This window comes from Myiozetetes cayanensis, unplaced genomic scaffold (genome assembly GCF_022539395.1).
Source record: "Myiozetetes cayanensis isolate MyiCay16 unplaced genomic scaffold, myiCay2020 scf2-11, whole genome shotgun sequence".
NCBI classification, from domain to species: Eukaryota; Metazoa; Chordata; class Aves; order Passeriformes; family Tyrannidae; genus Myiozetetes; species Myiozetetes cayanensis.
The window spans coordinates 32564988-32637076 of record NW_026087411.1 but is presented as its reverse complement, the minus strand read 5'-3'; the positions used below and the strand labels follow the sequence as shown (position 1 = coordinate 32637076).

General features: G+C 39.6%; 1 protein-coding gene across 1 annotated transcript; it reads left to right on the top strand.

Moving 5' to 3' along the window:
- Positions 1-42349: 42349 nt before the first annotated feature.
- CDC42EP3 (CDC42 effector protein 3) lies at positions 42350-69306 on the top strand. Its single transcript, XM_050316357.1, is given in 3 exon segments — positions 42350-42486; positions 67177-67567; positions 67569-69306. Coding segments are annotated over 2 exon segments (768 nt in total). The 5' UTR covers positions 42350-42486; positions 67177-67465; the 3' UTR covers positions 68235-69306.
- Positions 69307-72089: the final 2783 nt, after the last annotated feature.

Below are 72089 nucleotides of genomic sequence, written 5' to 3'. Positions count from 1 at the left end.
CCAAAGCATGCTGCAGGTCCTTTGTGGGTGTAAGTCACAGCAGAGTGCCAAAAAATACTTCCTAATTAATAACCTGACTCCAGCATGTGGAGCTTTACAGTGACAAAAGCCAGCTGCAGCATGCAATGCCATGTAACAATCCTTCCAACTGAAGTAACTGAAGGTGCAGGAAGGCTCTAGACAGCATTGTCAGCCTTACTTTTAAGTCACCTAAATAAGCAACTAAAGTAGTTTTCTGTTCATGTGCTTATTAGCTAAGATAATAATGCTATTTAGGTGCCTAATTATAAACTGAAGTGTCTAACCTGAGGTATAAACTGTTGTCCTACGTTCCTTGTCAGTGCTTATAGTCAAGCAGAGAAAGAAGGGTGACTGCAATCCAGAGCAGTGCATTCCTATCACTTGACTGGATATTTGAGAATACAATAAAAAAAATATAATTGTAGAGTAATAAATTCTTGCCTTGAGTGTTTTCATTTTCATAAGCATTCTTGTCGAGTGTTTTTACAGGCATTGATTTCCCTCAGGTAAAAATATATGCACCAGAGTCACATTTACATTTTTGTCTAAGTGTTGCCACCCTCTGTTTTCCAATAAGTTTTTATGCCTTTGTTTAACAATATATAATTTGTAGTAAGTTTTATGCTTCAAAAGAAACACATAAAATTCTGTTTATTATCCCATTCTTTATTTGTCACTGAGTTCAGTTTGTCCCACCATGGCACTGAATAGTCATTTGCTAACAACTCAGAAGATAATCACCAGTTTCATCTCCAAGACTTAAAATAGTCCAGGGTGGTGCTTTTGAGTTTTTGCATACACATGCATACCCTTCTCCTGCCCCCAAACAAGCCACAGTTAACCACAGACAAATCTCCACATATCTAAATACTATTTGTCCTTGCACAACAGCGGGAATATGTCCTGAGTCACCCCAGCATGCTCTTTTTATTTTTTTCTGGAACCATACAATTAGCATCTGTTTTTAGTACTTAGCCTTCAGACAGAAGGGGATACAGAGAAGTCCCTGTTGTTAGTTGTTGCTACGGACTAGTCAGTAGTAGTGTGCAAAATTGCAGCCAGCAGAAAGGACGACAGGTCTCACTCTTCCAAATACATCCCCACATTTTTTACCTATTAGCTTTGCTTTCCCTAGACAGAAATAAAGCCTTTTGGAGATCGAGAGTTAAGAGTCCCAGTAGAGGGGCAAGCAGTGCTCTGTCTAGAAACCATGGATGGCAGGAGAACAGAGAAAGTGTGAGAAGACACAATATTTGTACGTTTTATCCCCTCACAGTTAGATACCATAAACTCAGGGCTTGGGTCTGCCAAAGAAGAAAGGAACCCATCACCTCCACAGAGGGAACACACTTCACAGAAAGATTTGGGTTTATTTCTGAAAGTTTCCTCTCCATTCCTGCTTGTAATGCACCTGAGCATCACTGCAGGCAGGGCGCCACAAGCGCTGTGAGCTAGTAATGTTTTGCTAGAGTTTACATGGCTGCACAAAAGACATGAAGAAAGACGAGGACAAAAGTAGCATCTTAGGAAATGGACACATCTCAACCCTTTTTAAGGTCAATAATTTGATGCTATCATCAGGGAACTCAAAAGATACAGCTCTGACATTGAATCTAATTATCACCTAAAACTCAAGTCTGTCCACGTTAAATATAAATTTCAAAATTCAAATTAAACAACTCTTACTCCCATTTGCTGGTTTCCAGCTAGGTTCTTTGAACACATACATCTCATGTTACTGAGGCATTTGTGCACCTCATTTCTTTACCAAGTCAAGCACATTACGTAAGTGTCTCAGTGTGGGGACACAGTCACAAACATTCTGCAATTCAGTGAGCCCCAGCTCAAAGGGAGGTTCTTCCTGAGAGAGTTGCCTAGAAGTAATGTGTGTGTAAGTGAGGCTGTGAAAGGGAAGAAACAGTAGCAGAATGGGGAGCATGGAGCCAGACACCGTGCTTTGCCGTGGTTCCTTGGTGCTGCAAGCAGCCACAGAGGCATTAGCAACTCAGCCTTGTAGCTGACTGGTCCTGGAGAACCAGCTGGATGTAGGGATTGGTGAAGACCTGGCTGAAATCATTAGGCCAGTTTGCATACAGAAAATGGGACATAATCTTATGTTCTGAAATGCTTGCTAAAGAATGGGAAAGATTAGTCTTAAAAGTACCACATATTTCACTTCACGACATCCAGTGAAATACTTCTCAATTATGCAACCATGTCTGTTTGCTGTGCCAGGTTACATCTGCCAAAGTCACCACACTGCAGGCTCCGAGATTGCTGAAACACCCCTGTGAAGCTGCAAACCACTATAACCTTAACAATGTACTAATGGCAGATTAGTTTACATTTTTTCTACTTTTCCAGTCAGATGTAGGAGGAAGTGTTTGTGTATTTGACTACACATCTTTTTTAAGAGGACAAGCTATTTTGCTGTCAAACTACATTAGCAGTTAGATAAGATGGCATGTCCATGATTCTCTGAGCATTCAACCCTGGAAATTGTGAAACATAAATTCTAATTCTATTACTTTGGGCCATACTAGGTCTGTCTTGAACATATGTGCAAACTCTCATGGAGTAGTCTTCTGCATGTCTTGTGGCAGGGAGGCACATAATCACAGACCCTGAACTTCTAATCCCTATTGCTGTCTGAAAATAGGAGAAATCAAGGTCATTTCCCATTCTTTCAGTATACTCCCTTTATAGGGGTTGTTATGACTTTCACTGAAAAAAAGTTGCGTGATTACACCACCTCAACAAGAAAGATGTTGCCTGTAAATTTTATGACCCACAATTAAATTACAGGTGTAACTTGTTCCAGTTTGCTGATGAATTCCAAATAAGTTGAATCAGAAACTGCACGTTAAAGACTAGTCAGACCCTGCTCAAGAATACACTGAGTGTCCAGGGTTTTACTCTTGCCATGTGGCTTGCTGCTAGGCTTTAGGATTTGACTGTTCTGGGTTTGGTACCAGCCTCAGGGTCTGACACTGCACTCCATCATGGGACCCAGTCACATGGGCATCAATAGAACTCTGCAGTTTATCCAGTGTATTCAATGCAAATGTTTCAATCCAGCCAGTAGTACAGTACTGAATGCAGCTTCACAGGGGTGTTTCAGCAATCTCGGAGCCTGCAATGTGGTGACTTTGGCAGATATAACCTGGCATAGCAGATAGAAATCCATGTCACAAGCAGTGATTGCAATCTCAATGGCAATAACAGCAATCTCATGACTGGAACTCATTTCATTTAAGATTTCAAAGGAATCAGTTCCTATGGTTATAAATAAAATGGAGACTCTATCTACTACAGATATGGCCTAACTTCAAAACTGTTTATATTAAGGTAATTTTATTATCCCATTTATCTGAAGAATCCTTCCCAGAGAAGCTTAGCACAGCAGAACTACAAGCAACTATCTATTATTTGGGTGGTTCAGAAGAGTATTGTTAAGAAAAAGCTAAGTGTTGACCCCGCTAATTAATAGCCATCTTTCTAAAGATCAAAGAATGGAACCTGATCAGGAACAGCTGCTGTTATGTGTAGTTATTTACATTTTCCTGTCTGACACCCTAACATGCTTTTACTGATTTATCTCCCCTTTACAAAGGCTAATTCCATCGTTTTATGGAAGAAAATCAGTGTGTCTGTTCTTGGCAGATGGTTGCATACCTAAGATTGTGCTGCCGCTGATCCGTACATGGAATTTTCCCCAGTGTGAATGGAAATTTCATATATGTATGACCACACTCCAGGAAGGGAAAAATCCTGTAGTCCTCAGGGATCTTTTCCTGCAGAGTGATGGGACACCAGTGATGGGACACCACCGTGTAAAAGGGCTGCAGGACTCAGGCATAAAGACTGGAGAGTGCTGGAGGTTTCCATCTTTCCCTTCCTACAAGGGTCAAGTTGTGGACATCAGTGTTGCATGTCCCTGCTCTCCACACACTTGGTCTCTGCAGAGACATCTGATATTCCAGATGCTTCAAGACAGTAGATGCTATTGGTAACTGAATAGATGACATGCCCAAGCAGGAAGAACCTCTTATCACTGTGTTTATGTCAGTAATCCAAGTTCAGACACCCAACTCCCTTAAGGAAAAGTAAACTGTACCGAAGTCAAAACTCAACAAAGAATCTGTGTTGGTGAAATCTAAGCTCAGTTTCCATTTAGAGAAATTGAAAACAATGACCACAAATTTATTTTTAAAAAATATGGCAGTTGATATGCTCCAGATAGCTCCATGAGAAGGCAGAAAAATGACAGAAATTATGGCAGGGGAGTAGGCGGGAGAGAACAGATGGAGAGAGAGGAAAAATCTCTTACTCTAAGCTAGATTTTTTGTGCATGCATATCCTGTATATAGGCCACCCACCCATGACACATGGATTTTGGAAGGGTGTTATTCTATCCCTTACGCATAGAACTGGCTTTCCCTGTAACTAGGAAAACATTTATTTTAAAAATTGAATCAACCCTGAGTAAAACATGGGTTTCAGTTACAGGAAGAATAGGTTCATGAACTCCAACTAGATTTCTGAACCCTTCCATCTTAAAAAAAAAAATTAAAATCGCATGTCTGCTAAAGTCTTAAGCTCCTAGAATCATACCTTTCCCTGGATTACCATGCAAACTACCCAGTAAGGGGTTTCAAACTGTATAGGAGGCAAAATAGCTACTAACTGTTAACCAATACAAAAGAAAGAAAAAAAAAGAAGGAAAATTATTATTGTGCCTTACCCAGGTAGTAGAGCTATGCCATTCTTCTGCACTGAGGCAGAAATAGTTTTAAGCATGGCATCCAAAAACATGTGGTTTTCTAGAGAACTACTAATGCTAACCTGGGGCAAGTTCAAGTCTTTCAAAGTGGAATTACGAAAACTCTTCTGTTCCTTCTGTTCCTTTGTAATCCCTAAGAGTAGAGATTTGTAGTCCCAGTGCAGTTACCTCTCCCTCCCTCCCCATAAACAAAAGGTTTTGCCAACCAATGCAACCCGTTGGTCACTGCTGAATCTTTGCAGCAGCTGGAGCATGGTGTGAACTCATGGGATGCTTGGGGAGGACTTCTGCCGCTTCAAGAAGCCATTGGTGGTCCTGCCCTGGTTAACAAAAGTCTCCAGATAAGCAAGTGGGCATATATCTTCCTCATGGGTACCTTGGCAGTGCTCTTTTCCATACCATTGTTTGCAGAGTACAGCTGATGTTTTCCCTACTGTGTGGCTATTTCAGTGACATGCTCTTGCTTCTGTATGTCTGCATGACTGTTCTCAGATTGGAGTAGTCACTGATTCATGAGGGAAGAAGGTTTAGTTCATAGATATGTTTTACCTCTGCTGAATGTTTTGCAGCTTTGTGAAGACCAAACTGCTAGAAAACATTGTATGGGTTAAGTTTCAATGGAAAAAAAAAAGTAAAAATAATCATGGTCTCCCACCACTTTTACATTATTGCAGCTTCACAAATTCCAAGCCTTGAGTGACTTGAGCTGTAAATGGAATAAAACCCATTGCTTCCAGTCCATAAAAATTAGAAGATCCAATTTCTATAAATTAAAAGATATGGTTAATAACTCTGATTATCTTGCAATTAATTTTGATTGCACCTGAGAATAAGAAAGAGTAAGAAGTCTTGCCCACCACATCTGGAACTTTCATTTGTTGCAAAGGATTTTTTCAGCTTTCCCCCAAACCTTGTGAAACAATTTTTGACCAGTTCACTTCTTCCACCTCTTATCTGCCCCAAGTCATTCAGTGCACAGATAACTTGACAATACATTGGTTTGACTGGGGCATGAGCAAGCAATTGTTCAACTGGTCATATCCAAGATTGTCTGGCACTTTCAATATTATTTTTGCCTATGAATTCAAACATAGTGCTGTGAATTCAGCAGCTGTGGCTTCCCTGCATAGTGAGATCCATCTCCTGTGTATATAGAGGGACCTCAGGATGTCTGCCACATTCGAGAACAAGGCTGTTCTGTTTGTTGTGGATGTTTATGTGACTAGATATACTCTGCTGAACAGTACTTGAAAAATATCCGTGGCATGTGCTTCATCCCAACCACTCATTCCCTTTCCTTGACCTGCCCTTTGTGGAGAGCATGGAATGTTAAACATTTCTTGTTGGTCTGCCCAGCCTCTGCTTTATTTACACTTACTCTCCCATTCCCTTATGCTGGGGCACCTTTTAGGATATTTTCTTTCCTGCTCAATGTAATGGAGTGCTGATAGGGCCAGATTCTTCAGCAACAAGGAAGTGGACCTTGACCATTAAGGCTGGAGTCTGCACCAACTGAAGCTGCATGTAGAGCCAGAGATGAAAAAAGAGTAAAAAAAATTAGGGATTAAATAATGCTTTGTAACTTGCTGAGCAACACATCCCTTTTTCTGATGCTCTGAGAAGAAGTATTTTTAAAAGATGCTAAAGCATTTCTTCTCAATGTAAACAAGTTTTGGAGTCTTGAAACCCACTAGTTCAGTAGTCACAGAACCACCTCTGCTGAATTTAGCAGAGATTATATAGTAAAGAACACTCCTTATAGCAGAACAGTCAAGAGCCTACCCTTTCAGTCAAACTAGCAAAAAACCCTCCTGTAGATAATCTTGTAAATATGTGAGACAGGTAAAAGGTCAGGTGGAAGCTGTTGGACAGGAAACAGCACGGTGTCCATCACTGAGAAATTCTCGGTAAAATAACAGTTTGACTCTTCCCACAGACTTCAGCTATAGCCCTAGAATTCAGCTACTTTCAAAGCTGAGTGTCACCTTATGTTACCTCTTTGTGAGGTGTTGTAATGCCAGAGCTGCCATATATGTTTTTCATCTCCAGTTTCAAATGCTAGGTATTTGAAAAGCAGCTACCACCTTTTCTACTTCTGAGTTATCCCTTGCATTAAGAGCAAAGGAAAGAGGAAAGCTGTTTTCAGCAATGAGGTTGCAATAAAACAGTAATTTTAAAGGGGTATCCATAGAAAAGTATGGAGAAGTTTACAAAAGTTTTTAAAAGCACTTTTCTCCACTTAAGTCACGTTAGTTGTGAGCTCCAAGTAAGTCCACCATGATGGTCTCTCATATGTAATGTACAAGATGAAAAATATTGGTGCTGCATGGGTTGTAGTCACACCTGAATTGTGTCTGAAAGTTCATACTCTTAAGTCTAAAACATTGTTAATACACTGCTAGTAGTGGATTAGGTTGTTATCCTTATTTAATAAAGAGAGCTTACAGATCAAAGCCATCATGTTGGAAGTAAATAGCCATCTGATACAGAAGTAGGGGTAGAAATGGGCCCTCACTTTGTCTCTGCCATATAGAAATTAAGTACTTGAAGTATTAAGAAGTCTTCAGCCCAGCCCCTTTTGGGTATTAAATGTTCCGTGTGCCACTGACTTTACAGTGGATCAAACATTACTTTCTCAAAATAAGACCTTGGCCCTAATTTTGAAAAGTGTATAGTAAATACAGATGCCTCTGAATATACTCTTGAAAATACTAACCTTCAACCTTCTGGCCACAACACAGAGACTAGTTCAACACTTTTGCAAGTGTGGTGTTCAGCTGCGGAATTCAAAATCCAGTTCAACACCTATGACTTGGAATTGTGTTTACTAGCTTGGTAATAGGGCCACCAAAAAAGCAGCACACATGCCAGAGTCACAGTAGCTTAATGTTCAAGGCTGAAATACTGTTTGTCTGCTTCAAGTGGTCACGAGGTTTAGAGCCAGCTGGCAATGGCCTGCCGAGCTCTGACCTGAGCCTGAACACAGCAAGTCTGTACCTAAAATCTTACCCGAGCCATGGTGTGTTTCTTGGTGATAAAGGGGACTTTGCCTGCAGTGAGAGATGCTAAGCAGATCCATAGATTCCTCATCCTTTCATCTATAAGCAGGATACGAAGGCTCTTGGCACTGGCAGAGGGCTGCACAGTTAATCCATTCATGTGTGCCAGACGAAAGTTTGAAGGTGAGGAAAAAATGTCTGAAAGATCTGGCCAAAAAATATGCACCCTCATATTTTTTTTCGCTGCTGAACAGGCAATCAGAAACATTTCTCATTAATAAAGCTATTAGTCATGATCTCAGCAAATTGATGAAAATATTCTTTGGGGACATCTGAAAATAGCTTTGATTACAAGCATTTATCGGGGGAGATGGTAGGAATTCCGTGCAAAGCCTATGTTCAAAGCACTCAGATTCCTTGTGGTTTCTCATCTTCCTGGAGGTAAGCTCATAAGAGAAAAAAATGTGTACCAACTTTTATGTTGTTGCACAAGCATACTGTAAAATGATCAGAGAGATTTAATCACTAAATGCCAAGAAGTTTATTTAAGGTAAGGCTCTGCCCTGCATGGGGGCACATGAGGCAATGGCGAGGCTGTAGGGCAGCAGCACCCATTACATGAGTAAGGCAGAAGAGCAGCCCCAACACCACTTCCTTTCCTGCAGTAATGTTAACACAGAAGAGGGGGAAATAACCACGGAGGTTATAGAAGCAATCTAGGATGTGGGAATCGGGGGTTTAAGCCCCCACTGTGCCATCAGCTTCTTTGGTGACCTGGGATAAATCATTTAGACATTTTGTTTATTGATCCCAAACTGACCAAATGTACAGTATTTACTGTGTGTTCAAACCTTGAGAGAATTGCTGGTGCCTGGATGAGTGTTCTGTACCCACCAAGGCTAGTGGTGGAAGTCAAGGTAATTCAACCACCACTCAAAAGAGTGTGCAAATGGATTAGGAGTGAGAAAGCAGCACTAATGGGGGGAGTAGGAAAGCAGAGTTGAATGACAACACAGAAAGCAATGCTGAGTGAAAAAAAACCACGAAGTCACTGACTCTCCACCTCAGGCATGAGGAGGTGTTCCTCATGGCAGGGTGACTCCAGTTACTATCCCCAGATGAGGACTGGGGCCTTGAAGCTACTTTGTGCCAGCAGTTTCATACAGCAAGACCTTTCTTTTGAACCCACAGCCAGGAGAGAAAGAGCATCTTACAGATGGATATGGTAATGATACAGGATGGAGATTTAATTGACATTATCTTGTGTTATGACTCTTATACCTCCTGTTGCCTGTGCTGAAAGCATGGAAGAAGAGTGTTTTCAATTGCACAGCTGATGAAAGAAACTAAAATAAGAACTGGAGGGTGTAAGAGAAAAATCCAGACAGACTCAATTCTTCTCACTCCTGTCTAAATCAGGCAACAGATGTAGGCTTGTATGGAAGGGGGAACTCTGCTGTTTATAACGTGGTCTCTCTCTTGTTATTATCTGCAGACTGAAGTTTTTGGAAGACAGTGATTAAGGACCCCAGTGACAAGAATGGGGCAGTTACCTTAGCTGGAAGGAAACACAACTTTTGCAGTTGCTTTGACAATAAGCCTTGGAAAAGGACCCTGAATAATTCAAATATGAATGGCACAAGGATACATATAGTCAACATGAAAGTAACATTATAAATACAGCATTAAACAAGAAAAAAAATAAGAAAAAGAAAGAAAGAAAGAAAGAAAGAAAGAAAGAAAGAAAGAAAGAAAGAAAGAAAGAAAGAAAGAAAGAAAGAACTATAGTTCTGATTTTATGTTTGCTTAATAAACAGTTCTTGAAGTGCAGCTTTTCTCTTCTGTACTAACAGAGTTTGTACTTTAGTTGAAAGGCCACATCCAAAAGAGTCATTGTGAAATCTGAGATACACAACTTTGTTTACAGAATGATACAATTCCGATAAGCCACTTCCATGTCACCACACGCCTGCCCTTTGGGTTAATAGTTTTTAAGCACTGGCCTTAATAACTACCTTAAAGTAATGGATTTGATCAGAACTATGTAGTAGTATTATTCTTTTTATTTCAATAGCAACAAACTGTATGAATACAGCAATTTCTAGTTCAACCCTTAACCCAAAGAGCCCATAAATTGTTCTCCACACCTTTTATGGCTAAGTTTATCTGCTGATGTTGGCTTCTGAGATATTTCCTTCCACTTTGTTTACTTGTACTGCTGCACTTGCATAAGCAGCCTGTCATTCTCCATTATATAAATTCTAGCTTCACAGCAAAAATAGCAATACCTGTTCTATGTCTTTGCAGATCTGGCACTTCCCTAGAACATTTGCAAAGACATTATTCCAAATATGAATGTACAAAGGAGAAGGTAAGGAGAGAACACATAAATCTAGTCCTTCCTTTAGGACTGATAGTAGAATTGGCCTCAAGAAAAAACTTATCTGAGTTACAGCTATCCACACCAGGCAAGTATCAAACTGATCTACTTTGTTTTGTTTAGAAATTTCTATTAATTTGCAGTTAAAACAAAGCAGACCTTATGTTTCATTTTAAAAGAAAAAGATTCACAAGCTGTTCAAAACTAAGAACAATATTAAAACTGCTGTAATTACACGGTCAAACCATTGTGGACTGTATAACAGAAGCATTCTTGTCGATGTCATTTTGAAGTGAACTAGAACAAGGAATGTAAAATTCTGATCACTTTGAAACCTTTGAAATTCAAAGACCAATGACAGCTCCACAGCTGTTTCACATGAGTGCGTTTCACTTTGTGATTAGCCATTTCACAATTTCTTGTATATGTTTCTGAATAATCAGATACCAGACGGATGTGAGTAGCCTAGTGTGGTAATTCCTTAGCAGTTCTATACACAAAATGTCAAAGTCATACCTGTCTTCCTGTGCTTACTGAAATTAAAATACTAAAGGAAACAAAAATACTTTTTCAAATAAAGATTTAGGAAGGAAATAAGAAGTGATTAGATTTCTAGTTTTAGAGTTTCTCTAATCTTGTACATCAGTCAGATTGGTAGGCACACACTCCAGAGACGTGTGTTCTAAAACTGTGGAAATAGATTGTACGTCATTCATAGAAAAGTCAAGGGATTTAATCTGATTCAAGGGGCACAGTTCAATGTGCTTTTTTTCAGAGTTGTTATCTTCTTAATTGCTCTCAACAGTTTAAAACCACATCAGTAAGACAGATAAAATGTTCCCTTTTTGCCTCTCAGACCTTCATTTTTCCCATTTGTAAAGTATATAACATTGTAATTTTTTAAAATATATAAAATTATGATAGGAGTCTATTGAAAGATAGACTTTTTGTTCAGGGAAGGACGACCCATCAAAAGGTGAAACAAGAGCTGTTTCTGAAGAAGGGAGCTTGTTATTGAATGTATTTGAACCTAATTTCCAACATTAACAGCCTTTTCCCTGCATAAACAGAACCAGGAGTTAATCAAAGAATTTCCAAGTTAAATTCTCAGTTTTCCACATCAATAAAAGAAATTCTTCCAAACCCACAATCTCCATATTTTCACTTTGCGTTGAAAGAGTGAAACTGGTAGCCAAACCTCAATGTGCTACATATTCAACAGAATAGCATCCGTTACATGGGTAATAAATTGCCTCTGGAGGAAGAATTTTCCAGCTCAAATGAGCTTCCAAAAGCAAAGTGCAGGTGTTCCAAAACACTCCTTGGTTTAGATGTGGCGAGAGAATTTTACAGATGATAAATCTTAACTATTACTTCAGAACAACTACCTAGTTTTTACTTCTGAATTACCCGTTGGCATTACACCTCCTCATCTCTGTGTACTCAGTCTAAAATGCTCCTTTCATTTACCAACACCACCGGCCACCCAGCAACGACAGAGCTGCGTGCTCTGGGACAGAGAGAGATGCTGGGACAGCGTATGGGAGTGTGCAGCTGCCAGCCGCCAAAACCAGCACCCATGATTCATTTTCCAGAGCATGACAGTCAGTTCAGATAACCATCAAAATGAAATGCAAATCAATTTCCTTATTTTAGATATCTAAATTTATGGATCTAAATATTCTCTCTGTGATGCTAGTATCACAGCGAAATGAGGAAGTGTGTTTTGCAGGTTGTGCTGCATCAGCAAGCAAGGACAGAAGACAGCCAAGAAGATTCGGTAACCTGGCCTTTGGGACATGCTAGAAAGCAAAATGCATGGCCAGGATTCTTGGAGAGTTTTTAGAGTAGCTGCTAGCACATGCTAATATGCTAACATGCTGGACTTTTGAGTCTTCATTATTATTGTCACACATGCTACTGGATTTTACTGGCAAGGTAGTTCTACCCTTATAACAATGAAATTATTCTTTTCCTATGTGGACATACCACTAAATGTCATCACCAGAGCTTGAAGTAGAATTCAGGGTCTTGCTTTGAACACCTCAATCACATTCTTTAACTTTTGTCAGGTTTCCTGGCATTAATAGATGCTACAATGTTTGGAAAGAAATTTTTTGTGGCACCTTGTTGCTGAGTCGGCGTTTCGGGTTGGGTTATGCTCTCAGTCTTTTTTTGCTGCGAGAAAATGACCCTCTATCTACACTTCTTCTACCTTAGATTCCACATGTCTTGTCAAATTACCTTCAAATTCACACACTGGAACTGTTAAGGTCTCTAAGGTGTAATAATAGCTCAGTAAAAGCAAAAATTTATTCAGATGACTGCCCTTTGGGTTCCCAGATCAGAAATAAAAATAGTTAAAATCAGCATTTTTTTAATGTACGCAAACATATATTTAGTTTAAAGAGAAAATAAGTTCACACTGTATGAAGTGTTTCAACATGCAAGTTTGAAATGAATTTTTCCTCCTCTCCAGCACATCTGCAGTTCACCACATGCAGACACACATCGTACGTTTTTGTTGAAACAGAAAAATGCCATATTACTTATGAGAGAAATCATAGCCACAAATAACTTCTGAGGAGTCAGCTGAGCTCTTTGAAAATAGCCCTTCATCATATTTTCTTCTGGGCAATTTTTGCTGTCTCCCACAAAGAAGGCCGCCAAATACCCCACATGCAACAAGCCGCCCTCCTCAGAAAGCCAAACTGCTGTTTGATGTACCAGCCCTTCTCTGGATAATCATAATCTGGTCTGACGTGTTTGTTGATGAACATTTCACAGATATATTTTTGTTTTGCTCTTCCCTGGTTTATACCTATTCCAAGACCTTGTGTGACTCCAAGCCACCATCTGATAGAACTCAACTTTTGGCTCTTCCCCGTGCTTGTGCATCAGCCCAGGGTCAGCGGAGCAGCGTGCTCTTTGCACAGCAGCCATGCAAACGAGAGGCAGGGGCACGCAAAATTTTCTAATCCAGCTACAGGTCTGATCAGCAGGGGAAGCTGCATTCATTTTTAAGCAGGTGGTATTACACTCCAATCTGCTGCCTTGCATACTTGAAACCATCAGTTGCTACATTGCACAAGATAACCTTTGAGGCTACCCCTGCATTTCCTCTCACAGTACTTCTCTGCTGCTCCTCCAATGAGTCTAGCCACTCCCAGCCTCTGAACAGGAGAGATATCTTGCTGAAAGCACTCATCTCCCATAGCCATAGCCCATTCTCCTGGTCCTTTCCTTTTCTTAATAGAAATCCATTTTCTCTAGTTACTGCTGTGTTCACCGCTGCATAATCCCTGCTTTTATGGATTCATGCCATGTCCCCCTTCCTAATAGCCTTCAGCCTGCCCCTGCTCTAACCAGATACTCTGTAGGATGCTGAGTCCATCACGCTGCTCAGGCAGAAACAGAAAACAGCCCTTTGAGGGGCTGAACTGTGATTTTGCCCATAAAAGTCCTTGTCCAAAAGCACCTTTTAAAAGCAAAAATTTTGGAAGGAAAGAGAGCAAGTCAGAGCATCTGTTTAGGATGCAGTGGATGTCTGCTGTAGCTAGGATAGTGTTTTTAGGTAAAAAAACCAGATATAGATGTCAGAGCTGGAAAACTTGTCTGTACTCTTCTGGTTTGCAGTTTATGTCCAACCCTCACAGTCTTTATCAGAGTGCCTTACCTGTGATATTCCTAGCCAAACTACAACTACTCGGGTTTCTTTGTTTCCTGTCTCAGGAAAGGCAGCCTTTTAACTGGCTTTCAGCTCTCCAGTCTGCATTTGAAATACATGCACCATACTGAGAACTTATTTTCTCAGATAAAACTAGGATACGCCTAGAAGTAGCCAAGGGTTGACAGAGGATCTTCTCTTCACCATGAAAAAAATAGTGTCTTTCTACTGAAGTTTTCAACCAGTAGCATTTTGGTTTTGGGTTTGCAAACTGGCCATATACATGTTACCTTGGCTAATAGCCATCAAGAGCATATTCTATCCACGTATGCTGTACATTTTTAATTAAATGACCTCAGTATGCCCACTCTTTGAAGTTGAATCTATCCAACATCATTAAAACTTACTCATATGCTCTTACTTTGGTATTAAAATCTACTGAATACCTCCTAAAGTCTTTCATTCTTCACCCTTAGCAAGAATTGTAATTACCTTACTATAACAAGAAAAATAATTAACAACTTAGGCTGCCAAAATTTGTTTACTTACCCATCCCAGCAGGGCAGCTTCCAGTATTATGCATATTTTTCCAGTTCTCTAGAAATAAAACAAAATGACAAATTGTATTCTTGAAAAAGCTCAGTTGGATCACGTAATCACATGAAATTTTTTTGCTTCTTATGATTTAGATAGTACTTTTCTGAATAAGTGCTTTTGGACTTTCCAATAAAGTTATCAAATATTGCATAATAGTTTGACTGGGTTTTTTCTAGGATAATAATTTGACTTGATTTTAGCTTAATAAATGCCTCCCTTTGAGATTTAAAGTTCTGATTCACAGCTAATGAAGCATAGTCAAAACCAAGGCAAAAAGCCAATTTTTTTTACAAGTAGCTAGGAAATAAAAGCAAAACAAAACATTCTCTAAATTCAGAATTCTTTGAAGTTACTTTAACCAGTTGTTACGATGCACTAATGTCAGTGAGCCCTAGCTGTACCTTGGATGCGTGCTTGGATGCTTAAGTAAAAGTTTCAGATGACTTGGTGGTTTTTAAGCATAGGTTTGAATGTTTCAGCCAGACCCAGAGGCTCAGTTTAAGTAAGTCTCCTATAACTTTCACATATTATCAGACTGGCTCAAATATCTGTTCTAGCAGTTACAAGCAGTATTTCACTGAACACTCATGCCCTGTACCCTATTGTTAATACTGCAGGTAATTTTTATTCAAGTATAATAATCTGTACTCTTCATTTCCACAAATGGGTGATACCTTTCGAATGACTTCTCCTCTGTTCCAAAAATATCGTCCTAAAAGATGAAACAATTGCAGGCGAAACAAAACTTCCATTAAGTAAATTATTTTATAGTACTATTGTGTATGTCATATGCAGGAGAGATATTTGCTATCATTGTGCATTGTGATTAAATAATCTATTACAGCAGTACTGCAATGACTGTAAGAAACTCAATTTTCTTGGTGACCATGAACAGCCCTCTGGGGTAAAATAATCTGTTCATTAAAACATAAATAGGCAATGCTATTGAATATTCTTCAACTTCAGAATATCACACTTGATATCAGTGTTGATTGAAGTGGGCATTATGTACACATTTTATTGACTCCCCTCTCCCTGCAGAGCCCCAGATGGCATTCCTAATGGCTCCTTTGCCTTGGAGAAGGAGGGCATGCGAGCCTGTTGAAAACTGAGATGAAGATCTGCAGACTAACAGAAGGATATATTGCTAGTTAAAACTCAGTGAATACTAGTTTATTGAATTCTGTCTAGCAAACATTATAGAATACTTTATGAGGAGTCCAGCCTTGACCTGTTACTAATCACTCAAAGTAGAAATTTCCAACTTTGCTTTCTTCCCAAAGGCAGTGTTCTTCATGCTCTCCCAGTAGAATCTCTCTCAACCACTGTCTTATTAATGCTGTTTAGTAGGAAACTGTTCCAGATCCTGTTGATCTATGCCAACATGCAGCTGTCACATTACATAGCTGTAATTACCCTGCATTAGTATTCAGGTTCCTGGCATAAGTCAGTATATATATATATATATTCAATAATATAATATAATATATATATTCACTATATATATATTGAATAACCCAGAAATTTGGACTTTGCTGTTTGTCTGCAAACAGGTGAATGGATGCTTGGTTCTTCTTATTTCCTGTGGAGAGTCATCCACTATTTGACATTTAAAACAGAGTGGAAGTGACACAGAATACAGTTACTAGAATAGTTACTTCACTGCAACAGTGATGTGATTTGCTTACTGAGTTGTAGGACCCTACCCACCAGGAGGAGACTGGGTTGGCTGAGCCCTGGCATGGGGCAAGGACTGGCTAAGAGTTCTTTTCCTTCTGCCTATGCATTCTCCAGCTGCAGAGATGTCCCCATGCAAACTGAAGGTAGGAGTCTCAGCACTGGATTATTTATAAATACTCCTTGCCATGAGATTTTGGCTTTATTAACAGGAAGCTACATTCCTTTCATTGTAGTTCCTGGACAAGTTTGTTGATGCATGTGGAAAAATCCCATCCTCCACGTGTGCATGTGGGAGGCATGCTTTACTCTTCCTTAATCTTATTTTGGGCTTTGCTACTCAGCACTTGCATACAGAACATATCATGCCAGTACCAGCAGAAGATATGCGTGCCATGTGCAAAGCACTGAAAGGGAAAGGCATAGGAGCTAAAATCTGTTAATACCACAGGCCACCTGCTCAGGTATTGACTCTCAGCTCTCTTTGATCACCCTCAGACCCAGAAATAACACCTTCCTTTAATGTCAAGTTTTGACTTGCGCCTGGAGGATGGAAGACAGGGTAGTTTGAAACAGCAGTTTGAATTGCTCTTGAAGACCAATTGTAACACTGACTGAGACACTGAGTTGCAGCTCTTAAAAAGATATATAATTATCACTACATCTGCATGTCCCAGCGAAGTTCCAGCTCTAGCACTGCAGCTGTGGGGTTTCTTTGTTTCATGTTTTTATCCCTAAGTTCTAGGATTTGTTCTACCTCTGCTATAGATGCAACTAGGAAATTCTTTGGTGCACATTCTACTCTCTGTCATCCAAGGCAAACACTTATCAAGGCTGTAATTTCTTATAAATAGGAACAAGTAGTTTGTGTTTTACCAGAAGTGTGATGCTATCAATGTATCACAAAATCTACAAGCCATTCACTCACCCATATGTTCACCAAACACTTTTCAGCTCTATCTGGGCATCCTGGATCTGTCTAAAAGCCATCTGGAATAATACATTGCCAACTTCTGATCTTCAGTTGAGTACAGTAGCAACTTTCTGAGCTCATAGTTGCTAAAATGACTAAATTTAGGAGCATAAAAGTGCACTACAACAGAGGAGCCTGTTGAAAGTTTTATAACCCCAAGAGCATACTCCAGTGTTTTCTTTTAGTCTTTTTAAAGAAGTATCTAAATAGTAAACAGCTTGATCTGCATCAATTCCAGAATAACTTCTGAGGAAAATTTTTCTATAATTTTTCCTTTTTCTGAATCTGACTTTGCCCACCTTTTATGAGTTGCCTTTTCAAAGAACATTACTGGCATTTGTAATTTCAAGCCTTCATCTCCCTAACCTCACTTGTCCCGTCTCGCTTTACCCATGGTCTGTTCACCCACTGACTTCTATAATAAACTGTTGCCCACACATATGGACTATCTCAGGTCCTTGTATTTCCTTCTGAAATAACATCTTCCAAAAAGATTTACAAAACTCACAAGCCTGTAGATGTCATGAGGAAATACAGCTTGCTGGATTCTCCAGATACAGTTAGTAACTGAGTTATCCTGTCTTTAAGAACTGGAGGCACTTGTGTTTGTAACAACAGCATAAGCAAGCACTGATGCTAAATGAAATTATACTTAAATATCATTCCCAGTAGGCCAAGCTGACAACTTGACAGTCTTTGAAAAGGTGTTGCCATTAAAAAAGACACTGTAAACTAATGCTGCAAAATATGAATTTTGTCAGCATTTTGTTGATGTTACAAGGCTGTGAGTAGAAGGTTGTGTATAGAAGCCTTTTATCAATTAATTTTTATTGGAATAGATGACTAAGGTCAAGTTCTGTGGTGAGGAGACTATACCTTTCTCTCTGTACTGCTTCACTGAACTGTTATAAATCTCTGAAGACAGAGCTGTAGATAATCAAAAAACAAAAGCACCAAAAAACTTAGGCTTAACAAGTATTTATCCAAATGTGTCCAGTAGACATTCTGTTACGTAACTTTTCTCTGGTCTTATTTCATGTTCTGAAACACCTGGAAAACCTCATTCCTGGCTACCTGGAATGCCTTTGGCACACCATCTTCTGTCAATGAAATGAATACTGAGAATTGGCACTGAAAATTATTCAACTTACTGAATATATTTTAGGGCTCAATCAGTGGCTGTGCAACAACTTGGGTTTACTCCACTGGCAGAAAAGGCACCAAACAGAGAGAAAGGTTCCTCCACTGCAGCAAATCAGTAAGTGCTTTTGATGTCAGTGATTTGCACTGACTTACAATGTCTAGAAGATGTGCTCCAAATTTTATTTTCGTTTTTGTTTTCATGTCACTGTTTTTGAAGACAGTAGAGACTGTCAGTAAACATAACACTGGCTCTGTCCCACTGAAGGACTATGTAGAGCTGATCTAGTTGGAGGGATCAGAGCTTGTTTGTCTACAGTCTTTTTAAAAAACACAGTCATCCCTCCCTCTTAATCAGTTTTACATATAAAAAGGAGTATTGCAAAGATAGAGAATAACAGTCCAGGCCTGTTCAGGAATGTCATTTTTAAGGCACAGATTTCAGGAAATACACACCATCCCCAGTCTCTGCTTCCAAAAGCTCTTTTCTAGGGTAATATCTTCTTACATTTCCTGTAGCTTTTCTCCCTGCCCAGATAACCTCATTTTGTGTTTCCATTACCTCATGAGTTCTATTTTATCTGACCTGTTTTACTCTGTCCCTGGCCTTCATTATGTTTTTGTTAGGGCACATGTACAACTGTAAGCTCGGTTACACAGCTTCTAAGTTGACTGATTTGTACTGTTTCTTATTAGAATCGAAATCTACTTAAGCACCAATTCAGCCAGGCTAGTCTTTAGATTTACTGTGTATCAACGGTCTCTTGGAGGATTTTACTTATTTTCTTTCTTCCTGACTCTCAAGGTCCGTAGGTGATGCAGTGCCCAAGTGATGGGTGGGGAAAGTGCCAGTAGATGGTGCTGAAGAACATGCAGCACGTTCCCGAGCTTTGGTTATTGCGTCCTAAGGACCTCGCTGCCACCGCCCAAGCTCGCTTGGCCCCGGCAGATGAACCTTAGGATTAAAGGGTGGGCTCAGTTCCGCGCACACTGTGTCTCACCTAAAAAATCCAATGCGCAGGCTGGAAGGTGTAAAGACCTTCCCCGGATCTTCACTCGTGAAGACTGGCCATTATTATGTATGTACAGCAAGTGGCTGCTGGTGGTAGAGCATACACAGCTAAAGAAAAAGGCACTCTGAATTTTCATCTTGTTAAAGTAGATTAAAAATCATGCCATTTTCTTGCAATATTGAGTGAAGAATTTTCAGCAAAAGGGAGAAAAACTTCTTCATCAAAAATATTATTTCCTCCACTGCAGACCTTATGTTAGAACCTTCTCCAAACTCCTCCTGCTTTAAAACAGTATACATTTTCATATCCTGACATATTTTTTTACTCAACCACTGCTGCTTCCTTTTTAATTTCTTTATGTCTCATTCCAGGATATGAGACTTCTAAGCATGGGGCAGCCACAGAGCAGAAAATCATTTTGAGAGATTCACTTCTGCCAACCAGCCAGGAAATACAAGTCCACCTTGGTCAGATCCCCATCCTCTCCCAGGAAATTAACACTGAAACTCCTAGGATATGGACTCCTATCTTTGTATGACTTTCACTTTGTAACCTAGTCAAGGCTAGGGACACACTGTAAGTTTTCATCCTGTACTGAGTTGAAGGAAATCTTCACTTGGACAAATAACAGATAATACCACTTCATTCAAAACCTAGAAGCCTTGAGGTAGGAGGGTAGGTTTTAGGTGGGGGTGAACAGAAAGATAGGGAAGGTGCTCACTAGAAATAATTTAGATCGCTGGTGGTTAAATACATAGATTTGGTGCAAGTGATTGTGGCAGATTTAATGAATGACTCTTAACTCACTGTTTACTGCATTAAACTTCATGAATAAAAGATTTAGGGGACCAATTTGTCTGTCTGCATCTATTTTTATCCCAATTCCAATCATTCTAAAATGAAGGAAACCAGAAACGCTGCAATAAAATATTCATCCCCATGAGACCTTCCTGTTGTCTTTTAAGGGGCATGGTCTCATTTGTTGAATTTGGATTTGTTAATTTCAGAAAATTCTTCTATGCCTATCTGAGTTGCCCCTCCCACTCCCCTCCACCCCCCACTAGGGAGACAGCACGAGGGAGAGCGTATTGTTAACTCCCCAACAACTCAAATGTCGATTCAAGAGCACAACTCTCTCTTCCCAGCTTTAACACATCACCCAGCTTTATGGTGTATTGCAGCTGAGACCAAGGCACAGGTTTATTTCTGCTCCAGGGGTGACAATATATGACTATTCCCCATAAATTGTGTTGTAGTATAAAGATCTCAAAGGGCTGACAATTCATAGGCAGTTTTTTGAATTGCCTTCATTTCAGAAGACATGTTCAGCTGGAGGAGTGAGGATTAAGAGGACAGATGCACAGCCAAAGAAACCTCTTGTTTAACTCCTCCATATGAGAAGAACCAGCTCCACCAGATCCTGCCCGCTGGGCACAGGGCCATGCACAGCTGCTCTCCTGTTCTACCACCTGTGCTGAGCATGCCATGAAGTACAGAGAGGTCTTAGCTGAGCCTCAGAGTATGCAGATAAGTATGGATTGCTCTGCTACAGGATTCCAGGGTGCCAGGGTAGAAAGGGTGCCTAATGTTGAAGTGCCAGATTTCAGGACTTAGGTTTTGGGATATCTCAGGAGTGCTTGGGGGATGTAGCAGGGTTGAATATGTGCTGTTGGAAATGGCACATTGACCCTGATATTGGTTAGAGCACGGTGCTAATAAAACAAGATTTTGGTGTTGATCCCTGTATGGGCCATTCACTTAAGAGTTGGACTCAATGATCCTCGTGGATCCCTTCCCACTCAGAGCATTCTGTGAAATCTGTGAAGTGTGAATCCATGAAATCTATGAAATTTCCCATCCCAAGGCCTGCAGTCCTCCTGGAAAGGTTTTACAGTGATTCTTCTGCACCACCCACATCTGGCAACCCTTCTATGTCTTTCTGCATCTGCAGTGTTCATACCATTATCCTTCATCTCAGAGTCAAAGTAGGGGAAGACTCATACAGGCCAAAGACCGGACCAGCAGACTAAAAGCCTCCCGTATTCCTCCCAGTTTTGCAACTGCTAAAATGCCTAGAATTTTTTTTAAAAACACTTAATTTATGCTTTGAATGGAAGAAATCTCTATTGCAGCTTTTGTCTGATGAAAGTGACTTAACGTACTCTGTCAAAAATAGTCCTCTGGATGTATGAAAGTTTCTGTCTGTTTTATAATGCATTGTTTCTAAGAAAATTCCGCAGTGGCAAAAAGCATGGTCTTGTCCAGAAGCTCAGCCCATTAATAACACACAAAGATGCACTGTATTCTGCCAGGCAAAAACATCAGACAAGTTGGAAGCCAATATGGAAATGTTTAATGATTTTTCAGTAGAAGTGCCAGCTACTGTATTTCATTAAAAAGGAGGAGGATTTTAAACTGAATAACACATAGGCTCTGTAAAACGTGGGTATCGTAACATACAATGAAAATAATTTGTGTTTGGGTAACTGTAGTCACTGAAGCTAAGCCATTATCAAAAAAATGAATGGACTTTCATACGTGGTGGCTCAGAAAAACATCTCTGGAGAAAGCTCAATATAGTATTTTCCTTAAATTTATATACATGTGCTCTGATCCTGTTGTCATTTTATAATCTACATAAAAACTCAGGTAAAAACAGGGGGAAGAAGTTTGGAGGAATGTGTCTATTTGGTTGAGTTTTCCTTCCTTGAATGGATTTTAGAAGATGCTGTATTTTATCTAGGAAGATCTACTAGGAGCATTTCTGATCTTTGGCAGCAACAGAAGATACAGAGAAGCTGAGCCAATACTGTAACAAGAGTTACAACAGTAATCTGAGTCAAAGTTGTAAACTGTACTGGGCTGCATGTATTGCCATCAAAGAGACACTGTTCAGAATAGCAGAGACAAAATCTGTGGGATTTCCCTGGTTTGGTCAGAGCCCTGGGTAATCAGTAAGAAATGATGACAAAATACTACCAGGCGAAAAGAGCCATATTTCATCTCTGTTTTCCACCACTGGAAGTAACCAGACAATGGAGCACAGTTGGTATCACACTTACAGAGCTGGATAGGTTTGGCTTTTAGAGTGTTTAGGACATGTATTTAGAGCTTGATATCCAAATTCCATCTGCATCTCTGCGTGTAATTCCACAAATATACCTTGAAATCTGCTTGTGTGAGCAGTCATTTATTATCATATGAAAGACTTCTCAGTACTACATGGAATGATGCTGGCTGCATGATTTAGCTAAAGTCATATAGCCTCGTGGTCTAACACTACATTAAAAAAATAACCAAATAACCCATTTACCTTTCTTTCTGGAGGAAAATATCTGTAAATCAGAGGATAATTTTAATTAATTCAATGGTATCATACCTGTTACAGTGCAAGCTGAATGTATCTTTTAGTTTTAATTTGCATTCTTCTCTTATGTCTCAGGTACACTTCTGAGTTCAAAATATAATGATTTCAGTCCCTCCTTACTTCTCGCAACACATTTTGCTCCTTGGGAAAATCACTCTTGAAAACTGTCTAAAAGACAAAAGTTATAGTTTCAGGTTAACATATGCCAAACTGATTTGTCTACAGAAATGAAATAGGCATATGGTGTATTGCAAAAGGATTTCCAGGCAATCAAGTGTCATGATAACTGAGTGACTTATAGTGTTATTCAATCTGAGGGGCACTAATGCACAGCAAGATAAAATCCCACCCTTCACAAGTCTCAGGAAATGCATATTATATGTGCTTCACAATCTCTATCTGATTTACTGCTGATATTGTAAAGTGCTCTGTAATCTACATCCAGGCTCCAACTGTACTTTAGGAGTACCATCAAGGAAATTAGCATTAATTAGATAGAGGAAAGATGAAAGACTCTAGGAAGCATTTTGGACCCTGTAATCATGTTTCCTAAAGAGAAAAGACTGAGTGTGGTCAAATAAAGCTGCTGAATGATTAGGTCAGAGGCTCCTACTTTGCAAGGGCCAAATGCAGAGGAAAACACTGAGCAGCCAGAGCTGAGAGAAGACAGCAGCTACACACTCGCTATTCCATCTGAACCTGGTTTCTCTTCCCCCCGCCTGTCTTTACCCAGCCACAGCCACGGGCTGTGAATTGGAGGCACCCTCTCTAGCTCAGCTTGGTATTCCTTGAAGAAATGCTTTGGTCACACTTAACCTCCAAGGTGTCCAAATTCTGGAAAGTAAACAGTAGAAATAATAGCTTTTTTTTTCTGGGGTTGTATTCTAATGGTTTAAACTGCAACATTTCCCTGTACTCCGTCTGGCTGCAGCCACTGGGCTGTATGTAGCTGTAGAGAATGGTGAACAAACTGAGCAGCAGTTTGCCAGAGCTGTGACTGCAGCAAGAGGGGAAGTTAACACGAACATGAAACAAGACTGTTGTCGACAATTAATTCTGTAGATTGTGCCTGCAGAGGTATACAAGCTCTCCTATCACCATAGAAACTATCAGCAAGCTGGATGTATCCTGCAAAAAGAACTCCAGTATTTAGTGAAGCTCAAAGGCATGCAGTAGATCCGAAGTCATGTTGAGAGCAGAAGAAAGGAGAAACATAACATTTACAGGCTTGAGATGGCTCATGAGAAATAAGTATCTCCTACTCAATGTAACTGACCTGAGCCGGGGATTTGTCTGAACAAAGAGCTTTCAGGGCCCTGCCATGGCATTGTTTTCCAAAGTGTCCCCACACCACCTGTAAAGCTATTCCATTTCTGGTGTGTGGTGTCATCATTTCAGAAAAAAGGCGAGATGGTGATGTAGAGATGATGAGTGTCTTCCTTTCATATTCTTTGTTTTCCAGAGTTTACATTTGGAGCAATGTAATGTACTCTATTTGCCTTACCATGTGAGGTGCATGGTGACACTACAGCCGGAGGTTAGAATATGAGGGTTCATGTCCAGAGACCCACATCACTTGTGAAATCACTTCCACTTTTCTGGAAGTGCACTATGAATGTAAAATGCTGCACTTCAGACTTGAAAGCAATTTATCTTCACTTTCTCTTGGTAAAAACAATCATGTAAACTCTTGAGAAAATACAGGTTGAAGATTTCCAGGCCAGCTAGATCAAATTCAATTGCTAGTTAATTAATGAAAATTATCCCTTATAATACATGTTCACAACTGAAAAGCTTTGTTCACATTTACTCAGCTACCTAAATTTATAATTGCTAGTGGAAGACAGAAATTTGAAGTCTCATCTTCGCTGCATCATTGAATCAGAATGTGGTGTCAGGTAAATCTGTCACCCAAATTACTCCATGCATAAAATGGAAGTCACTGCTATGTCAAAGATGGTAAATTAGTAAATAATTGATAATCAGTAGATAATTAGTTGATAATCAAGGGTGTTTTAAATCAAAAAATGTAAAGTACTATTACCAGCATTTACATTTGCAGTAGGATATGACTCAGCCTTCAGTGTCTAACAGTTCATGTAACTATATAATTTGATTTCAATATTTTAATATAATTTAATATAATTTTCATTCTGATTTTATTAGACAAAATTAAAAGAGCCTGTTAGCAGACATAGTTTTGTCTAACAACAAAAACGCGAGTGATTTTGGCACCAACCTTCAGAAATTTAAAAGACCCATTCCCATTAAAATTTTAACACAAGAGATACTACAAACACTTATACACAGTGCTAGAAATCCTAGCTTACTTTGCCTTTTTCTGCACTAAGCATGGTGTATGTGCCATTCTAGGAATGACATATATGCTAGGAGCTGGAAATTTAAGATATATTGTTTTGCTTTTTAATCCTTTTTTTCAGTCCACCCTTCCTTCTTAATTTAAATTTCCTCACTGTGTTTTTAAGTACATGCCAAAATCTATACTTAAAATTACAAACTTCTTTTTGCAAACTAGACACTGATTTTGTGACAGCTTCTGAAGCCCTCTGCAGCCACACTGCTCTGTATTTCCCTCTACATCACTTTGGATGTCTTTATATACAGCTGGCAGGGAAGGAAAGCAGGAACATTTTAAATGATGCTACAATAGCAGTAAAGCTGCCAACACACCTTTTCACTCAAAGTCCTCTGATATTTACTATGTTTCATGAAAACTGTGCTGCAAAAAGAACAGATGGTACTATTTAATAAGTCATAAAGACACACACACACAAAAAGACAAACACAAAAATGTACAACATTTATTTATTTTATAATACTGTGATTTGTAGGCTGACCTCAAGGCTTGACTCAGGTTTTGCAAAATGTTGGGACTGGTGAATGGGACTAAATTAAGAAATACAGCACGTAGCTTTTGTTTAAACAGCATTAAAGCTTCATAGTAGCTATTGCTAATATGTGTGTGTGTAAAGAGACAGCATGTTAATGAGAAAACTTTGCTGATTAACTTAATGCACATATGGAATGATTCTTACTTAGAACTATTTTTGATTTGATTAAAACTGCACAGGAACTCATGATACGTCAGAGAGACCTGTTGAATGTCCAGGGAACATAGTGGACTTTTTAAGGACAATGAAATACAATATCAGGTGCTGTTTTTAGAGCAAGGTATGACTAGGTAGAAGGTCACACAAAGTGCATCTAACATCATGGAATAAAAACAGCCTCAACATTTTTTCTTGCTTAGATTCTTATGATTTGTGGAGAAACTATCTTATTATTTTTGGATGCCTGAGTTCTGCAATTACATGAAAAAAATTTCATGGTAAAGCAGCTCCTGATAATTTTTTTTTTTTCCAGTTTTTCTGACTGCTTTTACAGATCCCAAAGGAGCTTAGTTGGGAAATGACGTGGTGTGTTATAAAAGCTCTTATTATTTTAAATAAAACATTTCAGTCAAACAAACTGACTAAATTCCTTAGAATTTATAATCTTGGCAAAAGATTATTCCCCCTTTTTAATGTTTATCTTCATTCTTATATGATAGTGTTTCTGGAAAAGAATGGGTAGGGAACCCCTGTCTGACTGAAAATTCATAATGAAAAAGTTAATGAAAGTAATGAAAAAAAGTAATAAGCACCAACACAATCATGATTAAAATGTAAACATACATTTGACAAGCTCACATATATGGAAATGATACCAACATCCCTATCTATGTACAAATCTGTCCCATACATCCACAAGCAATGGACATTGCACAACACAAAATGTTTTTCCAACTCTAGCTCACCAAGCACCAGACAGACACATCCTCAGCCATGAGAATGCCACGGGGCAACATGTGGATTTTGAATAGAAGGCTGCATTCCATTCATGCAGTGAAATTAAAGTACAGTGGAAACCGGAGTTCCTCCAGGCAAGAACTATAGCTTCTAATTACCAAAGGTAAAAGATAAACTGGAAAAAAAAAAAAATTCTTTCAGATACTGCTAAAATTATGATGTGTGTCTTAGAAATATTTATCTTTCCTTCCATAAGTGAACATTCTTCTGGTAACTTGGAGTTTTTCTTGGACTCCTGATGCTGTTTCACAATGATCTAAGGCTTTATTTGTAGTCTTAGTGGTGCTTATATAATTACATAAATCTAAAAAAAAAAATAGAATGTCTGATTATACTAAATTCCAGTTAAAATGAGTCAATTGAAAAAGGAACTATACCTCAGTGTTTCGGCTACACTTCAGAGGCTCTTATATGCATGTGCTCATCAGGCCACAGAATGAATGAGGTTCTCACAGGAGATCATCAAGAGTTCTTTGAGATCACAAACATAATTAACTGTCTAATGTGGATTCATAATAAACCACACAAGGCAGTAGTGTCCAAATCTCTCTAGTCCTGAATAAAACTAGAGCGGGGTCAAGTGTGGAACAAGAATATCTCCAAGCAGAACTTGTCTTTAAGAAAGCACTCAAGAAAGCCAAGTCTAATTAACTGGGAGTACAGTATTAAAGTTGATTCAATGGCTGTTCTTCTGCAATTGAGGATAGGACCAGTTGAGCTCTGCCACATCTCTGTGTGGCACCTCCATACATACCTCTGGGGTTTCCTAGACCTACTGTCCCTCCACAAAGCCCAGTAATTAAAGCTGATTCCTCCTGTAAGTGTCAAACTGATTGCCCAGCTCCAGGTTGGCTGTATAATGCATGTGGGGTATATCACATGCTTGCCAAACCACCAGGCATTGTGCGAGTGAGGTTTAAAATCCATACCGTGTGTGCACTCACAGTACAGTTGTCTTTGACCTCTGCAAACAAGCCAGGTCCAGAACTGTCAGCTCATATGTCAGTTCAGGGCATATGCAAAACAGCACCTGACCTTTCACCAAGAACAGGAAGGCTGAAAATCCCAGACAAATATAGAAAGTGATCAAAATTCACCTGGGCAAAATCCTGAGAGGAAGAAAGAGGGCATATGCTGGGACACAGAAAGCAAACATCAAACAAGGGGACATGCTAGGAGTGGCAGTTTTTGCTGTATCATTCCCAGCTGTCAGTGCATGCTATTGCTGTTGGAAAGTATGCAAATATAAATTTCAAAAGTCCTTTTGCTTAAGCATGTCTTTGTACTAACTATTTGTTGTGAATGAGTGTTATAAGGTCACTTAAAGAATCATGATTAGAAATGTAACAAAAGTCTGTATTATATATTAATGACTAGAGCTGGATCAAATTTGATTCTGATTAATTGCATAATTTACCATGATTACAGTCATCTTTTTCTGTTGGTCAGGTCAGAAAAGTCTTATTAAAGGTGTACAACTATAATTTCTCATTTAGGATTAAAGGAAACCTTAGGAGGAACGGCAAAAACATACTGGGAAATTCTCTAAGTAGTTGTTCATAATGTAAACCGAACACTTACAAGATATGTGACAAAAAATATAAATCATATTAAAAATGCATGTTGTTTAAAAGGAAACATAATTTTCAATATTTTTAGGGAAGTGTAATATGGTACCAATGGAGTAAGCTGGATTTTATAGGCAGAGTCCTTTGCAGAGCACAGCAGATCTGACTCAACTTTTTCAGATTTCAAACTGAGTAACAATAGCTCACACCTTTGCACATGCTCTCTGCTGTGCTCTGCAAGAAACTTCTAGGTGAGAAGCCCCTGAGCTTTTGTCTGGTTGTCAGTCCCAGGATGTTCACTTTCTCTTTTAATGTAGGCTAGAGGCAAAAAATGGCAAAAAAATTTAGGAAAATATTCAAGACAGCTCTTCATATTGGGTCCTGCTCACTAGTGTGTTGCTGTGTTTGTACTGCTAAAAAAAGAAATCAAGGCAGAAAGTCAAAGCAGATCAGAAATCAGTGCATTTCTGTACTGTTATGTGCACTCTATGCAGCCATGAGGAGTTTGGCTTCCATGCTCTTCTCCTTTGTAGAAAACCTGCTCTATCTAGTAAGAATTTGCTGAATATTGAATGCCTCCCTACTAGCTTTGAATATCCGGGCCAAGAAATGTGCACCTGCAAATCCCAATACACAGCTGGAGCAACATTCCAGCAGGTTCCTGCAATGACTCATCAGCTCTGATCCTGTTCACCCCTCCAATTAATAAGAACAACAATACCTTCAAAGTCCAGTTTTAAGCCTTTTATCCAAAACCACTCAGCCATTGCTAAAAAAATTAATTACTTCCTCTGATATACATGGAGATTCAGAGCATTTTACAGAGAACACTTTAAAAGTATATTAATCTTCACTTTAGAGTTGATTTTCATGTCAGTACCTTAGCTTAGTCTGTTACATTAAGGACTTGCTTTCAAGGAAAAAGTACAATAGTATCTACTTAGTGCAGACTTTTATTTCCTCTTTTATTCATTAATTTATGAAATTATCCAAATACAAGGTAGAATAAATTCTATACATATATATATGTAAAATAAAAGACAGGAATACAGTAATCACCATCAGGATTTTGGTCTGCACCTCTTCTTCAAACTAAACTAACAAATGTGGGACAGACAGGAACACTACATCTTTTTTAATGAATATCTAAGATCAGATATTACTGATGTTTTCACATTGCAGCTGCCTGATACCTGTGGAGTTTCCTTCTGATTTGCACTACACTTGATGAAAGCAGAATCAGCCTCTTAGAAGATCATAATTTTTTCAGAAGTTGGCCTGTTACCATACCCTTTTTTCCTTAACCTAACAGTAACAACTAGGAGTTCTGGGTAGAGGCCTCAAGCACCAGATTTTTAATTTGAGGGATGATGAAGTGGTAAATTATCTCAGCCTTTCCCTTCTGTCAATTAAGCAATACAAAATGCTGCATTATTTGATTATGCCATTTTCTTTATGAGACCTGTGTTATGGAAATGGAACGCTAATCATCACATTTGGTTGCTAACAAAAAGCATATTAGTGAAAAACACAGTTACTATTGGAGTCTTGACCTAGAAAATTATATGAAATTCTCACTCTTTAAAGCTTGGAAAAACAAACACAGTGAAAACATAAGACATGGATGATCTGTGAGGAAGAACAAACAGACCTGATAAAACTTACACAATTATTGTGTAACTGTGGGACAGGTAAGAGAAAAGACATCTCTGCTATCGGCCACAGATTCAATCCAGCCCCTGACTTTCCTTCAAGATGCCCACAGCAGAGCCCCAGTTGTGGCCAGTGGGTCTATGAGTTGCTGCCAAACCCACTCCCCATCCCCTCACTTTGCTCCTGGTAGATCCTCACCACATGGCCAGAAGGACATCAGCACCTGAGGGGGAGGCCTGTTCTGCTCAAAACACCCCAGGGCAGGACACCATCAGTGCAAGGAGTCCTTGAGCAGCAATCAAGCAATACCCCATTCCACCTTACCCACAGTCCCCCAGTCTACCCCTAATTACAGGCACCAGCTGCAGAGGAAAAGGCTGATTACTAGAGGGTCATTACTGCTGAAAGATCAAGAAGCACCATATGGATGCTGTGAAAAGAGTTTGGATGTGAGATGCAAACAAAGGCAAGGTGTGGCTTGTGTTTTGAACCTAGAAAGGGATGGCTCTCACTGTCAAACCAAAGAGTTGTTGTAGAACCAGCCTGAGGCCTGTCTAAACTGGTTGATCCAGAAGCACTTCCGATCCCCTGGGTGAGGGCAGCCCAGTCACTTCCCAGCTGTGTCCTGGAGGTAAACTCAGACACACCCCGTCTCCTCCCTGCCCTGGTTTGTGCAGGAAGCAACATGGAAACTGAGCTGAGAGCTGCCACCTGCTCAGGGCAAGACCTTGACAGTGCTGTGAGAAGATCAGGATCCTCACTGGATAGCAAAGCAAGCATCTGCCCTCAGCCTAGACACAGCCTAGATGTGCCAGACACACTTACCAGGGATATCTGTGTTCCACAGGGAATGGGAAAGATCCTTGAAAAACAATGGGGCGAGGTTCATTTGTAGCAGCTATCAGTCCAGGGTGACCTAATGGTGCTGCAATTTCACGTAGTCACATTCCTCGATTCAAACCTACCATGAGCTAATCGATGATCCATTTGTCTCCCCATTGGATAGCAAATAATAGGGGTTTAGATGCCAAATAGGAATGCAGCACAACAGGGGAAGTTTAAAGCTCCTATTTATTTGGGACTTCCCCATATTGAGATCAGCAGTGATAGGAGGGCCAACTGAGCAGGAAGGATATTATGGGCTATTGCCTGCTCTTTGCAATCAATTCCTTTCAAATCCATGCAGGATGTAGCCTTGTCATCCTGTTTGAAAACATTCTTCGCATGTTGGAGTTTTCAATGCTAAGAGGAAAGGTGGCCAAAGGGTTTCTTATGGCCAGAGAGATCAAGAGACATACATTTGTGAGGATGAGCGTCACAGAATAACTCTTCATGTCATCCTGCTGGCTCACCGCACCTGTGCAGGCATTGTGTTTTTAGGAAGTGTTTCAGTTTACAATATCCTGTACTGCTCTGCTGAAGCCAGAGCTATTTACAGCACATGGAAATACTACAACATGAGAAGTGCTGGAATGTACAAGTTCAACGTTTCTTGATCTTTCTCTAGTGTTGACAGTCGTGTCTGCACCTACAGAAATTATTTTTTAGCTGTAAGGTGATTCAGTTCAGATCAGTATTTATCTCTCCAGGCAATAATTTCCTTTCAGGTAATTCCCACTGAGAAGGGTAAAACTTTCATACCTTGCAGGAAATGAATCCCCCTCAACAGTAAGGCATGCATGTCATTGGCACTATGTTTGGGTAAGTTAATTTGATGCCCAGGCAGCACTTACTGTTTAGGGCATGTTTTGCCAAATCTCAGCAGCAAAGTCCCCAGTCTACCTCTAATTACAGGCACCAACCACAGAGGGAGAGAAAGGCTGATTACTAGAGCAAATTCCATGGGAACTAATAATGAACTATAAAGCCCACCCATTTGCACAATGCATCATTTTAGTAGCTTGCTTTTAATAGCATTTTCCTTTCTACATTTTTATTTCCTTTTTACTTTGAAGAGACTGCATATTTCAAAATTAATTTCCCTAAGTGATAGTACTGTTGATTTGTTAATATTGTGGTGGTGGTTTATTTATTCTAAATGACAGTGTCATTTAAAACTAGATATAAATAACTCGCTAGTTGATGTGTTCCAAACTTGTAAATCTTACTAGATATATTACCAGGCAGAGAGCTACCTGAAGTCAAAAATCTTCCCTTTGAATTCAAGTGGGCTGTAAGATTACCTCCCACAGGCAAAATCCCTGGGACTATTCCACAGCAGGGAGTGCTGGGCATGGTGATTGGCTTTACAGACTAAAACTTTAAAGTTTGCAATTTAAATATGCAACAGCTTTTCAGATAACTTTAAATAGGACCCCTTATTTCTTGTAGGTCAGTGTGTGGAGGGATGGGCTCTGTGAGGCCTCTGAGCAGCACCAAATACTTTGGAAGCCTTTCAGGGGGTAGACCTATACTCTGAAAGGCTGCACATCACAAATGGGTCTTTGACAGAATTAAGTTAGAAGGATTTGTCAGCACTTCTTATGTTTCACATCTCAGAAATGCTATTCCATTCAGAGAGGGTATTATTAATCAGCATGCAATTTCTGCAGGATGTCATGAATCACAGATTGCTGGACACCCTCCTGAAAGGCTCCATAAATTCTGACTCATTTTTAAAACAAACACGATACAATAGTAAGCAAGGCCAAACTAAGGTAAATATGAAAACACTGGGACACAGAAATAAGATCCCATCCTCTGTCTCCTCCTAGCTGATACTTTCCTTCCTTCTCCAAACCACTGGAAATGCTGAGAGCTCTGGCATCCCTTCAGGAAGGATTACCTCTGCATCTCCACACGAACATCCTACCAAATCAGAGCCTGAGTAAATCTTTGTTCGGGACTTCAGGAACTGGTTGGCTGTGAGTAAACGCTGAGTAAGACAACTTCCTTTCTTGATGGAATTCACTAGGGAATGTATTGAAATCTGCTCCGGCATTTTTTTCCAATGATGCATTTCTTAAGTAGGTTTTTTTCATACTTGGACATGTCATGAGAGAGTCATCACATGACATTTTTCCACGGTGCCAAGGTCTTTTTTTCCAAAAGCTGTGCCTGTACTGTATAAAATATACAACTGCAATTTGCATGTCAGTTAGGAGTCCAGTTAAAAACGGAATAGACTGAGTGGAAAGGTCATCTCTTTAAGGATAGAAATACAAGAGAACCACACATGGCTTGAAATACAAAGCTGAGCACTAACACCCTAGCTTTAAGTGGATGTGGCTCAAACATTAAACTAAAGATTGATGAATCTACCTGAAATATTTTTAAGGAACTCGAAGATAACGCGGAAAAAAAGACTCTCCCACTTCTTACAAATCAGATCAAAATGGAGAAAAACTGGATACTCACAGCAATTTCATTTTTTTCTGGATTATAGCCTTGAACAGAGACACAGAAGTCAAATATAAAGATTCATGCAACAGATTTTATAAGTATTCAGTCAGGCTGAATAAACAAATGGTTGGAAAGCAGTGTGATTTTCTGTTCTCTGTGCAGTGGTACCTCAGATCTGGAAAAGTTCATTAGATTCCATATGACTGCACTTTCAGGAGAACTTGAAAAAAACATGTGCACTTTTTTTTAATTCCATCATCAGATGATATCAACTCAATTGTATAATCTGGTTTCAGCTAACACATACCTCTGTGTAGCATTCTGAAAATTTAGACCAAGCAGAAGAAGCTGTTCTTAGAGGTTTCAGAGCACTGGCTGCTGCAAGTAATTAAAATCTTGCCAAAAACCCCACTCCCTATGTTTCTAGCAAACTGGCAGATGTTACTAAGCTATCTATTTGTTCCACTCCAGCAGTTTTGACAGAAGTAAGTGTAAGTATAATACACCTATAGTAGACACCATTAAAAAACAAAATCAAAACCAAACCAAAGTCAACATTTAACATACCAAATCCCAAATAAAAACTTCTAAGCGTTGTGGTTACTTAAGAAAAACAAATTATGTCATTCATCAGAAAGACTGTTGATTAAGATTTGGTGCACATCTTTCTTCACTCAAATATGTATTCCAGTCATACCAGTTTTCTTAAGAGGTTACTCAAAACCAGTAATTTAGCTAAAACAGAATAGGATTTAAAATATTCACTAAGTGACAAAATTCCATCAAAACATAAGCACCTGATTCTGGACTAAGCAGCAGGAATTTTGAAGACAAAATGAAGTGGGTGTTTTCTTATTACACTTGCAATGCACCATTTGCATGTAGTTAACGGCCAGTTTGTAGGCTGTTTACACATTTAAAAAGATTAGTCCATTAGCTTCCCAAATGATGTTTCAGGATGATAACATATTTATATATGTGTGGGATGGGGAGGAAGGGAGAGAAGGAGTTAATGATGGTTATATTCTTCAGATGAAAGTATTTCTGTCCGGGGAGAAAAAAACCCCACTATTTGTCACAAGCAAATGAATTTTTCCAGCACTGTCATATTATTCCCCTATGCAATTTGTTCAGTGTTTTAATCACATATGGTATGTTGTTTGTTTAGCCAGACATCAGGTCACATAATTATATGACAGAAGTACTGGTACAAACATTACCATAACTGATGTGAAGATTATGAAAATTGAAACATACATTACAGTTATATTTGCTATTAGGTTTCCAGACATTTTGCTGAAAATGCACGAGGTATCTGATGAAATGGAGCTATCTTTAAAAAAAATTATTTCATATTTTATCACGCTAACAATTTTTAAGCTTTTCTTGTGTTTTGTTTCCACTAATACTTTTCAGCCTAAAAGGTGTGCCCTGGATTAGCTATTCCATCTTTCTCAAATTGCAGACTCCTAAAAATTTTCCTTTGCAGATCCATACCTACGGACAATAAGCATTCTTTTCTTACTTACCTTTCATAAGACCCTCAGAACTGGGCAACAGGGCCCCACAGACAACAGGTTCAAAACTAGTGCTTCAGAAGTAAGGTAGCAACTCACTTCTCTTCACCACTCTGGGGACACTGGGGAACAGGAAAAAAGGTCACATCCTTAAAATCTTGGGCAGTTTGGTGGTTTCAAGGTTGGTTTGTGACTTGTGTAAGTCGTGAAATACAGAATATTTGTAGGACTGTAGAATAGTTAATTTCATTTTGCATTTTAAATGCAGGTTTTGATAGACATAGCTAATCCCATTTGTGAGAAGAAACAAGTCTCCAGTGTTTATAGAGTCTAAGGCAGAAGCAGACTTAGTTCCAACCTACAAGGCAGAGGACAGGAACTGTACACCTATGGCAACATCATGAGACACAGAAGTGCACCCTGTAGTAAATACATAGTAAAGGCACATCTCTTTGAGGTGCATTTCTTTAAGTGATTCCTGAATGTAATTTCACACCAGCATCACGTCATTGATATTAACAGTTATTCTCAACTTACAGTAAAATCTGAGCTGAGAATCAATTTCATAGTATTTAATGTACACAGGCCAACATAAAAAAAGATGAATAATTCCTTTCTTTCTGGTGGGAATAGGATCTCAAAAATATATTCATGGCAAAGAAAATACGTAATTGTTGATTTTAAGCACATGAACAGCAGAGCTCTGCTCAAGTGTATCTACTCTGGTGCTGTATTCAGTTATGGGACAGACCACGCTGTCTGAGGTTATATTTACTGGTTTTGACTGCATGCTCAATTGCACCATTCTGTGGTGTGTATGGGAAAACTGGTCTGTCCTTTGTGAGTACCTGTACAGATGAGACTTTGTCCCGTAAACACAGTAAACTACTTTCAGCTTGGCATGCTGAAGTTTTCTCTCTGCAACCTCTGTTCCAATCAGTGGTAAGGCATGAATCCAGCTTGGAGCACTGATCTGTTCCAGCTGTTGGCATTAATGCAACTTTCATTTTGGAACCAGGAGGTAAATGCAAGACATGAGACATGTTTGAAGGCATTTTGTCAGTGACTTGTTAGCCAGCAGCACGCCTGGCTGACAACGTGCAGATACAGGGGCAGCTGATACAGATTTTCTTAACTGTGAAATCCCATGATGCTGACCATGATGTCGTGTAAGGCTGCAAGCAGAAAGCAATGAAACAACCCTGTCTTAGGATGAGAAGGGGTCAGAAGAGCCAGATCCACAAGAAGAGGGAGGTTCCATGAAGCTGTTGGAAGAGCTTGCCCCTTTACTTTTCCAGTGAAGATGAAACTCCCTTCCTCCCTCTGCAACCTCTTCCCTCCACCACTAAAAGCTGGAACAGAGCTCTAGTTCTAATCTTCATGAAAATTAAGAATGTGACCAAATTTGGTTTGTCATGCTGGATTCACCAAGTGTTTACAAAAGAGTTTAATGGAAACTTGGGGAGCAATTGTTTAGCTTAACAGGGAGGGTATGAGGAATATGGGATGCGCAAGTGATATCTGGATTTGGGACTGAAATCTACACGGTTACCTTTGCTTTATCCTCTATGAACTCTCATTTTCATTAAGTGAAGGTCATGTAAAATGACTCTTTCCCAGCCCATATCCACACCCAGCCGACTTCAGCATTTCCTAATTAGGTTATATTCAATCTTTATAATGTGCTTGTAATAGATGTGGTACTGTAGCGTAATCTCAACTGATATTATTCACTTCCCAGGAATGTACAGCTGAAGCTGCTCTGCAGGCTCTGACTGAAAACAATGGGTGTGCAGCTGACAAATAGAGGTAGCTATTTTACATGCCCTGCTCTATTTGGATGCCATTGTTTAAGCGATGTCTGCTGAACAGGTATTCACATTAGAAAAACAAGCACCATTGCAATTTTCTGATGTGGCAGCTATTTTTGAAACTCATTAAAGCTTGCTAGTGCTTTTCCCATGCAATGAAAAACTGGAATTGCCTGTTGTAATATTGGCTGGCAGGTATGAATGGTTTCAGCTCACATTTTATAATGAAGAAATGAGCTCATGCTATATAATTGTGGGCTATCCCCAAGAATATTTTTATTCAGCGTTATTGTCAGACTAAATTAAAACCACCAAAGAGCCCGATTTCTCAAGATGCCAGGTGCTCTCATCTCCCACAGCAGTTAATAGAAGGGAAGAGTACTCAGCAGTTTCAGAATTAGTCCCTAAATGCTGATAGCTATGCGCAAATTTTTGTATTAAGCAAGACAACATTTTGCAGAGCTCCCATTGTTCTTTTGCTCTTCTTTTTCATTGAATTTCTTGATAAATGTAGTATTTATTCTATGTCACATCCATTTATTACATTTATGTGACCCACTGCCATATCCTTTCAAATTACTTTTGTCTTACTTTTCCCCTTCTAAGCTTTAAACAGCCGTTAACATCTTTTTATTGAAAATTAATTAGTGATGTATTTGAAGCTGCTGATGATCACAGATTGTGCCATTTGTCTGGCACTAGATTCTTGTTTGTCATGCCCTCCTGCCAAACACAGTGGAATTTTTGTCATCTCCCTGAGGTGTTCTGTAAGGAAAAGTGCTCTGAGCTTAGAGGACCAAGGCAAAGAGGATGAAAAGAGAAAGGAAAAGCCCTTTGGGCCAATATTTGAATTACCACCCCCTTTCACCAGTTGAATCACCACTTCACTTCATGCACTCCTCCAGGCGTTACTGGGCAGCTTGCAAAGAGTGAGAAGAGGAGGAAGATTGGTACCTGCACACATCTGTACTTCTACTTGGCATTTCACAAAGCAGTAGAAAAAGCAAAAGAAAAGGCAGACTAGGAAAGTCAAATCTTGTGCAGTTGTTTGAATATCAAAAAAGTTGAAAGTCAAGCATCCATCACTAATATGCATAAGGTCAGGCAAAAGCCTTGCTCAGACTGTGGGTCAATTAGTCCTTCTTTCCTCCCCTGGGTCCAAGGTGTTATCACTGTGGAGGATAATGAGTTAAAGCCAGGTAAGGCCCTCTGGAGCTCAGAGATCATGGAACAAGAGTCAGAAAATGGGTTCCAAATATTATAAGTCTTTCAACACTGTTTGCTAGGTATTCTGTTAAATATCCCACCGGGAGACTTCTTTTCGTCAAACCTAACCACATTTCTTTGGACTCTCTTCTCTGAGTGATTTCAAATATAAAAAGAATTTAGATGAAAAACAGATCTGTATTTTTTCATTGTTTAAAAAATGGTAGTAAATGCTCACTTCTCAGAAGCGTGATAGTGATTTTATTTATAGAAATTCCCAAAGTGACAGTTACAGAGATAATCTGTGGCAAACAAGTTGCAGAAGATTTTTTTCCCTCAGTCAGATCATATTATTGCTTTCCCATGCTGCATAATAATTTCCATGAAAAGAAGCTTTAAGATGTAGTTCTGATCATTGTTTTCAACTAGTAAGAGCAAACAGTGAGGAAAAACTATAAAGTTGGGGAAAATAAGAGCCTCTGAACAGAACTATTATAAAGAAGATGGTCTCACTGTTCACTGGGATCATTGAGAGAAGAAATTAGACTAATTTGCAGCCAAGACAGATGTAAGTTGAGTATCTGTTGGGAAAACAGATAAAAATGAAGATAGTGAAAAAATGGGACTATGGAGCTACCTCAGGAGGTTGTGAATTTTCCATCTGTGGGTGATTTTAGAAACAGAGGACAAATGAAGATGTATTGGAACAGCCTGGGTATGTGGTTGACCCATTTGCCCACAGTGCCACAGGGATCTGGGAGGGACTTTGAAAGGTGGCTGTGGAGACAAATATGTATGCACTGTGGTAGCAGCCTGTTTCAGGGAACTCTAAAGGGGCTGTGTGTCCCCTGGAAAAGAGCATGGCAATAAGTGCTTGATCCTCCATCAGGGCACAGTGTGGAGTAGATGACCCCAAAGCCCATCCACTTCTGACCTTTCAGTTCTATAGTAGTCTATAGTATAGTCACTCTATAAAGTAACTTATCAGAAATGTGGTATGTTTGGATACATGTGCATTGGTAATCCACAGGAATTATTAAAAAAGAGCAAATATATAGACCATTCCTACGTAGTATTGTTAAACACTATTTAGCATAGCATTTCAGAATGCAATCTTCAAGAACACTGGAGAACAGACAGTTTTTGAGAAAGATTTTAGTCACATTTTCTTGTTTATGGTAGTATGAAGAGTGTTTACATTAAATTAAACTTAGTTTCCAGAGCTTATGTTTAATCATGTATACTTAAGGTTCATGAAACCTTTGTCAAAGTACAGCTTTTAAACAGACAATTTCAAAGCATAACAGATTGCTTAACAAACCTCACTAAATTCATGGTCTAGCTCTGGCTGAAAGACGAGCACAACCACCATACACTTGAGTTGGACATATATAAATAACCCAATAATATGACGAATAGAAGTTGTCCTGATTCAGCAAAGCACTTAAACAGATACTCAAATTCTCTAGATATCACAGGGACATAAGTATTCAAGTAATTAAATACATAAGTATTTAAGTATTCAAGTATGCCTGCCATTTAGGAATCTTGAGACCATGCTTTAAACTCCAGTTTTAATTCCTGATGAGAGAGGTTTGAAATGACAAGGAGAGAGAGCATAAATCTGTGATCAAAAGAGACTGAACAGCAGAGAATCCCATCACTCTTTCCTGATGATCAATTCAAAACCTGCATGTTAGTAATAATGCTTATACTTTAGCTGCTAAGAAGTTGAAGAAATTCAGAGCTGAAGCTCTCCTAGGAACCTTGGTTCTGCCTCTGGCCCCTATATGTCTGTCCTCCAGCGTTTCTCGTAACATGCTTAGCTGGGGAAAGGATTAGCATTTTAGCAAATTAGCAAATTAGGATTTGCAGAGCAACTGAAGTTTTGCTCTAAACCATTACTGCCTCAAAACACAAATTGTATTGACACTTTCCTATTAATATGTCCTTTGCTCCTACACAGGAGAACAAACCAGCATCATTATGGCCTATGATGGTACACTTGAGCACAGTGCAGGGAGAAGAACATGCTCCTTGTGCTGGGGGCTGCAGCCTGCCTTTGATAGCCTTAGGATAGCTAACATCGGACTGGAAAAGGTAACAGCAATGATACAAGACCAGCAAAAATGGCCTTTGGGCCAAATCAGCTTTTAGGGCTATAGTAAAGCAGTTCATCTCCTCATCACAATGAAAACAAGCATGAATCTCAGATGAGAAGGAGACAAGGGGAAAATGAAGAGGAAAAGCTAGAACAGGTGCCACAGATCAGAGATGCAGGAGGTCATGACCTGAAAGGGCACAAGAGAGAAACTTGAGTAAAACCAACTGTGGTGCAATAGAGTGGCACACAGAGGTTTGAAACCCAGCCCTGAAGAGGAGAACCAAGGAAAGTATTCAGAAGAGGGAGGGATGTGTGACATGAGTGAGACAAGCTTTTGAGTGCACCACTGTCAAATGTTGCCAGCCTGTTATTATAGCAAATGAATCCATGTGTCTGTCTCTTTTGTCCTCAGAAACGGTTGTGTGGATTTTCTTCAGCTTCAGCACATGGTGCCACACACATGCATGCCACACACATGTCCTTTCTGAACTAAAAGGAAGTATGAACAATGTCATCAACAGTAACCCTTTTAAAAAGTTCTAAACCACTTAAATTTGGTTCTTAAATGAAAAAGTAGTCTCAAGACTAGAATTGGTAGATTAAAAGCAGTGTGGAGTACACTCACGCCGGATAAATAATGGAATAATTGCAAAGTTGGAAACATATCCAAAGAAGCCAGGAATTATTACAGAATTCTTTTTTCTTTTGCTTACACAAACTTTATAATAGCTGTTTTCTCTGACTGTCCTTTTGCATAAACTGGGAGCAGCCTTGGGCTGCTCTCAAATTTACTTTGGCTTCTGCAATAGCAATTAAGAATTACTGGAACTGTGCAGACTCTGGCCATGCCTTCAGTACTGTCAGAGGCTGGGGCACAAAGCCATCCCAATCCCTCGGGCGGCAGTGGGGCTGCTGCCTCCAACCACCTGCTCAGTCACTGCCTGCTCCCAGCTGGGGGGCCGCACACCGGGCACTGGGAGGGGCTGTTTGCACAAAGCTCTTGCTCCTATGGAGCAAGCAACTTCACCCTCACCTATTGCACTGACATAATGTTTTTTGGTTTCCTTTGGTCGTTTTTGGTTGGTTGGTTGGTTGGTTTTTATTATTGTTTTACTTTATTTTATTATTTTGGTTGGAGTTTTTTTAAAATCATGTTATGTAAATTAAGATTTTCATAGAATTAAAAAAAATAGTTCAGCAATGGGAAATTTCATGTGAAAGGGTACTATTTTCTGTGTAACTTTTATTTCGCATAGCAGGATCAGGATATAAACCGCTATGTATGGCATGATGCTTCCCACCCAGGGAAGCATCCATGTATGTGTAAGCAGTCTGCAGGCATGCTAAGTATTACAGTCTCAACACCTTGAAATGATCATGTTCTCTGAATCTGGGCACTGTATTTACAAAAAAGAAAATACAATTGGCCGGTGGTAAAGTGTGTTAGTGTTAAAGCGTTTCAACGCAAAGAGAGCAAAGGGGAAAATTCTCTCACCCAAATGTGGGCAGGTAAACATATTTTAAACTAAGTATACGTTTATATACAATGCATCCACTGTTTACACTGATTTTAAAATGCCATATGTAATGAAAATTATGCAAATATTTATAAAAATACCTTAGCCCGGGTAAGGTATATACCACACTTAATATTTCAATACGGGCACATGCAGTGCTTGCATGGCAGTGCCAAAAGTAACATTTTGAAAAATGACCCTTCTGTAAAACTGTCAGGCACAGAGTGTTGAGTACAGGTACCTGCCAACAGAAACCTTTGGGAGGATGTCACTGGGAGAAGTGAAACAATAGCGGGGTCTCTATCTGGATTAAGCAGGGAACTTGTAAAAAATTTAACATCAGCACAGTATTTATGGGCTTCCTAATCAGTAACCTGCTGGACTGCCAGCAGCTATTTTGAGCCCTTTGCCGTTCTGGGCAAGGCAGTTTCACTTGTATAAAACAGAAGGGCAGGTGCTCTTAAATCCGTCATTACAGGGCTCTTGTCCGCGGCGGGTCCCGCGGAGCCGGGGCTGGATGCTCCGCACCCCGCTCAGCACCTCCGCTCCGGCCCCGCCGCTGGGCGCGGGGAGACGCCCCTGCGCCTCCCCAGCTCTCGCAGCGCTTGCCGTTTACCTGCAAATCGCAGACCGCGGAGCCGTGGAAGCCCAAGCGCTCCTTAACAACGCGTAAATAAAGGAGGACAGGCAGGATGACTGAGCGCGGCGGGCGCTGAGAGGGCTGAGCCTCAGCCCGAAGGATCGGGGCGTCGAGGAGGTGAGGGGGAAGAGGGCTGAGGCGGAAAATCATCAGCTTTTACGCACACCTCCGAGATGACCGTGCTCGGGGGACGGGAGCTGCCCACCCGAGGGTTTCAGCAGGACACTGCGGGGGTGTAGGGAAGGCATCCCGCCCCCACCTCGGCAACGAGCTCAAAAAAAAAAAAAAAAAAAAAAAGAGAGAGAGAGAAAGGAAAGAAGGGGGAGGCAAACCCCCTTTATTGCTATTGTGGTTGTTCCTGGCCTCCCTGCCCGCCTCCCGGGCGGCGCTCCGCGGTGCCAGGATTTCCCTGCAGCCCGCAGCGCCGGCGGCAGCGCCGCCTCCCCGCGGCCCCGCTCGCCGCCCGCGGCCCCGCGCCCGCCCCCGGGACTCGGCGCCGCCGCCCGCGCACTGACAGGCGCTCGCAGGTGCCGCGCTCGCCCCGAGTCGCGGAGGGGCGGCCCCGCTGCCCTCCTGGCTCCGCAGCGGCGGGAGGGAGGTAGCCCAGGAGGGAGGAGCGGCGGGGGAACCGCCGGCAGCGCCGTAAGTTGGGGAGCAGCGAGGCGGGAGGGCCAGCGGGCCGGGGGCTGCGCCGCCGGAGCCTGGCGCTGCTCCTCTTGCGCCGCGGAGCCGCGGCGGCAGGTCGGGGGCTGGGAGGGAGGGGACGCATTTCGGGGTGGCCAGGAGAGTATCCATTAATGATCGTGTTTGGCTGCTCGCGGGGTCCATGCCCGAGCTGTCGCGAACACCGTCTCGGGGCGTTTCTACATCACTGAAATTCCGAGCTGAAATTCGCTCCTACAATTGGTTTTAACTTCCTTCCTGGTGTATTTTGGCATACCTGATTTTATGTCCTTGCCTTGGAGGCAGAAGGCATACCTAGCTTACATCCCCCTGAAACAGCCTGGGTTTTTTTTGTGAGCTATGTCCCCTTTTCCCCCTGCCGCACCTTCCTGCATGGGTCTAAGAATAACCGTGAGCTTGAGTGCGCCTCCACTGCATGCCCGGCTGGGGCTGGGGCTGGACCAGGACCAGGACCGGGACCTGCACCGGGACCGAGGGCAGGCACGACACTTGGAGCAAGTCAGTGGCTCAGAGTGATGTTGGTTGTGGGGCAAAGGATTCAAGTCGTGAACTCAAGAAGAATTTGCGTTCGGTTGCTGATGAAGAAATGCGGTCTGTAGATTAATAAGAAGGACTTGATTTATTTTCAGTTGAAATGTAAGAGACCAAAATAGAGGAAGCAATTAATTTAGGACTTGCGTCACTGTAGGTTGCTCTTATGTTTTAAAAATAGGAAGAGGTTTTATTATGAAATGAATAATGTAATAAATATGATCCTGATCTCTTACTTTCCTTTGAAAAATAATTGGGTGAGGGAGACAAAGAATGTTCCCGCGAATGAAATTACTCACTCTTAGACCATTATTTTGAGTTACAAATATGTTGTAAGGATGCAACATTGTTCAGCAAAATGTAGAGGAAAAAAATCAGGTTTAAAGTATTAATATCTAAAGCTGAAAAATTCCTTAGATACACACTACCAGAAATCTTATAATCCGTGTGCCATGGCTCAGATGTTTAGAGGAATGACAGAGATACCAAAAAAGGCATCATGACACTCAGTGCAATTCTGGGAGCAGAATTTTCTCCTTCCCTACAGAAAAGGAAAGTGCATTTCTGGAAGCAAGAAGTGACAGATGTGGCATCTCAGCAGCTGGCTAAACATAAAAGCAGTATCAGCAGGTGATTACTGTTGCAAGGATTTATTTTTAAAGTGAAAGGCCTCAGCCTATTTTAGCGTTAACTTTAAGATCTACTTGAGCTCTATGGCATATTAAAAATAGTCTTTCAGCAGAAACATTAAGAAAAGTAAGAGAACACACATATATTGAAGGCACTCCTTGCTTTGAACATTTGTTTTGTGTTAACAGCATACAGAGGAGAGGAACTGAGCAGGTTCTTTGGTGGTAGGATAGTACTGAAGGGAATGATTTTTCCTGGCCTCAGCATAAACCAATGGTATCTGGGAAGGAAACAATGGGGCCTATCTTCTCCTTAGATTAAAGATAATCACAGTCACTGTGTTCTTGTTCATCCACAGAAGTAAAAATCTGGCTGCAGAAACTACCTGTGTGGTTCTGCTTCTCTTCTGTGGTTGGTAAAGCCAGCCAGGATCACCAGGAGGTGGCCTGGGTGAATTTTAGAAAGGAAAGAGATGGATATCACCCTAAGAGGCAGCCCAGAGCCACTCTTTCCCTGAGGCAGTGTGGCTCTGCACCATCCCTATTTAAATGCCGTGGCTAAATGTCACATTGACTTCAAAGAGGCGTCTAAAACTGTTCCAAACCACTTATATCAGCTTTACAGTAACCAGCAGAAGCCACTGTTCAAGGCAAAACATGTTTTGCTCTCAGCTTTTCGTAATTGGTTTTGGTGCTTTGGTTTATAGTCTTCTAAGCTAGGTGGCTCCTTATAGAAGAAATTCTGGTCCTCTGCCCAAGTCTTGAGAAATAGTTTGGGGCAGGAAAGGGAATTCACATTTAAAAACAAATTTCCCTTTGCCATGCAGAATTTGCCACCAAGTTCTCCTTCACTTCTTGTCAGTAAGGCTGTGTCCCAGGGGCTTAGCGATGCTCTCTGACCAGTTCTTCCTCCTGTTCCTCACCCTAGTTTGCAGAATTGCTGTGGATTGGGTCACCTGGTGCCCATTTGGCCTTTGATAATGATGCAAAACATCAAAAACAGGCTTTCACCCTCCTGCATGCAGATGTTACTGTTTTGGTAACAAACAATTAAGCAAAGGCATAATTTTTTTTTCCTCTTACAATGATCAAGCCAGAGTAAATGTATTTTCTCAAGATCTTCACCATTTCGTGGAGAAGCTGGCTACCTCTTCTTCCCCCAGTGGTAAAACTGAATCAATTGGGTGGTCCGTACCTAATAGCCATGGTGTCCCCGTGGGTAGAGCACTTACAGGAATGTCAGTGGGCTGAAGGTATATCCTGTGTTTGTTAGTTTGTGTGATAACAAGATGAATTTCCCTAATAAACTCAAGCCTGAACTTAAATGAGGATGTGGGAAGAATTGTGTTCAGACTGTTTTTAAATGATTTCCTCTCACTACAAAGCAGACCGGTTGCGAGCCAGGGAAAGCAGCTGGCTGGTGTTGAGGGAGGTGTCTGGGTAGAGCAGTGAGAGCGGATTTGAAGCACCACCTACAGAGTACAGGCTTTTGTGTGAAGCAGGATGGCAGAATGAGTACAAGTGCAGGTAAAGCTCCTGAGGAAGAGACATACCTTTAGTGCTGTGTTAAAATAAGAAAGATTTCTGGATGACATTCACGCAGATAAGCATTGCCTGCAATATTTTACAATATTATGCATTTACCTTCATAAGGTTACTGAGCAAAGATACTGATGCAGTTGGGAAGGTGACTCTAAACAGGAGCAGCTGGACCTGGCTGACAAGAAGACTAGCTTCCTCATAGTTCAAGAGTTAAATCAAAACCTGTAAAGCTTCAGAAAACACACTGCCAAGATATAATAAGATGATTACAAATGGACGGAGTTGGCCAGAGTGACGAGATATATTTATACCTTTACTTAGGTTTCATTGACGTTTATGGAATAAATAGTCAAGTATAGAAACAAACGTTTGTCTTATGGTACTACCATTAGTTAAGTCCACAAGAGCACAGCTAGTAAGCAACTGTGAGATTTTCCTTTAGAGAGGCCAGGGAACTGCTGAATGTGTTTGACTCCTTTTTGTGTTGTGTTTTTGTTTTTTAAAGAGGGGAGATAAGTCATTTGCAGGCCATTTACAGGCTAAGCCTACAGTCAAGCAGCACATTTTAGTACCTGAAGATCTGAAAATGTGAAAGTGTTTTTGAATACTCAAACTAAATTATATCTTCGTGATATTTGTAGCTTTTTATGCAAGACCATTTCGCTGAAATGTATATTTAGAACTAGTAATTTGAATTACTGTTATACTTACCTTTGAAATCATGAAAGTTGCGCAATCCTCTTAAAAACTTGATGACTATTATCTCTTGAATGCCAGGGAGCCACATTAAGGGTTTCAGCCCCCACTGTGGGTGGTACAACAACATACAACTTAACTATGTAAATGTTGTGTTCGTGCTGTTTACTTACACTGAATAATAGGAGAAAGCTCACCAAGTCTGATACATTGCTTTGATTTCTATCATAAAGGTCAACGGGGAACAAGTCAGATAAGAAATTAAATGGACTGATACTGTGAGTTACTGGGCTGGGGCTCATTCTGAATGAGCTAAGTGAACTTTTCTGTGGTTACATGTAAACAGCAGCTGACCTGTAGAGATACAAGAGCTGATGACAAGCTGAAACTAGGTATGACTTGCTTAGTCAAGTCTGCAAGCTTGTTTAGATGCATTTAGTTGGCAATTAATTTTTTTTTTTAAAGTCACCTGTAGAGAACTTTCTAAAAATAAATATTACTTCATGTCTTTGCCTAAAAGACCTAAAATAGAAATTTTTTTCCTGTCCCTTTGAAATACCAGATGTTTCAAGTCCCTTTCTCACTGTTTTGCTGTAGGAATTTTATATGTATCTGAAGATTTGTGTTGTACCTTAAACAAAGGAAACAGGTGTTGAGTCTTCATTCCGCTTGTGGGGTTTTTCCTATTAGAATATTAGACACTACTATAAAATAGTAAAAGCAAACTATTAGTGTGAAATTTCATTTTTTCCCAGTTAACTTAAGTCCATTCAGTATAATATTTAAGTCAAGCAAACCTAAAACCCTAAAACTTGCTATTCTGGAAAAAGCAAGTTGGAAAAAGCCTGTAGAAAATAGTGATACATATATAAGTGAATTATGGTCACGTTATTTCTCATAGCCCTCTTGCCTTAAACAGCTTATGGGGTGAATGAGGTGAGAAGTAGCAAAAAAAAGAGGCTCTGTTTGAAATTCTGGAGTAAAGCTGAAGGTCTTGCCCTGTCATAGTTCTTTATGGTGGTGCAGATGGTCAAGAAACCAAAGAATGGTTGGACAAGTAATATAATATAGGGCTTTTCTTACTTTTGGTTCTGTGACGTTGTAACTTTAGTGCTCTACATACGATATTTCTAATTATGGGGTTCATAATTCTCAGTGATACTCTGCAAGGAAGATCAAAGGTGCTTTGCTGCCACCACAGTCAGCATCTATGAAGCATTTCTCCAAAGAGGTTGTGAAACCAGCTTTCTAACCAGCAGAGTTCTCAGTCCTCATCTTCACCAGGAGAAACCCTGATCCCTGTAAGCGTATGAACAATACACTTTAGTGAAGAAGAGGCACGGGGATCTTGTTGCTTCGATAAACACTTCCTCTGTTTCTCCTATTCTAGTAAAGCTCCTCACTGACTTTTAAGAATGTGGCTTTCTCAAACCATATGACTGGGTCAGTGCCTGTGTAGTAGACAGGATTTTTTTGTGTGTCTGTTTTTTATAGCACTTAAATGATGCAGTAGTACCCAAGTGATGTAATGGAACATAATGCCAGTGTTGCTGGGGATTTTTGCCCCACATTTATGTTCTTGCTCTTTTATTTTTCCCATATTTCATTTATAATATCAAGAAGTCATTCAAAAAGATTGAAAATTTTACGAAAAATGAATACTTTAGTAATTTAGAACCTTAAAAAAATCCTTATGATACCAGAACAATTTTTTATATATTATTTGTTCTAATACTTCCTAAATCTAACTTTTTAAATTGTATTCATCAAGATATTGTGATAAGAAACAAATTCCATTCTTTATTCCTTCTTATGTGTATCTTCAGTAAAGCCTAAATTGTCTATGTTTAAATGCATCTTTTTTCATTAAGGTCTACATATTTTTTAGAAACCTCTAAATTTACCTTTTTGCCTCAGTTAATATGAGTCATTGTATATTTTGATTTAGCTTGGCTTTAATTCTATTTATTCATGAGATTGGATAAATTAGATCTGAAGCCCAGGCAGAGATTAGTCCAAAATGTGGTGGAGTTTAAGATGAATGTTTTGGTTTGCTTTTTCTCTCCCCTTTGCTGTGCTTGAGACACACACCATAAATATGCTGTCTTCTATGTGACAACCACCATTTAGAAACAGCATCTTGTTCAGGCACACTTGTTACTGCTTTTAATGACTAATTCTCTTGGGGAATGGTCATCAATATTAATTTTTGGTCTTTTATTTTTGGTTTATTTGATAAACTGTCTTTTGGGAACTAAAGCATAGTTTCAGTTTGGTTAAAATTTGTTTCTAGAGAATAGTTAAGGTCAGTCTTCTCAATATTCAGATTTCAAATGATAGCTTAATCAATTTGAATTTTATGAGCTCCCTCATTTCAAGCATTCATGTGACTCACTGGTTCTTTGAGAGTACATGTTTCTGTAACCACAAAGAATAAAACCAAAAGCATCTCTGACACTAAAAGCTGCACATACCACAGTGAGGGTGAAGGAAAAAGAAGATGCGGGTTCTGCCTTTTGTAGTTTGATGGAAAGGTCAGCCATGCTATTTCTCCCCAGCCCTGTGGTCCCCGCAAAGCCAGTTGTTTTGTTTTGGGTTTGTTTGTTTGTTTGTTTTGTTGTGGGGTTTTTTGTTTGTTTGGGTTTTTTTTTAGCTTTTCCATGACTTGTCTGTATTCATTTGTAAGATGGTATGTGGCTATGTAGTGTTTCCCTTATTTTAAGGGAGTGTGGCTGCTACAAATAATGTTAGAGGTTAGCCCAATTTAAGGCTTGAACAGTAGGAGAGCTAGATGGTGAGTGAAAGAGGGACAAGGAAAGAATGGTGCCATTGATTGTCCTGCATGTCAGATGCAGCTCATATGTTTCTGCTCCAGATACGAAAGATCACTGCTCTTCATCAAGTTTAAGCTGATTCTTTACTTGCTTGTGGCTCCTCTGTTAGATGACTTTGGAATAATAACCATGGTAAGATGATAAGATGTGATGCATCTGGAGATCTTTTCTGTTTGGATGTTTAGAAAACAGATGGAAATATGGAACTGAAGAATGGAGTAGCATGTCTATGCATGGGTTGCATATATGGCATATGGAATTGTACTTTACTTCAGTCCAAAGAGTTGGAGTGGGAAGGTGAAATAGGAGCGAGGTGATGCTCATACCAGTAACAATTCTGTTGTTAAGCTAAGTATCCCCAAAAGACGCAACAAATGAGGAACCGTCTTCTGTGATATTTTGTAGTTGTCATTTTATGTCTGCACAGTTCTTAATGTATCAGATATCTGGCTTGTGATTAGGGCTTTGATGCTACAGAAATACAGATTTATAGTAATACACTGCTCAATTTGATCATCTTGCCGGGAAGGCAACTGTAGCATCTAGTCGGTTTGATGATCTTAAATGAGAAGGTTGGATTGTTACTGTTACCATATCTGTCTAACTTGTTTCTTATTAATACTATGCAAAGTAATCAGTGGTACAGAGAAGTCGTACAGCCTGAATAGAGAATCTGTTATTAGGAACAAGATAGTGGACTGAGCAGACCAGTAATTTGTATGGTGGCTGCTCTGTTCTGTACGTCCCTTCCCCACGTGCATGGTATGATTTTAGTGGAGAGGGAGGCTATATTCTTGTGGTTATGCCTATATGTACCTTCAGGCATGATGAATACCCATCTCAGCCTCCAGAGTCTTTTAGATAAGATCCCCTGAGGTCAACAGCAAAGACAACAAAGTAATCCATTTTATGATAGTGGGCTGTACAGCTCTCTCAAAAATACATACTTCTAGTCCCGAAGAGGAAGAGTTGCAACAGCAAGAATCCAAGTAGGTTATGAATCTGTAGGAGCTCCTAAAGGAGTGGGGACAAAAATAAAACCTACTGTTTGAAACAGACAAGCAATTTGTGCTGTGGACAGTTTTCAGGTTTTTGTCTGAGAATTAATTTCATTTTTAGTTGGAGTAGTTATTTTACCTCGAGACTGCAACCATGCCTCTACTTTAGCAGAGGAATATACATTGTAAATAAGATATTTTGTGACATGGTAGAATATTTGGATTACTGGAATATGCTCTGACAGCTGTATAGGAGGAAGAGACAGGAGTAACATCTAATGAAGCAGCAACAGAAAAGTTGGAAGCTTTTTGACACTGCCTTTGCTATGAATAGTGTATCCATTCAAGTGTAGATCTCTAAGTGTATTCTGAAAATATAAAGACATAATCTGCATAAAACTGAAGAATCTGCAGGGAAAGAAGCAGGCTTCAATGCCCAAATGAATAATCTAAACATGAAAATAACTCCTACTGCTAGATTCCAGCTAATTTTCAAACCTGCTTACATCTCTTTGTTCCTTGCATCTACCCTTCCCCACTTCCACTGTCTTCCATCTCCTAGTTCCAGGTCCCTAGTTCTTATGCAAAGGTTCTATCCTTCCTCTGAAATTGGGCTGATAGTTATTCCCACCTGTTGAGTTGTTCATGGGGGTAAAGCAATGTAATTATAGGGGTGGTATTTTTAATAGAGAGGATTTTTGAAAATTCTAGGTGGCAGACACTACTGAGTCTTTTAAAGAAATGATACAGTTTAACACCTTAAAATTGCCTGTCTTGGTGATTCACAGTGACAGGAGAAGACACATTTCCAGGTACAAATTTTAAGGTCAGGACTAGTTTTAAAAGTACAGATGTTCTAGAAATTGTTAGCAATGCTGCAGATTTTGATGGGTGGTGTATCCATAGGAGTAAAGGGCATTATGATATAGCAAGGGAGTAGAAATACGTCATTTAATTCTGTTTTGTCTCATTAGAGAAACAGTTTAAAAACTTTGGTTAAAATTCTTCCACCTCTTTCTAATCCTCCCAATAAACAAACAGATTGCTGCAGAATGAGGATAGTAAATGTTGGCTTGAATGGCAATGTCTGATATTTATAAACAGCTCTGAAAATGAGCTTTAAAATAGAAGCTTCCAAGACATCTGAAGAGTAGGTGGACATGTTAAAAAGGCATCATCTAAGAGTGTGTATTCTGTCTGTAATAAATCAGTGTGGTATCTGCAGAAGTAGGAGCAGCTGTCTGTGTGTACATATGTGTACATTAAATATCCTTGACTGAAATGGTACCAGATGATTATTCAGGTGCTCCGACTCTGTGTTCTTTCAGTCCATCTGGTGAGGTAGCTGTAGTTTGTAGTTTTTGGGTAAATATCCTGGAAGTTCAAATGTAGTCTCAAAGTAAAGTTTTACAGTAGTAACAACATATGGGAGATGTGGCTTGGGAAGAAATTACAGTTATATTGTCAAATTCAGGAGCTATTTCAATTTCTCTTGACTAAAAGTGAATGAAGCCACATGGAATTTTTTTCATGATGCTTTTCTTCAGAACTGAGTATCCAACAAGTTGGGCATGGACTCTGCTCAGTCATGGATCTGAGATATCCTTGTTAGAAAGCTGTACTTTAAAATGTTAAGTTTTTCTTGTTCATTTTGAATAGGCTAAGTCGCTGTGAAATGTGTGCCCTTCTGCTTGCACATCAGAGGAGAAACAGCTTTTAAAGCTTCCAGATCTCAAACTGTTCATGGCAGTTTGACAGGAAAGAATTTATTTGGTTCTCCATGCAGGATTTGAAGTAGTGTCAAACACAGCTATCTGCTCCATTTTATAACTTCCAGGAGATTTGCCCTTTCAACCTTCATAATCATACTGATGGCCAAGAAAACACAGTCTGTGGACAGAAAGGCTCTAAAAATCTAGTATGGTTTTCCCTAGGTAAAAATGCTTTTCGAAACATTCAAATTTTCAGAGAAATGCCATGAATTTAGGGGAAAGCACTTCATATCTTGAATGATAAAAGCCAGAACAGACCATTGGGAACCTGTCTATGACAAACTGTAGGCCTTTCCTGAGTTGTTACCCAGTTCTGTGTCAGTATGAGTCTTGGCTCTGCAACAGTTGTTTGAATTAGATAATGGTCAGTTCTTAAAAAAAAAAAAAAAAAAAGATTCAAATAATAGAGAATCTACATAAGCCTGAGTAAATTGTTGTTGCTGTTACAAAAAGGTACATGTCTTTCTTACTTGCTTTGTCTAGCTTCAATCTAGCAAACTGAAGCTGGACAGTTGGACTTGATCTTAAAGGTCCTTTCCAGCCTTGATGATTGTGTGATTCTATGAAACCTAAGTAACAGTATCAGTCTTGTGGCTCTTCTGAAACCCTCTTTTGTACCATCTACCAGGAAGACAATTAACTCTATCCCAACTGAAACCAGGACACAACTAGTCAAGGTCACTTGGTTCCTCTCATTTCCATTATCTACTTATTGATTTTCCTCTCCTGGCCCTAATCCTAAGTCTTCCAGTGCAGGTCATCTTAGGATGGTTTCTCCAACAGAAATGGATGAATTGAAAGCAAAGAGTTTAAGAGCATCCACTGGCAATGCAGTCCACAAGTCCTAATGCCTATAGGAAAGAAAGCTACAACTTATCTTTGTAACATTAGTCTGACTTGGGAGCGACAGTACCTTTTAGAGCACTCGAATGGGGAGAAACCCCTATGAAATCATGCATATTAAGCTGGTGTATAAGAACTCATACCTGATCTACTGTGAGATTCTGTGACAGGGAAAAAAGAATTTTCTTTTAGTTTTCAGTGGATGTACTGAGGAGAGGAGCTGTGTATATTGCAAGTTGTGCAGACCGATCCTTCCATTGCAGATGTACCAGTTTGTATCTTGTCATCTGTTCTGTAAAGCAAGAGTTTTGATTCAGATCATCTGATTTGCAGTAGTTACAGCTTCCAGTAATTACACTGATTCAATTACTACTGAGAGAAAAAGAAAAAAGATGTATACTAAGTGACTTTAAAAAAAAAATCATCTTGGTTGTTTTTAAAGCTACCAAAAAAGTGGCTGACCAAGGAGAAAATGGCTGTTTCCAGGTGCATGGCAAATGACAGAATTTCAGTGGAAAGCCCAAGAAGAATATTCTGGTGTCTGGAAAAAGCACTTAAGAAAATTTTCTGTATCTTCTGCATAAGAAAGGTCACTAGCAAGAGTTATTAAGGAAGTTTAAATATATATTAAGCTTAATCAAGTTCTAAAGTAGCAATCAGTTTGTCTGTTGGATAGTAAGTCACTGGGGATATAACAATCCAAATGCAAGGCAGATTAAGTCTCTCTGAATTTTTCAGGTATTTACAATTATTTGTTTTGAAAATGGATATTTCACTTTAAGATGTCATACTCTTTCAGCCTCTATTGGCACCCTAAGTGAAATGCCTGCCTTATTTCAGATTGTCTGAAACACTCACCTTGGGAAGTGTGAACTTAATCAGCAGCCATTAACCTGGGAACCCGGTGACTATAAAAAGTTAACTGCTCTACTGCAAGATGCTAATGTGTTGTATTTGGAGAGTTTTAGTTTACTGACTGGTGTAGATTTTTGTTTGTTTTCATTGTTGTTTGAGCTTTTTTTTTTATTTCCTATTCTAAATTGTCTTTGCCTTATCACTTTTGTTCTCTAAAGTGAATGGGTTATGGTCTTTTCAGGAATGGGAAGAGTTTAACAGCAGTGTCTGCAGCTAGATTTTGGTTTAAGATATATATTGATTCGTATTATTGTAGGATAAACCATATTTAATACTCTCTGTTTTAAGAGAACTTAAACCAATAACAACAAAATCCCATTTTCCTCAATGTGGTTAAACCTATGTGGTTTAACTAAAGTCTTAACTTTAACTTAACTATGGCTATAGCTATAGGGGTGTTCATGAACTACTTCTAACATGGATCTTTGTAGCTGTTGGTGAACAATTTAATAATTTCCTCCAGTAAGGATTTCCTTGGGCTCCAAGGAAGGAGCCCAATTATGCTACCCTGCTACTTCTGCAGCCAGAAGAAGCATACCTCTGGTGAATCCAGGCCAGCGCCCATGTACAGAGGGAAAGAAGGAATGCCAGTTTGGTAATATCTTCCTTCTAAGAGTTACTGTACATGTCTGAGACCGTGTTTCAAAGTGTGTTGGTTATGCTGTTTCTGTTCCTTGCCATGTGAGCTATATCCAGAGAGTCTATGGAACAGGCCTTTTATTATCCGTTAATTTCTTAGGGTCCAGGACTGAAGCAGCAACACTGAGATGCTGACACCCTCCTCGGATGCAAGTGCCCTCTTAAATTTATAGTGTGTACAGACTCTGTGCTATTCTGTAATTCAGGGAGCTAAAGTTTGTTGCTTCCCTGTGTTTCTGCAAAGGCTATCTCTTAAAACAGTATGGACTTTTGTTTACAAGAGAAGAGAGCACCACACTGTGCCTTAAATTAATGCAATCCTGACGCATTGTTACGGTGTTATATGTTATGGGGTTTTTTCAGGATATGGTTTGCGCTCAGGACAAGGAAGTTGACCTCAATTTCTGTTCCTATGTCTACACTAAGAAAATCAGGAATACCTGGCCACTTACTTCTATGGCTTGGATTCTGACCATTCTTTACAGTAGTTTTGTTTTCTGAGTTGGTGTTCGGTGGGGTTGTTTTGTTGTTGCTCTAGTAGTGTTTTATTTCCCTTGTTGTTATTTCCCCCAGCCCCCCAGTGTTTGAACAGAATTTTTTGTCAGCACTGTAAGTGTTGTCCTGGGCTTTACAACATGTCATCTTTTCTTAAATTTTTGAAGGATGGTAAACCACACTAAGCTCCCATGTCTTGAATTGTCTAATGGCAAGAACCATTAGAAATTTGCTTTAAATAGCCTGTAGTAAAGGTAGAATTTCATCTTACCTACTTATTAAAGGATTAAGTAAGTAAACGTGCCCTTTACGTAGGAAAGTAGGTCCCTGAATTGTTGTTTTATTTTCCTGCCTACACCCCACCACCTTCCATACCAGTTGTTTGAATTGGTGTGTGAAAGACTTGCAGCATGTGGTAACAGCTCGTTCTTGGTCAATAGGAGGTGCATCCATGCCCAAAGGGATCACTTGCACCTCATTTCTGTGCTGTTAAGAGCTGTATAAATAAAACATGTGACAACCAAACAAAGCTGCAACAGTCTACTAGCAAGTGTCACAACACAGTATAAAGCCTTGGTATAGTGTGCTCTGTTTCAGAACCAGCTTCTCTCAACTCTGAAGTAATTACTGCAGCCTGGATAAAGTATAGGCTCAGTACATTCACTGAGTTGATTTAGTCAGACCTAAACATAACTTTTGCCTTGTGCAACAGATTGATTCTTCTGCCTGTCCACCCCCCCGCTTCAGTATCATGTGAGGGACAAAACATCTGAGATTACTAAGAGGTAAGCTGAGGTATTACTAAAAAGCCTGGTGGTGGTTGAATTTGGCTGTCAGGCACCTGGTACAGGTCTCCTCAGTATCCTGAGAGTGGAATGCCACTGCTGACCAGTCTTAATTTTATAGACAATGGTTTTGGCAGTGGATTATATATTTAATGGTCAACTTGAGGATCTCTTTGCCCTTTGATCTCCCTTGTCGGGAGTGGCTGGCACTGAGGAGCATGTTTAGCAGTTACTTGGCCTTTGTAAAGGAGAGTGAAAGGGACGTGCAAATGTAGGGCTCTGTTTCTGAGGTAGGAGGGAGGGAAAGGAGTTGTCTTGTTGAACTTGATGATCTTAAAGGTCTTTTCCAGTGATTCTATCTGGACCTGTGAGGGCTGCAGAGAGGTGCAGCTGGGTGTTGGCATCTTTGTTACCTAATGTCTAGCCTAGTTTCTGTTGAAATATCTGATTAATTTGGGGGTTTTCATTAATGTGGGTTTTGGAACAAATTAAATGTGACCGAGGTGCCAACAAGGATCTGAAATTTGTTTTCTGCTGAAGAACTCTTTATACAAATGAACAGCAATTTGCATCATTAAGTGCACACTTCACTCGGGCTGCCCAACAGGATGGAACACTGAGATAGAAATTGCCTCTTGCAGTGCTTTTCTTATAAGGTGACAGGCCACTTAAGCCTAGCTAGCGCTCTGGCCCATATGTGGGTTTTTTACAGCCTTTCTGGGGAGGAGATATTTGTTTTATAGCAGTCTGTGTTCGGTGTGATCCTCTTCAAAAGTTATCTTGTATTTCTTTAGATACTAACTAGCAATTGGATATTCCCCTCCCTCTCCCTAGGCACCCCAAGGATTTACAGTGTTTTAAAGGTGCGTGAAAGAATTCATTCTGGTAGGAGAACTCAAAAGGTTGTAACTTGTTTCTCACAACAAACGCAACGTGTTGTTTTGGTTGGTGTTTGTCAATGTCGATTTATACCAAGCTTTAAATCGGATACTCTGAAACGAGTATTTGTTTTCTGGTAGTTTGTAATCCTTTCAGGCTGGCTAACATTAACGAGAGGCAGCATTGCTGTGGCTGGCTTTCTTTTGATCATGCACAACCCTAGTCAGGAAATGGGTGAGGAGCATGAGTCATGATTACATTACCCTAATGTGACTGCCTACTAGGAGTTTTCTTTTTGCTGCCAATACGCCTTCCCTTGACGCTACTTCTGAAAACAAAATGACCATTTTGGAGCAGTTTGAAATATTGACCTTTGAACAGAGAGATTTATGTTCTCTTGCAGTCTCAAGGCAAAGTTCTAAGCAGGAGCCCCTGCAGAGTGCAGAGTGAAAACGAATGTCTGCAAAATGCTTTTCCAGAAATGTGCAAAGGACAGGACTTGACTTGCAGTACAGTAGATCTGCTTGGGTTCATTGGATACAGCATGCTTCCCTGACCCGTTTAATTATTCTGTCATGTTGCCTGCACATGCAAGCTCAAGGTCCAGTCTTGTCTTGTACAGAGGCTGTCGTCTCGCTCACCATTTGGCTAAAGCTGTGTCTTAGAGCTGTGCTTCTCTCTTGAAAGATGGCTGCAGTCATGGGAAGATAGGGGCTGAGTACTGGCTGAGGTAAAACCCTGAGGGTTGAGATGGTAGCTTTAGTGGGATTTGAGACAGCAGTATTTTGGGCAGTTTAGTTAAACACATGGGTTTAGAGTTTGAAAGAAATAACAGCTGCTAATCAGTAAACTGGCTTTAGCACTGAATTGCCACGATGCCACTCTGAATGTTCAGACAGTGTACTTCTGTACAAGTGCTGAGGATATTAATTTCTTACCAACTAGACTGATTAACTCTGCCAGGTTTTAGGAGCAGTATGTGAAATATGACTACTGGCACAAAGAGTGAATGCACCCTGATACTACTTGATATATTGCAGGAAAAAAGAAGTCTGATCAATTGAGTGCAAGCAACTCGAGTTAACAGATTAGAAAGTCTGTGGCAGAGATCTCAGGAGGAAGTGGGGACCCCTGCACTGCTGTCCAGTGTGATGTGTCCCTGTCAGCTGGGGCATGTTGTAGGTGTCACTGACATGCTGCAGAGCAGCACCACAATATGACATGTCTTCCAGTTGTCACTTGTTCCTCCAGATTCTTACCTCTGCTCAAACAGTGCTTTCAGATAGTGGAGTTGTTTTGTTAGAAATGTAGTATAAACTCACAATGAAGATGTAATTTCTGGGTTTTACCTTTTGTTTCATCTAAGGGTGATTGGATATAGATAACCTAATTTTAGAAGCCTTATTTACTTCATGATTTCAGTTCCATTTCTTTAAAAGGCTATGAGTTGGACCAAAAAAGAAATTCAGTGAAAATTTTTGTAATCCACTGAGGCATTTCCTTTATTCCACCTACCCCAACCCCATATTCTTTGATGTCATCTTGATAACCATTCAACTCTCTGAAGGAGGCAGAACTACAACAGAGCAGAAGATTCATCCTTTTTCTATGTAATAAAACAAGTAAACCCTGTGCGACTTAATGATTTTCTGTAGCTTTATACCTCTACCTCATTGTTAGCCTTTGCATATAGAGGGCTCTCTGGCCTTCGAGTTTGTTTTAAAACTAGTTTATCAGATGCTTTAAGTGGTCAATACTTATTTAAAGTGAAACACTTTGAGAATTGAATAATAGAACTGGTGATTATGATATGCCTATGTCACTTGTGCATTTCAAGGAGATGATAAGGAATATTTGACTTACAGATGAAGGGTCTTTGAAAATTGGAGGTAGGGAGTTCAAGTTAGGGTTTTGTGGATTTGGTTGTTGGGGGATTTTTTATTGGAATCTTGCAAGATCCTTTTATGCTAGATTGCCTTTTGTTAAGTTAGGATGCTTTCCATGAAATAGTAATAATAACTATAGCTAGAAAAGCTTCATTTCAATATGACAGGAGTCTTGGGAGCCCTAAGGCAGAAGCAAGTGGAGCTACAAAACCATTTTTGCATCAGAAGTGCATAAAATCTGGATATGATTCCATGGACACTTTTTCCTTGTGGAAGAGTTGGTTAAGGATTGCCCATCCCTTCTGCCAGAACTTCTTGTTTTCTAAGAGTGATGATTCAAGAGACAGCTGAGCTGTTGAAATGACTTGGTGCAGCTGAAAGTAGGAGTCTCACTCCTAGCCTTGTGATTTTACACCCCTTTCCTAGTTAGGTTTCACCCAGTTCTGTGTACTGAGCTGGCCTGTAAGGGGTCAAGTGTGTGCACACAGTAGGGGGGAAGGGGAGAATGCCTTTCTGGCAGCAGTGGTTATATTGGGCTTCAACTCTCTTGAAGCCCTGCCATCAGGCACTCTGCAGCTGTTGGTAAGCCTGGACTGTAAACTGAGTCAGTGGGGAGAACTGCTGCTGTGACCAGTTTGCAGCGTGGCTTGTAGGTCTGTCTGCCCGCAGAGGGTACAAGGAACTGCACTGCAGAACCAGGAACCAGCAGCGAGGAGTGAGGAATCCAGGGTGGGAACTGCTTAAAGAAGCTTTGAGAGCAGAGTTGGGCTGGGGAACTACACCCTCTGTGTTAAGAGAAAGCCATCTATGCTAACCTGCTCAGAATTACAGAGGGTGTGTAGCGTGGATTTGTTAATCCACTTAAACTGATTTGAGTGCTGGCTGACATCAAAAGGGGCAGCACTGCCTGCTTCAGTCCACATCTTCCCAAGTTCTTCCGCATGGCAATATCAACACTTAATGTGAATGTGCCTTGAGCTGTGTCAGGCAGCTGCTTTGGCTAAAAAACTGTTCCTTTCTTTCTCTGAGCAGGTGAAATTTCAACAGAGCACTTACGCAGTCTCTTATGTGGCACATAGGCTCAGGTTATAGGGTTTGGGGTTTTTTTTTCAAATTTCACGATGTTTTTCCCTATGGCCTAAGAAAATTGATGGGCAAGTTTTTAAGCCTGTCCATCTTGTGGCTTATGAGTTTATGGTTCCCAGCTATTTGCTCATGTGGTCTGTGACTTAGAAGGAGGAAATGTGTGACTGTGCTTCAGTGCACAGTCTGTCTGATGCAGCATAACCTCACCTTCACTGGCTGCGTTAGTTAACGTGCCAAACTTTGTACTGACATGTACCTATGCCTAAATCTGCATGGTTTTGAAAGCCAATGAACTATATGGTATTAAATCCATATATATAAATGTACCAGCCAACAAAGCTAAGGAGAAAATAATAAAGAGAGACCTGTTTCAGTCCATGGAGCTGAACAACAGAATACAGTGAGCTCATTAAATCCCTGTCTCTGGAGAAGAAAAGAAAGGTTTGTATTGTTCTAGAAAAGATGCTAACTTTTCAAAGGTCAAATCAAGCTGTGACTGAAACTTGTTGGATGGTGAAAAAAAATTATTTGGCTAAAAAAAAAAAATTATTTAAGATATTGTAATCACTGGTCAAAAGCACAACTGCAAAAACAGACTCTATAAGGCATTTCATTTAATATTGCATCGCAGCCAGATTTTTAAAATGTTAGTCCTCTACAATGTCCACAAAGCATGTCTTAAAAACATTTAGAATCTTAGAAGAAATCTCAGAAATAAGTCAACATCAAAGAGAGGTGCATTTGTTCTGAAACAATGCAGAGATTGTTTTATACTGCATTGAGCTGCATAATATTTTTATGAGCAGCCTGCTAATAAATACAAAATTATTGCAGTACAAATTTGCAGGTGGTGGACATTGTGAAGAAATATATTAATGATGAAGATGGAGAAAGCTCAACTGATTTATTGATTCACAGCCTGAGCACATTCACATACAATGTTTTCCTGAAGTACTAATTTGCTTTTTATCCTAAAACATGGAAATCCAGTTTATTTGCTGGAGAATGATTGTTTGGAAAGTCTTTTTGGTTTTTACTTTCCTTTTTTTTGTTTGTTTGTTTGTTTTTGTTTGGGTTTTTGTTTGTTTTTGTTTGTTTTAGTTTTATGGATTTTCTTTCATTGTTGTTTTTCTAGGGTGTTACTGGACAATGTAATTCAAACACCACCACTGGTTGTGGTGGCAAAATTTTTCAATTAGATGAATATATGTGTATATTCATCCTAAAAAATAGAATAGGGGTGCTCACTCTAAACCAATAAAATCTAAGGGTTAACAAATTCTGCTTTGGCCACTGTAGTTTATTCTGCTTGGAGAACTTGTTATACCAGCACAAGAAAGAATTGTTAAATGGTTTGTAAAATAATGCTACCCTGTATATACAGGAAAATTCCTGTTGTAAGATGGTGAGAATAAAAGCAGAAATATGATCTCGTTTATAAACAATGCAGTGATGATGGGAAGAAATAAGAGATTTTTATTTTGTATATGCTGTTAGGAAGAATGGTACTAATCTTGGTACTAATTCTGATCTGCTCGGAAAAGGATGTTGGAAAATTGGAGGTGGTTCAAAAGAGAGGGAGGGAGAGATGTATCTGAAGGCTTAAAATTACTCCCCCGCTATGACCACATGAGGAATTCCCCCTGTTCACTTCCATCAAAAAGGATGACTGAGAAACAACTTGGTTAGTATTCAAGTCCCTTAACAAGGATGAAGGTTACTGTTTGATAAAGGGCCTTTGTAATCTCACAGACTTATAAAGGACAAAATAATAACTTGAGACTGGGGCCAGTTGCTCAAATTAGATGTTTTTTCTTCTTTTTTTTTCCAAACCAGGTTGGCTTTCCTTTGTTTCTTTTTCTTACAAGCTAAAATGAAAACTCTTTAATAGACAAATTACTTAATTCATTTCAATACAATGCACAAGTACTTCAATGGTTTAAAGTTAGTGGTTGTATTCCCTGGTTAACGATTTACTCCAGCTCAACCTATTTGAAAATGTACCTGGCAGAGAAAAGTGACAAGATTTAAAGGTATCAACAATTAAAAATCATTTCTGGAACTTGTTTTTTCTTTATTTGTGAATGCAAGTTTTAGGGGTGGGAAAAAGAGGAGGATACGGGAGAAATGGAAGATACTTGGAGAGAAAGACACTGTATGCAGCCTGTCCCTGTCTGTGCTTACACTTAATGGCAATTAACACTTCTTCGGGTGGAAGAAGTAGTATACCAGCTCACAGCTGGTGTACTATTGTCTTTGATGTACGAGGAAAAAAGTGTTTTATAGCAAGGGAAATGAAAATGTGTCCTTACATGATTTTTCTTACTATTCACTTTCCCTTCCAAAGACAACTGATAATGAATTAGTCACTTAGTGGGTTTTTTTTTTTAATTATTTCTCCCTAGCTAGTGTACATCTGAGGTTATCCAAGCCTTTCTTGTCATTCTTTAACGTATCTGTAGTACGGAGCATATTCACATTTTCTTACCAGAATTTAAGACGTTTCAAGTAGCAGTACCTTGGAGTATTTAGCCAGCAATAATCTGGAAGGATGTACTGAATGGAACTCTGCAGGGCTATCTTCCATCTCTGCTACTACACAGTATTTTCATAAATTAATTGAATGTATGCTTGTTACATCCACAGATGATGCTAAACTGGTGTGCTGCAGAGGTCAACATTAAATTTCCAAATGATGCTGACCATTTGAAGTGTTTGAAGTTAGTAGAACGTGATGCAGTGAGTGCGAAGACTTTGCCATTGTAGGGCATAACCAAGACAAAGATACAGAATAACTAGTTAGACAACAGTTATTCACTAAAGCAACTAGGTTTTTGGTGGACCACAAATGAAACATAAGCCAACAATATTGTGATGATGAAAGTAAAATGCGGAGAAAGAGAAATTGAGATGTCAGCTTGAAAACTGTCTTTGCTTTTGAGCATATTTAAAGAAGAATTTGAGCTGAGGGGAGGAAGACCAGAAAAAGAGGTTGGGGGAAAGAAGCTATCTGGGTTCCAGAAATCTGTGTTGAAAGATTAAAATACTTGTGTTATTCAATCTGAAGAAGGCTGAAAGGAGATGTAGAAGGCATAAGATAATTACTTGTATTAATCAGGACCCAGATTGGAGCAGGGGAGACTTTAGGTGCATCTTCTTTGATGACTAATGTCTGTGAAGTAAATGAATGTATGCAGTCTGCATGTACAGGGAGTTTTAAGAGAAAGGTGGGCAAACATCTTCACAAGTAGCACAAGGCATCTGTGTCTTTTCAGGACAATGGAGAAATGAATGAACTGCATCCTGCTGACCTGTGCTTCTGTAGCTTTGGGAAAGATTTGGGATTATTTTTTCCTTCATTTTCTAAAAAGTGTCTATGATAACAAGATAAAATGAGTTAGACTTGATCTAGGAAAGTTGGGTGAATGCAGTTTGAGAGAACTGAAGTGCAATTAGCCTGATTGTTTTTATAGAGTAATTAAATCTAGTTTTTATGAAGTAATTAAATCTGTAGCTTTAATCAGAAAGGTGCAAATTCTTTGATGAAAGGAGAAGCAAAGAGGCAAGGAATTCTAATCTGATCAGGGAAGTTGACTTAAATACAGATGAATTCAAAGGCTGGGCCTCTTATAAACAATCTGGAGGGAGAAGTGTTACCACCTGATTTGGTTAAAGCTACTCAGAGGTGGTGGCTCTATAAGCAGAGAACTGGTGGCCTGGTCTTGAAGTGGACAGACCTGTGGTCTCATCTTCACAGTCTGATAGTTGATATGGACACCTAAGTCCACGGGAACATGAGAGGTAAGCTTTGTACTGATTTATCTGCTGCTTTTCTTGTGCCTGAGGGCTTGGATAGGTTGGGGTTTGTTTTGTAGCATTCAGGAGTTGTGACTTCATGAGTTCAGGCCCCTGTTATAAAACCTGTAAAAACACGTTTTACCCTGATGTTGTTTCAGGCATAGGGAAAGTAACAGTGTTGACAAGGATGCTCTCAACAGTTCACATGCTGAAAGCTACTGGTAGCTAAAACCTAAAATGAAGTCCTAAAGCCTGATTCTTCTATGCTCGCAGATACTTCCTGATGTAGGAAAGTTGCAGCAGCTTATTGTGTAGTTTGTGACTGTCTTTTGCTATGTTACTGTATTTTCATTTTGTTATTTAAATAATGTACAGGCTCTGTTTTCCCCTATTGACTTGCTCCACAAGCTAATTCAATGCTATGTTAAATTATGTTTTGGAAAGGGGTTTCTCCAAAGTTCACATGCTTCTAGTCAGTGATGTGTAAGGCAGAGCCCATGCTAGGGATTGTCCTGTAGAAAGCCCATAGGCTTCCCAGCACAAACAGTTGCTTCTGGCTCTGCTCTGTGGAAATATGGTTTTCTTTCCATCATTTTTTTGCTTAGGACAATGCTTAAGGATCTGAGTCTCTTAGGATTTGTGCACAAATAAAAGTCTGCACCTTGACCCTTATTTGTCTCTGGCTTTGCAAGCTTAGCTGTTGAGATATTTGCTGATAGCCTGTCCTTTTAAAATGGACTGTGGAATAAACTAAGGCTTCCATGGAAAGCTTTGAGCTGTGTAGAAGGTGATGATTGCAGAGTGGGCAGAAGGAGGATTGAGAAGTACCTCTACAAATATTAGTCTTTGTAACCAAGCAAAACACTTAAATGAGAGTGTGAAGTGATAGGAATGAAAATGAGAAAGTGTTATAGCCAAGCTAAAACTTTAATTTTCACTGCCTGAAATTTCTCTGGTTTGGCTCATGCTTGGATCTTGTTAAGAGAGGGATATCTTTTCAACCAGAAGAAAAACGCTTTCATGTTGTTTTCCTCTTAAATTAAGGTCTTCCACCATAGGCTGGCAGTCCAGGATTGTAGACTTTTGGTTTTCTGGTAATTTCTTATTCAGCTTTCCAGTTTGGCTATATAATCACTTAGTTACTGAGCTGAAATTGGTTGAAACAGAGACTCTTTTAGCAGTAAGATCAGAAAAAGGTCTCCTTTAAGACAAGACCAACTTTACTGTGTGGCCTGGTATCAAGATTGCAGTGTGATCTGTCCCTTCTCTTAGCCCATGTGTACTTGTGATTCCATTAAATATTGTTGAATGCAGAGAGTGTGTTAAGATTCTTGTGAAAATTCTGTGGACTAGTTTTGCAGGATTTGAGCTGGAGGCTTAGTCTTGTTAAGCTTTTCTTCGTTTGCCAAAGTTTGATTTATATTTTTTTTCTTAATAAAAAACCTACATATGCTACATGGATATGTATTGATATAGGTTCTTCCTTGTTTAGATGTAAATGAAATATGAATAACAATATTATTTCAGCTAAGAGACTATTTCCAGATTTATGATATATTTCAATTGTTCGAAGTAGCTTAAAATCTGTACTCCTTTGGGCAACAGTTGACAAAGAGGATAGGTATGCAGGAACAAAATACAGTTGCTCTGAAACGTATGTTATGTTGTATGTGGAAAGCCTGTCCATTGAGGAGAGAACCCTTTTATTTACAAAGTGTAATTTGCAGATTTCCAATACAGTGGCTAGTGAAAACTGCAGCAAGAGTAGCCTTTGTCTGCAGCAGAGAATACAACGCTTGCACTAAGCATATAATTGTGCACATTCCTGTCTTCAAATGCAAAGCCTCTTGCAGTGGCCAAATGGAAGGCAAGGCCTTCCCAGTTAAAGGGACTGCTGTATAGAGAGGGATTATAATTCTGGATAGTGGAGTCTCTTGCAGCATGTTCTGAGGCAGTGTGGTTTCACACTGCCCCTTACTGGGGCTCTCTTGTAGCACAAGAACTAAAGGAGATCTGGATGCTCAAAAGTTTGCTCTACCTAAAGAGTTCTGGCATTTTTTTCCTCCTGAAGTATGAGCTAAATAAAATGAAGTGCTTTTCTTGTATGTCAAAATGGTCTATTTATACTAAAGTTATTTTACGCTTTATTTTTAATGTTTCCTCATGTTCAGATATTTCATTGTGTCCTTCAGGGTTTTTTTAAATCTTCTTGTGGAGTTCAGTAATAATGGTATTTGATACACATTCAAACTGGTGGAAGCCATGGAAACTTTGAATGAACTAGGATTTGACTTTTGTTTTTAAACTAGTGACCAACAAACATGACTTTGGACCACAGTGATGCTACATTGCCATTCGTTCCAGATTGAAACATCTGAAAGAATGAGGAATCAGAATGAGAAAGATTTTGGCCTGTTATTTCTGTGAAGTGAGATAGAGCTGAGTTCACTAGATGAACATAAAACAACCTCACCATTCGCCTTTGTTTGATAATAGCCTTCTCTCTAGAGCTGAGGACATTTTGTTCAGCTAAATGGGTTGCCTGGCCAGAACAATAATAAAAGGGAGAAACAATGCAGTAAATTTTACAGTTTAAAACTGCAAGGTTACTGACTTGACTCATCAGTTCTGTTCCCTTTGAATGTGGCACAAGTAATGATATTATTTAGGTGTTACTTTTGTATCTTATAGTACTGACACGGCGAAGTTTTGGAATGTAATGGGAATCTCCTAGTATTCCATGAATTCTAATGAAGTGCCATTTTGTTGTGTAAAGGGAAGCTTTGAAGGGCCTCTACCTGATTGATGTGATCAACTGTATTTTCAAAATTGATCTTAAAATATAAAATGTCCTCAGAAATTATTTAACATTGAGCTTATTTTGTATTTCAACTTTCATCTGTTTACATCTGATATATTTGAGGGTGGGAGGGAGGGCTTTTCAATGTTATCTGAAGTGCAGTAGATATCCAGTGGGAATCAAAAACCAAAACTCTAAACTGGCTAGATTCCCAGCTCCCCTTGTGATGCACAGTTAAGTACCCCAGTGTAGGAACTAATTACTTGGGTTAAAGGATTTGTGAAAATGCTTAAATACTTCTTGACAGTCTGGATGTATAGCCATACAGTACTAGGTTTTTAAAACTGGTGATTCTTACTGGGCTTAATTTGATGAAGGAAAATAAAATATCTGCCAGGGCATGGATAGAAGGCAGCAAAAGGAACTCCTGTTACGGAGGGCTTCCCTTCACTTATTGTATAGACCAGTTTTTCTGCAAGCTTCTTTAGAGTGAGGATGGCCATGGACAAAGTGTGAGGGATTTCTAGCTGAGTATTCCAATGAGGAGAAGTGATCTGTGATGCTTGGACTTAATAGAAGAAAGTATAAAGATGTCCAGGAGGAAAAAAAGCATTTACTCTGATATTGCTCAGGGGTCAGGAACTGGTACTGTAAGGAAGAAATACACTGTTAAAGTATTAATGAAGAGTGTTTTCCCATAACTTGTTGACCCAACAGCCTGTTAGCCCTTGTTAACTCTATCAGGCTTCTCAAAGACCACATTCTAATAGGACAATGTGGTTTGCAAACACTTTCTTTTGGTTGCACAGAGCAGTTCGGAGTCACTGTGGCCTCATGACCTGCATAATTCACGGGCTAGGCTATAACTAATTGCTGTGAAGAATTGATCTAGTCTAAAGATTGTAGTCATAAGAATCAGTCTCTTCTGTGACATCTGCATTTGGAGGTTCCTAAGAAATTGTAAAAACCTGGACTCGTTCTTTTTTCAAGTACCTAAAACTACCAGTTTAAATGGGTACAATTGTCAGAAAAGTTATTGGTGACAATTCATGAGAGTTCCAGCACTAAATGGGGGTATCTGAAGTTATCTGATTCAGGGGGGTCTACTTCATTTCCAAAATGGTTACCTGAATGACTCTGCCAGTCTTTCTAGATATACCAAAAAAAATAATGTTGTTGAATGTTATAAATGTGTTTCTGCACGTGCTCTCAAAGGCCAGCATTTTGAACGCCAGAATAAGGAGAAGAAAGATTGAGATAGTGATATTTATCAAATGAATTGTGCTCAGCAACTGTGTCTGAGAAACTGACTTCAAAAAAAAGCTGTGAAGTCAGAGAAAGGTTAGCTAGCCCTTGTTAATATAAACTCTTTTATCCTGCCCAATGAAGGGAAGCAACATCATAAAGCTAATCTGCAGACTGGAACTGTCAGTACCATTACCAATTTAAGGTTTTGGTAAAAACAAAACGGAATGAATTAATAATAACCTGATTTTTTTTTTTTTTTTAATCCCGTGCAGGTTTCCTCAAGTTCTGGAAGCAGCAGGGCGTTTGTTTGCTTCCTGATCCTGAAACTTATGCTCTACCTTGCAAAGAGCTGAAGTGGGAGATATTCACCTTCACATATTCCGCAGTTCTCTGTATTAGAAGAAAGAGACTTTGTGTGCAAAAGTGGTTCAAGATGATGATGTAATATTGATAGAGCTGAAGATCTCCTGAGAATAACAGACTTTTTAAGAGGCTTCTCCTTCCCCACCGCTTTTTTTTTTTTTTTTTTTTAATAACTACTTCTCTCAGTCTACAAGCAAGATGCCAGCCAAGACACCCATCTACTTAAAAGCTGCTAACAACAAGAAAGGGAAGAAATTCAAACTGAGGGATATCTTATCTCCTGATATGATCAGTCCCCCACCTTGGAGATTTTCGTCACACCATACACATTGGAAAAGAGGGACAACACGATGTTTTTGGAGACATCTCCTTTCTTCAGGGCAACTATGAGCTTTTGCCTGGAAATGAAGGTGAAACCAGAGTTAGCCAGTCTGGTCTCCACAATGAATTCTTAAGGGCAAACAGCACTTCTGAATCCATGTTTACAGAAACTCCATCACCAGTGCTCAAAAATGCTATTTCCCTTCCTGCCATTGGTGGTTCTCAAGCCCTTACTTTGCCCTTATTGTCACCAGTGACATTTAATTCAAAGCAAGAATCCATCAGGTCATCAAGAAATCCTAGGCTTAGCTGTGAGCCAGTAATAGAAGAGAAATTGCAGGAAAAAAGTAAACAGATGGAGGATGGAGAAACATACAAAGATGACATATGGGAGCAAAATGGTTCTTCGTCACATTTTACTAATGGTAGCGACAGTCACTCATCCAGTTTTTCGGAACGATGCACGGATTGGCAAACAGTTGATTTATTTGATGACAGTCGGCTTTCATGTGAACTAACCAAGACAAAGACTAAGTCAGAAGAATCCCTTTCAGATCTTACAGGCTCTCTTCTCTCACTACAGCTTGATTTGGGGCCTTCACTTTTGGATGAGGTTCTCAATGTAATGGACAAGAATAAATCTTAGAACTGGTACTCCCTTGCTTCTTTATAAGTGATTCACATAAAAACAAACAAACAAAAAGACCGTAGTTCAAAAGTAGATACTTAAAAAATCAGCTGTATTTGCAGTTGTTTGACGGGTTTTCTAAAAATATTCTTAAAATGCTATTTTTTTACCTATTGTTTTTCATGATTTTTACTACAATAAATTCTCATATCAGGAAAGTAAATTTGAATAAACATTTTCAGCAAATATAAAATGTTTTTAAGTACCAGTATTAATGATCAGAAACTTAAGAAGCAGAGTTTGAGGATGATACTGATTGTGACATTTGGTTAGTTCACTTCTACAGGCTTCTGAATATGTGAGAATCTCTAAGTGTCAGAAAGGAGACTGATATTAATTATTCACTTTTATAAATTATTACAACATCACTTTACGTGTAGGCCTTTTTCTAGAACCTTGTGTTTGAGGGTTTGATAGTGTTTTTCTTCATCTTCCATAGTATCATTTCTGGTATAAATTCACCATAACTACTTTCTTGGTCTTATACTACCACTCCATATTCAGATAAGAACAGTTTGAAGGCATTTTCAGCTTGGACACCTGGTCCAGAGTCTCAGCTGCTTTAAATGAGTATGCACAAATTTACACAAGCTGAGGCTTGGGCCTGACACCATATATGAAATGATATGTTGTAAACAGTGACACATGCAAGATATTATGTTTAAATTATTTTTAAAAGTTGATATATATTTTCTGTGTGCATATTGGCTTTTTACTGCAGGGCCTACACATCCAGTATCTCATCAAAATAGTTGCTTGGCATTATTGGTGCTCTTCTGAAAAGTGTATATTTGTGTGTTTGAAAAGAAATATGTATTGATACTCCGCGCTTTTTTCTTCATTTATTTCCACAACATGCTTAAACTTGCAACTGATTATTTTAATTTTTGAAGAAGGCACTGGTTATTCACAATGCTTGTGATGTGTGCTGCAACAGCCAATGTTTCGGGAAATGTGGATCCTTCAATACAGTACCTACATGGATTGCATAAATATCTTGTGCAATACAATAAAAAACCCTTTAAATTGCTGTGTCTTTGTGATTCACTACATGGCTTCACCACAACACAAAGTGTTGTTTTCTGCTGTAATGAACTAGAGTAGTTGCAGAAATATGAGACCAAGGGGCACATCAATTCTACTATCTGCATCAATTGACTTCTCCAATTCATCTCCCTGGTTCCTGAGATTTCAAGGGCAAACTCCAAGCAGTTAGGACCCTCTGGAATATACACTGATTTTAAGGTAACTGGAGATAGGAGAATAATACTTTGGTCCCAGTGAAGTTAATAGCAGACTTCCAGCACATTTCACTAAAGTCTTCAGGTAAAATCCCAACACAATTTGGAGACTGTTCTTTGTTAGATAACCATGTTTATCTGTATCTTCCTATCAGAACTTATAAGTCATGGGACATTTTAAGATGTATATTGTATTTATCCTTAAAATTTCGAGAGAGTCAATGTCAACTAAAAACATTCCTTCAGTGTGTTTTAGGAGCACAGTCATTACCTGTGTTTCCAGTTAAACACATCTATTATTGTAGCTGCATGTCCCGTTGGTGCACAGTCTTCCATGTTATTCCTGTAAATGAGGAAGTGAGATGTAGAATACCCAAGAACTGTGTTAAGATAATGTTTAGTTGCCTTCAACTTCATATTCTCTGTCTGTAAGCCTGGATCGGATTTCCAGGGCATTCATGATCCCAAGAAGAATGTGGTTCTGTGATTATAGTGCTTTTTCGGTTTTAGAAATCAGGTTCAAGACTTTGCTTGGCCACATGTTTCTTATGGAACCTGGGGATTTAAAACTTAGAGAGAATTTAGGCCAAAACTTTCACTGGAAAAATCTGTCACTCATTAGCATAAGGGAAGTTTGGGTGAAATGAGGAATTAAGACATTTTCTGTGTAGTCCAGCTTCAAATATCACGATTAGAACATTAAAAGTATTTGCTGAGTGGAAGTCATTATCTTGCAGGACTTTCCAAGAAAGTATTCTCTAGAAAGCAAAACCAGATTCTAATAGCAGCTGTTGCAGTCATGTAATTTTTGCTTTGTCCTGCTTTATACTTGATTTCCTGGCTTTGGCTGCTGAAAAGTGTCCCACTATTAATGGATATTTTGGTCTGTATTGTTCTTTCTATGTGATTGTTCTTCTAAATTTGTAAATCCTTAAGTCTTTTCATGAGGGTGGGTGGTCTGAACTAAAATAATAGCCATCGCTCCAGGCAAAATGAATTACTGTGTTTTGGAGAAACTTTCCTCAAGTCAAGAGCAGGACTTTTACACTAGCAAAGCAGATTTCATATTTTTTAAAGCCTTCTTGTCACTTCTCGCAGAAGCTGGATCCCTGATCTGCTCAATCTTACATGTAAAGACCTAGAAGGTGCAAAGTTGAAATGTCTCAGCTTCTGTTCTGACATGGTCTTCTGTAAAAAATTCCTGCTTTGTGTAATCTGATCTACCATCTCAGCTGTCAAAATACAGCTTGTCAGATCAAAACCTATGTTTCTGGTTTGTGAGAACTTCAGCTCTCCTGAAGCCTTGAAAGTTAGACTTTCCAAGGGGGAGTTACTCAGCTATTTCCTGAAAACCAAGATCCTGCCTGGCTGGAACTGAGGACTGGAAGGAGTTTCCTTGGATATTGCATCAATTTTCTGTGGCCATGGGAAAAGGATGCTAACTGCACAGGAAGTTCCACAGCTGCTTCACAGGTCTTCTGATATTCCAGAAAGCACTTCCCTGCCTCTTCTGCTAACTGAAGAACTACATTGGAGGCCTGAAGATATAATCTAAACATGCCAGAGGAAGAAAGCAGTAACCATAAAGCATGTGCCTAGTTCTGACATGAGTATTTGCTAAGTTTCACGTCTGTGCAATTCTACGAGCTGGGATATGCACAGTATGATAGAAAAACATACCAGAAAGTCCCAATAATCATCCGATTCAAGAACCCTAGCACTGTCCCAGCTCCCCTGCCAGCCTTACTGCAGTGATCAGTGTTGTGCTGGGGATGGCCGTGGAGAGCAGGTCAGTTTCTAACAGCGAGTTAATCCAGACACTGAGAAATAAAACAAGCCCCCAGGCGAGATCTCAGCTGAAGGAAGGAAAGCAGCTTGACAAAAGGCTGGCTGAAACCCTGAAGTTGAATCCTCACTCTTGAAAGTCCCAGGTACTGAGGGTATCTAGTTCATTTCACCTGTTTACCCATACCCCTACAAAGTGCATACAGGACAGCACTATCTGGATTTGCTGGCAGATGGGTATAAATAACTGTACAATATGTGAACATGATAGAAAAGGGCAGAAAATCTAAAAAAAAAAAAAAAACCAACCCACGAATCCAAACATAGTCATAAACAAGTCAAAAATTTGTTTAAGGATGATTTTACTTTATAGCCCTTTATCCATTTTGCACTTAATGGTGTTAACAAGGAAGCTAATTATCAGGGTTAGACCTGAAGGATGTTATCTAATTTGTATAAGAACTTCTCAAGAAGCAACAGAAACAGGCTGAGGCCAAGTTTCAGAAAAACATGGGAGATACCAGCTCATTTTTTTTTTAATTCCTGCTAAAATTAGTGAGAGAAAAGACAGTTTGTGTGGCTCGTTTTTTTGAGAATGTCATTCTTGACCGGAATTGGAAGCAGCTGTTTTATGTGTCTAATAAAAATAAGCAGATGGAAGCATAACAGAGAAGGTGCTGGATCTGGCATAGAGAGACGGAGTTTGGATGATGCAAGAAGAAGCTGAGAGAGAGAGATACACTGGACTTTATTCCAAGGAGAGAAATAAATGGTTGTTGTAGATCAA